The 72,089-nt window shown below is 33.8% G+C and overlaps 1 protein-coding gene and 1 long non-coding RNA gene across 4 annotated transcripts; one reads left to right on the plus strand and one right to left on the minus strand.

Moving 5' to 3' along the window:
• Window positions 1–6,440: 6,440 nt before the first annotated feature.
• On the minus strand, window positions 6,441–36,944 carry Manea (mannosidase endo-alpha). 3 transcript variants are annotated; one of them, XM_010603643.2, is made up of 5 exons: window positions 36,762–36,944; window positions 29,950–30,531; window positions 13,608–13,717; window positions 8,001–8,077; window positions 6,441–7,220 (listed from the first exon to the last, which is right to left on the minus strand). In XM_010603643.2, exons 2-5 carry the CDS (start codon window positions 30,491–30,493, stop codon window positions 6,563–6,565), a joined length of 1,389 nt encoding a protein of 462 aa, XP_010601945.1. In that variant the 5' UTR covers window positions 30,494–30,531; window positions 36,762–36,944; the 3' UTR covers window positions 6,441–6,562. The 3 variants fall into 3 exon arrangements, with proteins under 3 accessions (XP_010601945.1, XP_010601946.1, XP_010601944.1); XM_010603644.1 differs by lacking the exon at window positions 36,762–36,944 and adding an exon at window positions 36,565–36,579; XM_010603642.3 differs by lacking the exon at window positions 36,762–36,944 and adding an exon at window positions 33,155–33,173.
• LOC117286027 lies at window positions 36,452–49,352 on the plus strand. Its single transcript, XR_004517177.1, has 3 exons — window positions 36,452–36,524; window positions 46,706–46,864; window positions 49,233–49,352. It is a non-coding gene; the product is annotated as an uncharacterized LOC117286027 (long non-coding RNA).
• Window positions 49,353–72,089: the final 22,737 nt, after the last annotated feature.

Raw genomic sequence — 72,089 nt, forward strand, 5'->3', positions numbered from 1 at the left:
TTCTCCTTAACTATAAAACAAAAAACCCTACTTCAGAATGTGCAGGCAGTCGTTTGAAATACCCTTTTAAGTGTTACAAAATGCAGAGGCAATTATGGTGATGATGTTTTATATTCTTTATATCTATCATCATAAACTTGTGATCCATGTGCTGGATTCAACCAACAAACATTTAAAAAATAATGTGCAACATTTTTCAACATGTTATGATTAGAAAAATGTATACAAACACACAGAAGTAAATATACTTCCTCATTTTAGTGACCCACAGTGACAAACAGCAACAGTGACAGGAATCGATGAGCAAATACTAATGTAAGCATTGCTCACAATCTCTAGGTTCTTAAACCTGAAGATTTTATTTACACAACTTGACAGTGTCCTGTAGGCATTTGCATTTTTGACCTTTGGTATATACTTCTGCATATCTGAGAAACTTATCATAAACTGAGCTGACTAGGCAAAGTTTACCTCCTATAGGAAAGGAGGTACTTTTTTTTCTGGTGACAAGAGCCATAAAGTCTCTGCCCAAACTACTAGGAGACTTCATTATACATATCTATTCAACCATACACACAGGTACTATGCATATGGTCATTCTTTTAAAAGTTCTAATTACTTTTTTATCAATTTCATTATATTTACCTTTGCTGGAACAATACTTCATATCTTTTCTACAGTCAGATCACATGTATTTTAATTGGAAGAACTGCCTAAACTTTAATAGTAAATCAAGGAAAAAATGAAATGATGTTGCATTAACAGAATATTTTTTGGGGAATTAAGTCTTTAACTACTAACACATAGAACTTGTGTAAAAATGAGAGTAGAATTTGAGCTCAGTTACTGTTCATATGATGACTATCAGTAAATACTTTCTTATAAGAAACCTTAAAAAAGCATAATTTTCAATGGTACTTTGCAGTTGACTTATTACAATAGGCTGCTTCTTAATGGCTTAATATTCTGAAATGTGATTTCTATATGTCTGAAGAATTAAAAGTGATAGAAGTGCCACATTTAATAAATATAAATTTAGAATAGTAACAAATGTTTTGAGGGCCGGGGATTTAGCTCAGCGGTTTGGTGGCCTGCCTTACAAGCGCAAAGACCCGAGTTAAATCCCCAGTACACAAAACAAAACACATTTTGATATAAACTTCCTCTTCATTTTTAACTCACAGGGAACTTTATATAACTTTTACAACTAATTTTTCTATAGGATCTGTAACTAGCATTTTCACCAATAAAATATCATCTAAAACTTACTAATTTATCCTTGTTTTGTTGATTTCTGTGGAAAAATTTAAATTTTTACCATTAATTGTATTTCCTGTAGGATGCTCCCAAACATGCTTTCAGATTAAAAAACAATCTTGTTTCTAATTTATCAAGAATATGTAGGAATACTGAATTTCATCAAACCTTTACCACAAAATTATACTGTTAGCATGATCATCTTTCTAATGTTAAACCACCCTTGCAATCCAGAGAATAAATTTAATTATAACCTATACAATTATATTACATTAAAAAATGAGAAAAATACATCTGATATTTTAAATTTTTCAGCATTCACAAATATTTCTGTTAATTGGTTTTCTAGTTTCTAATGAGCAGTGTTTTAAAAGAATGAAAAATTCATCCTAATATACTTTTTTTTAACAAGTTGTGGCATCCTTCTTTTAGGTAACTATTTAAAAGTGAAAAATTTACCACCCTTCAAGCCAGAATTTATTCCAAAGTTACTCTATTGACTTAATTCTCAATGAATTTCCTTTATGTATTCGGTACCCCGCCCCCCCGCCACAAAGTACTTTACATTAAACTCAGGGCCTCATACTTTCTAGCCATGAGTTCTGCCACTAAACTATATCCCAGCTCATTTTGAGACAGGTTCTCCCTAAAGTGCCCAGGCTGTCCATGAACTTGCAATCTTCCTGCCTCAACCTCCCAAGTAACTAGGAACATAGTCACGAACCATCACATCTAGCTGCATATGGTATTTTTAAAGTCAGGACATAAGATCTTATATCAAATTAACATAGTAATACAATACTTTAATAATGATTTTGGTAAAATTGATTAAAAAATACTTCTAAGTATAGTTACATGGAAAAACTTAAGTGTAGTTGAGTATATGATGGTGCCCACTTTGTGTTATTTAAAATGATTTTCCTCAGATTTCTAACCTATTTTCAAAAGCAAAACACACACACACACACACACACACAAGCATATACTAGTTGTATATACCATTGTATACTATAGCTGCATATGGAATTATCATGCTGCATCACTGTTTTGTGTCATAAAATGTTCATCTCACTGGGGTAATTCTAGCTTTAAAAAAATCTGTGGTTAAATTTAGTTAATTTTATGTAATATATGAAACTTAAAATTCAGAACATGAGGCCTTTAAGTAAAATCTAGAACATCCATATAAACGTGTGACCTTTTTATTTCAGTAAATTTCAGATCTATGACTATTTGCTTATTAATCCTTATTTTACCTTTTGATACCATAAATAGTGATTATATGACAGAAATACCAATCACATTGAGAAATCCTCCTTTCATTGACAGTTGGAACAGAAGAGCACTGGCACTTAAGGACAAAACCATTACATTAAGCTCACAAAAACATTTAGTCTCTAAGAGGTTATATAATCAAGCAGTATTACATTTACTTTGTAGGACATTTAAAAAACTTGCTATAAGCTATAAAATTATTTTGCTTTGGCCAAATCGTTTTCAATTTGAAATGGTAAATACTTATATGAATAACTGAAATTTTGCTGTTGTTAAATTATTTTTCTATGTGATATGAGGATGTCTGATGATAATTCAAAATCTCCCATTTTTCCTACTTTTATTCAATATTATACAGGAAGCCCCAATCAGGTCAGGCAAGAGAAAGAAATGAAGGGCATCCAGAAAAGGAGAAAGTCAAATTGTTGCTTGCAGATGACATGGTCTTATATACAGAAAACTCCAAAAGGTCTACAAAAAAAATTGGCATTTCTATATGCAAATAGCAAACTATCTAAAAAAAAAAAAAATCAAGAAAGCAGTCTGATTTACAACAGCTATAAAATTTTGACTCATATTTTTAGGGATTGTTTTTGTAGGTATCATAAAGTTAAGGAGTCATGTTAAACTGAATGATTGTGATCAGTTTTTTAAAGTGCATGGTTATCAACTTGGTAGGTTCTCCGATGGCTTGTGACTTTGTCATTTTTAGAGATTAATTTTTTACTAGATATCAGAGCTAATATATGATTATACCAGTAGCAGAAAAAAGGGGAAAATCACCCAAATTACAATTAAAAAAACTAATTTTTTGTGCATCTAATGTATGCATAACAAAAACTCACAAATTTTAAACGTACATAAAGATACCGACTTTTTGAATGCACATTTCACTACAGAAAATACATAAAGAATGCTGACTACCACCTTTCATCAATTAACACAGAATAAAAATGTTTCATAGAGATGTGATTTTAATATCTAAGATACAATAATGTATGTATGTTTTTGTTAGATGAAAATTACTCCATTTAACAAAAAAAACAAGTTAACACATAATTCAGATAAGTGTAATAGCAGCAGTTCTTGATAATACTGGTCCTTAAAAGGAGAAATAAAATATTTGGCTTCTATATAATCAAAATAGACAGATGAAACAACAAAAATGAATAACTTTCAAAAGAATCCATTATAATTCTTGTGATACATGTTATATCATGTGTGTTTTAAGTTCAATGAATTCACACATATAGACTTTTAAAATAAGAACTCAATTGTTTGTTCTTTATTTACTTGTGATCATTACCATCAAAACTGTTAGATAATAGAGGCAGTTGTTTTGAATACTTGAGATTATGGAAGCTTTCTTCTTTAAGAAGTAACAAAATTATTTAAAAATTTGGTATCTGTGGGAGATTGGTTACTGGAGTGAGTAATAAAATCTGCAAATGCTCAAGTTCCTTTTAATCTGCATATAACCTTTGTGCATCTTCCTGTATATGTTAAAATCAACTTTGAATTATTTTAATACCTAATACAATGTATATACCAGTAATTGCTTTACTGTACTGTGTAAGAAATAATGACACGAAAAACCAGTTTGTACATGTTCACTATAGATTTAATTTTTTCCCCTGAATATTTGCAATTGGCAACCAGTTAAATCTGTAGATCCCGGACATAAACTGGTTACTGAAATTATTTTTTTCAAAAAGGCAAAAAATAGATAATTACAAACTGAGCCAATATGAAAAGATATTCCAATCATTTTTGCTTTGACAATAACTTTTTACAATGACTACAGAATCTTTGTCATCTTACTTTGAAATTTTATTGCTACTAACCAGTTAGGGGAAAGGGTTGGGGAGTCAGGACAAAACAGAGATTAAAAGATGATACAGTGCATTATCTATGTCTGCGGTGAGAACAAGAAAGAGGTGGCATCCCTTCTGAGAACTTGATCTTTTCACATGCTTTCCCTTAATCTAAGAACCTCATAAAATTCATTTTCTATCATGGCAGATTCAAATATACAACATAAGCAAGCAAAGAAGAAAATCCCCTGTATAGTAAACATTTATTTCTCCAACAAAACTTAATAAAATATAGTATGTTATAAAATATTATTAAGTATGCATTTATAATTTATTTTAAAGTAACATATAGTGGGTAAGTGGATATAAAAAATCCACAGGTTATAATTGTATGTTTGTTCCTATGAAGATGCTTGGTAATATCAAATATCATTATACCAATTTATCCTTGTGACTTTCTCCAGAAAATCTTTAATGGTCTGATCATTGTCTGGGAAACAGAAAATTCTTAATTAAGTGAGTTTGTTAGCCATGCTTTCTTAAAAACATGATTTTTACTTCAAAATCACTGTTAAAAAATAAATTTTATCACCTGGGAGACAAGTTTATGATAAATCTCAGTGTTAATTTGTTTGTGAACATCTATACTCAGAAAATTTATATTATATATATATATATATATCACTTGTTAGTATTACCCTATGGCTTTTTATAATAAAATTAAATATCTAAGAAATAGTATTTATGTAAAAGGATGTACTGGATGATTTTTAAATGTACTTATAGTTACAAATACAACTATAACAATGAAGTGCCTTTTATTATTATTTAGTTTTGAACATCTTCTCATCAACTTGAACCACCAGTGGCACATGCGTGACTATTTCATGGGGCAGCCGTGGTGGTAGAAGTGGTACAGTCAGGCATGGGACAGTAATGTGTGTACCACTGGTGGTTCAAACCACTCAGCAGGGAGACATATGAATTATGCCCCTCTTATTAATGTGTTATTAAAGACATTGACTTTTAGCACACAAATGATCCACTTTCCACAATATGACAGTTATTGATTACAACTATTTTAGCCTGATGAGATACCACAAAATGAATTAATTTTAAAAATGGGAATATGTATCATGATATACATGAATTTAAACTATTATCTTCTCAGGAATTGCTTTAGATATAAACAAGTTTTTGTTTCCATGTCTGTAATATCTGAAATGGTAAGTGTATGTTCTTTGCTATTTTTTGGTAAAACACAGAATGTTAAAAGACAATCCAATGACAGAACTAACATTCTTCTTTCTTAGCTAATAATATCTGGTGACTATTATATTTTAAGATGTAACAGAATAGTAAGTTAGAGATTGACAAGGTATACTGAAAATAATAATGTTTGGGGCATCATAAATTCATGATAATTGTGAAACACTTTCTTAATAATTGAGATATAGTCATTAACGTCTATAGAAGTGCTTTGTATAGTTCTAAAATCTGGAACACTGTACAACATAGTAAAGTAGAAACACTAAACATGCCAAACACTTAGCATGCTATTATTAACTGAAAATCTTCAAATGACTGTACAGACTATAGTCTTCCTTATACAATACGATTCACAGTAAAGCTTAATGTATACAACTTAAAACACATAATAGACTATTTAAAGTGGTTTTAGATTCACAGCAAATCTGAGAAATGATTATATTTTTGAGAATTTTATCACAGTAAGAGTTATCTAGAGTCTTTAGTAATACAATAAAGGAAACAGAATCAGTGAAAAAATTAGAAACAAAATCTGTTACACTATCTTTTTTAGGTCTTGTTTTTCTTTGTTAGATATACCAAATATGCATACAGTACTATATCTTTGGGCCTAGGATACAAATGGGAATTAGCTGTGTGATAGCTACTTTATGTAACACAGGCATTTATCTACTGTGAAATGAAAATTAAATTTTCATCCTAGCAAATTTTCGATTTTAGTAAGAAAGGTAGCAAATTATGCCATGAGGTATGTTATTTACACAACTTTTCTCTACAATATTTTCTTAGTCCAGTATTTACTATCTTTAAAAAAGTAAAAAAAAAACTTTAATAAAGATAACAATAATAGTATATATTGATTTTGACAGTACTGTTCCAAAATTGAACAGAAAAGGAACGTATTTCTTGAAATTAGATGATTTTAATATTAACCTTTAATCAGTCCCTTAAGAAACAGCCATCTGATCATCTAATACATAAGTTGTTCTATCCTTACTGTACTTTTCAGACCATTTGCGAGTAAGTTCTAGATAATGACTTGGTTTATGAGGCCGATAATCTAAGTACACAGTATTACTCGTTCTTTTGGGAACAGCTTTCTCAATCTGGGTTCCTTCATGCCACTCATTAAAAGAGGTAATAGAAATTAAACTTGGGTGGGTCTGTAGTGCAGCAGCTAGACCGACTTCATAATACTTTCCATTGATTCGGTTCCGTGTGTTTTGAGTGTTCCAAGGCCGGATGCTGGTGTCTATGTATCCTGGACCCACACTTGGGATAAACATTAAGTTGTATTTATCACAAAAGAATTTTAGGTTAGCCCAGTTCTGATGTGAGGAGCCATAAGTAAAGCCATTTGTGGCAAAATACGTATAAATACCATCAAAACCACTTTGGAGAATATCATTTTTATGTTTTTCTTCTACTAGAAGTGCTATAAATAATCCATCATAAGGGGAATTTCGAACACTATGAGACCCTGAAGTGGTTAACAGATTGGCCCATTTTTCAGGCTTCATGATATAGGAATCGTACACATAAAACATAGGAAGAGATTTTCCAGTCCTTGTCTTATACCTGTAAAAGGCTGGATGATTTCCGTATCTAAAATATAAACATATGTAAAAATGAAATGAACATTCACAATTTGTCACAGACAAAAACTGTTTGCATATTGAAAATTAATCAGTGCAGTTTAAGTACACTGTTCCCCTTCTTCAAAAAGTTAGATATATAATAATTTAAAATGCATTTTAATTTTCTACATTATAAAATCAGTTATTGGACATATTACCAAATAAGTAATTAATTATCTCATATTCAGTTTTACAAATTGATTAATGCCCTAAAAAGCCCATAAATACATGAATACATAAATTTTATTTGTATAACATATGTTCCTTTATTGCTGACAAGTATGACATCTGTCAGAGATTATCAGTAAATTCCTTTAACAAATGAAAATATATTAATAAATGATTTCTTTTAATCATGCTAGATATAAATGGAAGACATAAATAGTATAGAAGAAGTCATTCATATTTCATAGTCTGAACTTTCTTTTTAAAAAGGCAACATTTTCATATTTTAGAAATAATTTAAAATATCAATAACTGAAATCATAAATAGCCTTATAAACATGTAAAACAGTAAAAACACAAATCTTTACTCATGCAGAAAGTGAACTGTAAAGCATTTCAGAAATAGTCCTGAAAATAATTATGATTAATTTCAAAAAGTTTAAATTTATTTAAAATGTCAAAGCATAAGCCATTTAAATTTCTCAAATATAATTTAAATTTACTATTCTATATCATATGATTCTATATAGCAATATTATCACTGGGTTACATAAAAGCAATTATAAATATAGAAGAAACTCACCTGTCTATAATATATTTGACATTTTCATACATGTTTTGATCATCTCGATTGCTATAGGGTTCTATGTGAAAAGTGACCTAAAACAGAAAAAAATCAATGAGAAAAAAAATTACCTCTAAAGTAAAATTTAAAATGAGTATATTCCCTCTATTTAATAGAGTGACTGATTTAATAAACAATGAGTATTTGTTGAGCATAGAAGTACTAGAAGATTCTTAATAATAACATTTACTGGAGTGGGGATTTAGCTTAGTGGCCTGCCTTACAAATGTCTAGAGTTCGATCCCTGGTACCAAAACAAACAAACAAACAAACAAAAAGAAAAACCAACAACAAAAATTTACTGAAGATTTCTTCTGCTAAATAAAATGTGAAATACATTACATTTATTACTTCAATTAATCTTCACAATTCCATAAGGTAGTTACTGTTATTATTTCGATTATCTAATAGAGGCAATTAAAAGTTCTGGTAGGTTTAGTAATTTGCTGGGTGTTACCTAGTTTTACTAGAGCTCAAATGTTCAGCCATCATGAAAAGCTTCCGTGAGTTTATTCTTTACAAGAAAACATATTACATACAGCGATACTCCTCATGACAGTATACAGGGTATCTTAATTGTGTTCTAGTTCATGAGACACAATTTCCAAAACCTGCAACTGAAAGGAGGAGAGGCTTATTTTTGGCTCATGTTTTCAGATGTTTCAGTCCTTGAAGTGGCATGGTGGAGGAAAATTGCTCACCTCATGGAAGACAGGAAGTAAAGAGTGAAAAGAAGAGCCAAGGAGAGAGATACAAGCTTCCAAGCCAGATCACTAGTGACCGACCTTTCCCAACTGGACCTCACCTCCTAACATTACATTTAGGTATACTCATCAGTTCACTAACCCACCAATGAGTATAATGCCCCCATCTTCCAATTACCTTCAAAAGCCCTACTTCTGAGTGTAGGATGCTCTGGGGGACACCTAGATATAAACTATAAAATAGAGATACACTATGTATTCAGAAATTTTAAACAACAAAGGACAAATAAAGAGCATTGTCCAAAATAATTTGGAATATCTTTTCAGGTGTGTGACCCATTTACACTTCAGTGGACTGAATCACATATTTAAGTGATAAATTATTTTCTACTATTAAGCAGTACTTTATTGAAAATTTGTTTAACTTCTATTATCTTCAAACCATTTACAATAAATTATTGGCAAATACCTAACAATGTTAGAAAGAACAATTTTCTTTATTCCTTTTATTTTTTTGGAGACAGAGGCTCACTATGTAGCCCAGGGTGGCCTTGAACTTGCAGAAGTGATCCTGGCTCAGCCTCCCAAATTCTTGGATTACAGACATGTGCCACCAGGCCCTAATTCTTAAATTATGACATGGTTTGTATGTCTCTATCTTAACAGTACAGTAACTAAAATTATTGTTATTATTATTATTATTATTTGTACCAGGGATAGAACTTGGGTCCTTGCACTTGCAAGGCAGGTGACAGAACCACTGAGCTAAATCCCCAGGCCATAAAATTATTTTTAAAATACTGTGTATAGATGTAATTTTTTTTACCTGAAAGTAGCTGTTATGTATACATCAAAAAAAAACTATGGCTAACGAAACTACTTTATATACCAATTTTAACTAGTAACGCAGACAGTACAGATATTTTAAGTGAATCAATTTACAATTTTTAAAACAAAGAATATAAGGATTTTCACTTTCATTTCTACTTTTTATTAATTACCAATAGCAATTAAAATCATATCAAATAAACATATTTGTACTGTTTTAATTTTAGGTATCAGGACTTATAAGTACTTATGGAATTAGAGACTTCTTTCTTATTCCAGTATAAAACTAAAATATATAATGCATTTTGTATTAATCAGGGCTGCTAGTTTTCAGAGAATTTTAAAGTCAGAATATTTGATAAAAACATTCTCTCTCTTTCTCTCTCATAAAATGAAAGCACAGTAACACTGCAGAAAGATGGTCTGGCCATATATGCACACCCATGTTTGAAGCGGCACAGTTCATAACAGATAACACTTGGAAACAACCCAAATGCCCATCAAATGGAGACTGGATAAAGAAGATGTGGTTTTTCTATAAAAAGGAGTACTACTCAGGTATAAAGAATGAGATAGAGACATTCATAGCTAAATGGATGCACAATGAAGTTATACTCTTAAGTGAAATTAATAGGACACACCTGAGTAAATACTGAATAGTTTCTTTGGTGTTAAAAACTAAACGTGTAGATACGGCTCAAAATGTATAACTGATAGTATGAAATAGGAAGAAAACAGCTAAAGGGGAAGTACAAAGGGGAGGGAAAAGGGAATAAGGGAAAAGAAAAAATATGAAAAAGGAAAAAATTGAAACAAACACTTTGTAAACAGGGAAGGGTGAAAGGGGTGAAGGGAGGGCAGGGAACTGGGGAAAAAAATAAGAACCTAAATATACCACGTAAAGGTACAGGATCCCAATGACAAATGTAAATGTAAATACATTGTTTGCTTTAAATGTACCGATAAACTTAATGGGGACAAAAAAAGTCTGGCCAGATAAAGATAAGTCTCTCCATTCCTCACCTTCATCCCAGCATACCCTTCATTTCCTGCTGCAAGAATGAGGTAAATATTTTTTTACTCCTATGTAGTGTCATAATATAGTGTTTTTTTATTTCCTGAAATTTGTTTGTGTTTATATCTGACCTCCTGTGGATTGAAAGTCCCTTAATGACAGTGATAGTACCTTATTCTTCTTAATGTAACCCTTATGTGGAGCATCTTAAACACTAACTATATCTAAAGCAGTATCTGGCACATTGAAGGTACTAAATTAACGAATGCATACATAATGAATAGATGAGTGCTTTCTATGCAAAAACAGACAACAGTTAAATGCTAGGTCTGCCATTTATACTCCATTTAAGCAATATTTTCCAAGGTTGCATTACAAATTCACATTATTCATTTAAAAATAAGAAAATAAAAAAGTCATAGATAATATGTTTCAAAAAGAGTGAAGAATCGTTTAAAAAAGAATCACAGATATATTGTATCAAAGATTCACATGGCAAAATAATTGTATAAGGCTGAAAAGGAGATATAATGATAGGACTAGAATCATATCCAAATAAATACTGGATGCTTATAAACCAACAGTATTGACATATGACTTAGGCACAAAAAAGAAAACATGTCTACTTTAAAAAATTATTAAATTTATTAAAATGGAAGATGGTAAGCATTGAGTTGGTTTTTAACCTCTACAATCCTAAATAAAAAATAAGAATTGATACCTCAAAATGATTTTCTTTTATTAGATGTTTGATTTAATTTGATCAGGTTTTGGTGGTATGATGCTGAATAACAAATAACTTCACAATTCCAATGACTTTCAAAGACAAACTTGTTTTCATGCACATGAAATCTGTGGATTAGCTTTGACGGCTCTGCTCTAGGATGTGGCTCAGGTCCAAATCTGTTCCTCACTTCTGTCATTTTCAGTCCTGGACATCATTATTAGCTTCCTCTTCTCATATAAGAAAATGGCAGCACAATCATGCAAGCGCACGGTATGCACTAAGTTTCATTAGCCAAAACAGGCCATGAAGCAGAAGCCAACATCAGTGCAGCAGGAAATATATTCCTTCTTTCCATGAAGATGAAGGAAAAGAGGAATATTTGCTAAAAACTGAAAGAATCTATCAAATATCTCTATGATGTTACATTCAGAGGACTTGTTTCGTTGCTGTGGTCTTAACAGTGTAGGATACAGTATATATAAAAGGAAAGAATTCAACTCTGATTTTTATGCTCCATACAAAATCAGCCTGTTGTATGACATTTATAAGGGCTACAGTTCTTGATCCAGCAAATATGAAAATAAGTACAAAAAACACAGATAATCAATCTCTGAAAAATTATAATTTATATATATTTTTTCATCTATACTTTCTAAAAAAACCTTCATGTACAATTGCTAAAATAATGTGGAACAAGTAACTAAAACATCACACATTTTGGCTTTTATTTGTTCATAATTTCAAAAGCACTCCCCAAATGACTCAGTTTAAATTCAGAAATCAAAATTGCAATTACAAAGTGTTTAGTGACTAATGTGATTTAAGACATGTGATCAAAACTAATGAGCTATAACAAAAGCTTAATTGTGAGACATATTCATAACCTCAAACCTCTCCATTTCTAAACAAAAAAGAATGAAAATAAAACCTTTTCACCTTATAAAATAGAAACAATAAAACACATCCAAGCAAATTATGAGAAACATTCTAAGAAAGAAGAAAATGAAATCATTACAGAACAACTGTCAATTTGTACTGTTAATTTTGACACTATGAACTTTAAAGTAAAATTGATAAATTGAAGGATTATTTTGGGGAAAGTAAGAAAATAAATATCAACAAAATGGGGGAAAGATAGAGATCATTTCCTGCTTTAAAGATTAGTATGATAAAAGGAGATTAATGAACTTAACTATAATTAATGTTTTAGATACGTGGTCAGTGATACGATTGCAGGTCCCAATTTACCAGCACAGAACTCATTAATCTTTCCTTATCATTTTGCCTTAGCAGTTTAAACAATTCTAGTAAGGTATTATATTATTAATTAAACATATTACTACTGTATAGTAATACCTTGGTTCACAAATGCTTTTATGTGTAAACAATTTGGTTTGCAAACAAAAGCATTCAACAAAATTGTGCTTCTGTTTCCCAACGGGGTGACAAACATGACCACAGCCATCTTCCCCACACAATCACAAATGGAGCTATGTTCCCCAAAATTGTGACATAGATTAAGCTTGCAAATGAGATACCACTGTATTTTATATTAGCAAGCAGAAGGAAAATTTTCCATTCTTCAATAAAATAAGATATATTATTCATTATAGAATTGTTTTCTTAAATCGTTGTTCCACAAAACTAATGCAACAGAAACCATAGCAAAATTCAATACATAGACCCATCATATGGATTGTCATTTTACAAATGAAAGGGATATGCCAATACGATAAAGAAATAATATCAGATTCCAAGGCTACCCAAGGAGAGATAGGCTAAAGTGTGATGGTTCTCGTTTCAATGTGATTTCTTGAAAAGCGGTCTCAATATGAGACTTTTAGAGGTAGAGTTAGTGGGAGGTCATTAAGTCTCGCTGGCAGTACAACCATTGAAAGGAAGTGAGGTAGTTATTCTGAGAACCTTTGGTCACTTTTCATGTGAGGGCTGTCAGAGAACCAAGTGTGATTTCTCCTGTCTTGTCTGGCTTCCTGTCTGGCAACTACATCTTTGACCTCTAAGATATTTAACGTAAATCTTCATTAATTTACGTATTTACATAAGAAACTTTCAACACACTTTCTGCTAAAATAGATTCATATAACACATGGTTAGAAAAAGTAACCAGAGCTTTCTAAAATATAAGCTGGATAAAGTTTAAAGCACGAAATATATTTAATAGATTCTGTCATTATTTTCCCAGAATTAAATCCTTCCAAAAATTGTTATTACTATGCTCTCGTCCCAAAGAGTTAAATTATATATAGGTTGCTTGAAAATAAATTTAATACCTTTAGATTGTATTTATGGGCCTTATCCAAAATAGTCGGTACCAAGTTATCAGTAGCTTCTCCATTCTCATCTTTTGAATCAGGGGGGTACCAAGATAGTGCAAGTACACCTAAGTGGAAAAATCAAAAAGAACATAAAAAAGAGACAAGAACACGAATGACTACCAGTATTCTAAAAAAGGTAGAAAAGTACTAAATTATTAACAGTAAAAAATAAACATACTCATTCAAACAATTTCTTGTATTCCATCAGACTGTGTAAGGTTATTTACTTTGTTTAGCTAATATTCATGAACATTTTATCAGGAATCGGTCTTTTTTAATTAATAGACTTTTCTTCAAAAGAATGAGTTTTAGGCCTACATGAGAGAAGCAAAGAAGGAATTCTCATATACCTCTTGCCAGCCCCCAATACTCTTCCTCAGTTTCCCCTATTGACATCTTGCATAACATTTTTTTATAAATGATGAGCCAGTATTATTAACTAAGGATCATAGTTTACATCAGGGTTCACCTTTTGTGTTGCAGAGTTCTGTGTATTTTGATAAATGTGTAAGGCCATATGCTCACCATTACCGTATCAGATAGATTAGTTTTACTATAGACCTCTGAGCTCCACCAATTTTTTCTGCCTCCCTCTCCCATCACCTCTGGCAATGACTAATCTTTTTATGGTCTTTATAAGTTTGCCTTTTCCATAATGTCATATAGTTGGGATCATAATATGGATGGCTTTCCTCACTGGCTTAATTCACATAGCAATTTGCCTTTCAGGTTCCTTCATATATGTCTCTTTATGACTGAATAGTTCATTTCTTTTTACTGCGGCATAATATCCATTGTATGGTGGGTATCCATTTATCGACCGGGAACATCTCGGAGGCTGCCAATTTTTGGCAATTATGAGTAAAGCTTTAATAAACATTCATGTGCTACTTTTTATGTTGTCTGTAATAACTTTAACAGAATATTTATAAAAATTAAAATAAGTATAGCTTCCCCCTGTAATATTTAATTACTTTTGCAATGAAAATTATGAGTATAAGAAGTATCAGTATTCACAGAAATCACTAAGTGGAGAGGAGATATTTAAGAGCAATTAATTCAAAACTTTATATACAGAGAATAAGGTGCTATTAGAAAGATGGTACTAATTTATATATCAATCAACAGAGTTTTTTAAATACAGAGAGAAAAATAAAAAAAGGTTATGGAAATTGGGATATATTAGGAAGTTTAGAAACTGCCAGAGACCTGAATTTTAAGACTTAAATTTTGTGGTAGCCAAGCTACGTATAGAAATTCTGTCAAGAGGAACAAGACAGAATGTTTATCAAAGTTAAGAGAAAAAAGTGTCTTATGTCTTCTACCCACTCTGAAAATAAAAATAGTAAGAACATGAAAGATTAAAAAAAAACAGGATATATAGGGCTACAGGGAATTTCTGGCTGGCAAAGAAGGATGTCATAATACAGAGAAGTTGATGAGTAGTTTCAGGAGAAATTTACCCTCCTATAAGCTGGAATTTGAGGTACCCACAAACCCAGCTTATACCATCAGTGAACAGTGACAATAAATATTTTATCAACATATAGCCTGTGAAAGAAATTTATTTTTGCAAAAAATAAATAGAAAGAATATACAATAAAACAAGGAAGAACACCTAACAGAGAGATTATGCCACGATATATATGAAAATTATGAGCAAAGCACTATTCTATGAAATTAGAAATGAGATAGTTTCTAAATACAGTGGAAAAATTTTCAGAAACAATTTGTCTCATAGTAAACCAACATGCTTTATGAAATCAATGGAAATTATTAAACAAATCACAAGAGATAAGAATTTCTTATAGCCAAACAAAGTAAGAAATTACCTAGCCAAATGGAACAGGGCTTGTAAACTAAGAGAAGTGAATGAGGAGGGAAGTCAGTTTGTCACAAGAGTAACTAGACTGATCTGGCTCTGGCTCTTAAAAACAGTGGACTACAACCTCACTTCACAATTTTTATGTAGTCCTAAGCTTTCAACTCAAGTTAATGTTCAAGGAGACTGGTATTTTCAATAGCTACCAGGCAAAAGCAAAAGCAAAGCAAAAGCAAATTTTCTTGCAGGAAGGAATCTTCTTCCTGACCTTCAAATTATTTGCAAAAAGTACCTGAAGGAAAAATGAATAGTGCACATACAAAGATAATCACGAACATAAAAAAACAAAACACCATGGGCAAAAATCAGCCAGTCATAAGAGACAACTGAAATAAAAATGCAAAAACTTCACATATTACACTTTAATACAAAACCTTCATAGTCTAAAAGATAAAAAGATAAGCATTGACTTAAAGCATTTTTGAAAATTGTCACATTGGCCCTTTTTCAAATCCATCTAATATTCTCTTGTGTCATCTATCCATTCATTTAAAAACAAACAGGTTCTCACTAAGTTGCTAAATAGCCCAGTCCATGTTTGAATTTGTAATCTTCCTGCCTCAGCTTCCCAGATGTGCTGGGATAACAGGCATGCACCACTATGTCTGCTTGGTCCCTCTCTCCCTCTCTCTCCCTCTCCCTATCTCCCTCTCTCCCTCTCTCCCTCTCTCCCTCTCCCTCTTCTTCTTCTTCTCCCTCTCCCTCTTCCTCTCCCTCTCCCTCTCCCTCTCCTTCTTCTTCCCCCTCTCTCTCTCTCTCTCTCTCTCTCTCTCTCTCTCTCTCTCTCTCTCTCTTCTTTCTCTCTCAGAAGCACAGCAGTATACCTAATGGAACAACCACGGGCTTTGAGCATGTGTTTAAGTATCTCATCAGTCTACTACTTCTACTACTACATCTTCTACTATCTACATCTTCTACTGCTTCATCAACAAAATATAAGTAATTCTTACCCTACAGAATATATTCTAAGTATGAATAAAAGAATTCAATTTATTTACACTTTGCCCTCTTCCTCTACTTACACACCTACCACACACATGATTTTTTGATGTCTTAACTTTATGGTCCCGATACTACCTCACTACTCTTTTTCTTCAACTTCAGTTAGTTCAATCCAGTCCTATGCTGTCCAGCATGATACCTACACGTCATATAAATTTCAAAAATTCTCATGTTCTTTCCACTAACCCAATTTCCATTACTCAAAAGCTACGTATGGCTCTTAATATCGCTACCAATCAAAATCTGCATATATAAGAAATATGAGCTTCTGCAACTGGGCAAGTAAAATGCACAGTTTAGTGATAACAGTAATTCAATCCACCTGGGTGTGTGAGGGTCCATGAAAATAGCTGTTCATTACTAAGTGGTTAAGTATTGTTGTTAAGTATGAAAGGTTTCTTATTTCATTATTACACTTGGGCTTATCTCATAATATAATAAGTTAAATATTGAAAAATAAAGTTTTGCCATATATATGCATAACAAAACTTCACATATATGTGTTTGTGTACACACACACACACACACACACACACACACACACACATTACAATTTTATATCCAGGCCAAGACAATACCTCTTCATTTGAAGTGGTCTGGAAACCAAAAGGCTAGGGCTTATGATAGTCTCTGCTATTATACAAGAAATTTAGTGTTTCTTTTAAATATCTCAAATATATGTTAAATTAAAGATTTAACAAAAAGAAAGGCAAGCTCATATCTAAACATAAATGTTATGATAATCGTACTGCTCAGGTGACATGCTTTTAACCAAAAAGGTCAAACTATTAAAAAAATCACAAAAAGCAAATAACCAACATAATTCAATAAAACTTTATATATGAAACAGGTTCTAGAATTATCATTGAAAAAAGTTTAAATTTATAATTACTATGGAAAAGATAGCAATCATTCAAGACATAATAGGAAATCTCACCAGAGAAATAAAAATTGTAAGAAACATGCTATAAAAATTCAAGAAATAAGAATCTTTTTTTTTTTTTTTTTAGCGGGTTTTGAACTTGGGTCCTTGTGCTTGCAAGGCAGGCCACCGAACCGCTGAGCTAAATCCCCGGCCCAAGAAATAAGAATCTTATGAAAAGATGAATAGTATCTTCTATTAGCTCATCAAAAGATTCAACAGAACCAAGGGAAGGATAAGAGTATTTCTTGACAACTCAAAAGGAATTACCATAACTGAAACAAAGGAAGAAAAACTGGGGGAACAAACAGAACAATACATTCAAACAGTTGTGGGATAAATATCAAATTTTTAGCACACGTGTAATCGGAAACCCAGAAAAGGCAAAAAGTATATTTGAACAAATAATTACTAATAATTATGCATAGTCAATGACAGACATAAAACAAGAGACCCAGGAACATACCAGAAAGATAATTTTAAAAAATAGTATAGCATTTTCAAACTGGTGCAAAACAAAAGCAATGAAAAAATTTAATGCAGCCTGATAAAAGAGACACACATATCCAGTAAAATGATGATATAAAAAGGTTTCTTAAAATTGCAGCAGATTTCAAATTAAAAAATGAAAAACAAAACAATGGGGTTTATATATATATATATATTTTGTTTATTTGTTTGTTTGTTTTGTTTTGTTTTGTGGTACTGGGGATCGAACTCGGGTCCTTGCGAGGCAGGCCACCAAACCGCTGAGCTAAATCCCCGGCCCCAATGGTGTTATATTTTTACTGTTCCAAAAACAAAAACAATTTAAACTCTGAAGAATCTGTCAATTGAGAATTATACAACAGATGAAGTATCACTCAAAATACGGAAAAACAAAACTTAAGAGTTCAGTGCAAGCTGACCAGTAATTCAAGAAATGTTAAAGGGATTTTTTAAGATATAATAAAGATGATACCAGATTCATACTTGGATCTACACTAAAAAATGGGGCAGGGCTGAGGATTTAACTCAGTGGTTCCGGCACCTGCCTCGCAAGTGCAAGGGCCCAAGTTGGATCCCTCATACAAAAAAAAATCTTAAATATCCTCAATCCTCACCTCTGCAGCTGGGCATGGCAGCGCTCGCCTGTAATCCCAGCACTCAGGAGGCTGAGGCAGGAGGATCGCTGTGAGTTCAAGACCAGCCTGGGCTACATAGTGAGTTCCAGGTCAGTCTCAACTACATAGTGAGACCCTGTCTCAAAAAAACCAAAAAACAAAGTTCGGGGGGGCAAACTAGAAATAAATTAATTTTTTTTTAGTAGTTTAATCTTAAATATAACAAAACAGATACAGAATATGTATGGTTAAAAATTATCCAGAAAAAATTCAAGAAAATGTAGCTAGGTAGGCCTCTCCAAGTGACTCATCCCATAGAGGCCCAGGGAAGCAACCAGGCAGCCCTGCATATCTTCCTGTGGCCCCATCAAGCAGGAGAGCAGCCTAGACTCCGAAGTTCAGGCCTTGAGAAATAATACATGCTCAGGCCCATTCATCTAACCACCCAGGCCCCAAGAAGCAGCAGGGAAATTATATTTAAGTCAGCCCCTTCAGGCCCATGCCTCCCTACGTCACTGACAGAGCTAAGCTCACTTGCGCAGCCTGGTTTCCATGTGGACCAAAACACTGACAGGTAACTTTTTCTACTGTTAGACTGATTATAGAGCACTCATCTGGGCCCATTGGGGAGGTCCCACTTTTAAATGACAATGGAAATCCATGGGCACCTCGTACCCACACATAGGCATACTACCCTCACTCTCAGAGGTGCCATCAAACCTGCCATGCTTAAGAAAGTTGTATCCAGGCTGGCAATGCAATCCTACAACCCATGCAGTTTAGGCTCCTGAGACACCAACAGGTAGGCACCAATGTTGATTATAGCTGAAAAGGCTACAGGTCCATTACACTAACTTAACTACCAGGAATGAAAGCAAAAACCACACATCCAACCAACACCACAGGACACTGCAAGCATAAAGTCTACAAAAGCTACCCTACAAAGTTGAGAGAGGCTTTAGACCCGCCTGAAAATACCAGTACAGACACATAAGCTGCATGAATAACAAGGTCATATAATGTCTCCAAGGTCATAAAACAATTTTCTAGCAATGGAACACACACACACACACACACACACACACACACACACAAGGAAATCAATAAATTGCCAAATACAGAATTGAAGAGAAGGATTTTAAGGAAATTTAATGAGATACAAGAGAACACACAAAGAAATTAGGAAACCAGCCCATGATAAGAATAAGAAATTCAGTAGAGATGAAGATCATCTTTAAAAAAATTAGAAATAATGGGTCTAAGAACTAAATAAAAGAAATTTAAAATATACAGTTGAAAGCTTTATCAGCAGAACTGATCAAACATAAGGAAGAATTTCTGTGGTCAAAGACAGATCTTGTGAAGTAACGAGTTAAAAGGAGAACAAAAGAAAAAAGAACAAAGAAACCTTTATGATTTATAAGACATCATTGTGTGAACAAATCTTCATATTAACAGTATTCCAAAAGTAGAAAATAAGAAAAAAAGGCACAGAAAACCTACTTAGGAAAATAATTGCTGGAAATATTTCAATTCTTGGGAAGGATATGGACATTTAGGCCCAGGACACACAAACGACCTCTAATAGATTAAAAAAAAGAGAGAAAAACTTTTTTCAGGAATAATACAGTCAAACTCTTCAAAAGTAAAAGACAAAAAGAAATTTTAAAAGTGCATGAGAAAATCTTCAAGTCTTCTATAATGAAATTACTATTAAAGTAACAGTAGACCTTTCAACAGAAACCTTATAGGCCAAGAGTGAATGGGATGATACATTTAAAGTTTCGAAAGAAAAAAAAAATTGCCAAACAATACTAATCCCAGTAGAGCTATCCTTCAGAAATAAGTAAGAAATAAAGGCTTTCCAATGCAAGAAAAACTGAGAATTTATCACTATCAGTCTGGTTCTACAAGGAGTGCTTAAGGGATTCCTATACTAGAAGCAAAAGAACTGAAACTATCATTAAGAAAAATACAAAAAAGTACAAAATTGAACAGGTGAGTAGACACACAGAAGATAGAAAAGAAAATCAAACTACTAACACTGATAATACAAAACTACAAAGATGAACAAGAAAGGCAGAAAAAACAAAGTATTCACAAAATAATCATAAAAAATTAGTAAAATGACAGGAGTATCACTTCACTAATAACCTTGAGTGCAGGTGGATTAAAGTTTCTACTGTAAAGATACATGTGATTCTTCTCCCCCTCCCTTGGTACCAGGGATCAAACTGAGGACCTTGTGCTTTTGAGGTGCCACTGAACTAAATCCCAGCTCTGAAAAATACAGAATAACCAAATAAATTAAGAAACGGACCTAACAATGTGCTTACTATAAAAAATTCACTTAACAGTAAATAGTCTGAAAATATACCATGCAAGTTAAAACTACAAATTAGCAGGAGTAGCTAGCTATATTTTCATTAGATAAGATAATTTTAAATCAAAACAGTAAAACAAACAAAATTCACTATGTAATGAAAAAGGGATCAACTCAGAAGAGGAAACAATAGTTGTAAATATATGTGCAGTCAAAACTGGTGTATCCCATTATATGAAGCAAATATTAGATCTAAACAGGCTTTAATTATAATAGTAATAGTTGGGACTTCAACATTCACTTTTATCAATGCACAGATAATTCACACACAAAAACAAAAATCAAAAACGAGTATTTAGAAGTAAATAATACTTCGGACTAAATGAACCTAACATTAATTTACGGGACATTCACCCGACAGCCACAAAATACACTTTTGACTCATGGAATATACTCCAGGATACAGCATATGTTAGGCAATAAACACATAAATATATAATAAAACCATAATAATCACAATAGAGTAAAACCAGAAATCAACAATAAAGAGAACTTCATCAATTGTAGAAATACATAAATACTAAACAACATTCTTTTGAAGCAATCAAATCAATGAATAATCAGAAGGGAAAATTATTTTAAATTTCTGAAATATAGGAAACTGAAAACAATCTACCAAAATATATGGGGCACAACAAAAGCAGTACTGACAGGAAAAATTATAGCAACAAATGCCTACAACCAAACATAAATAGACTTCAAACAATCTAATGATAGAACTGAAGGAAATAGAAAAGCAAGGAAAAAGCACATCCAAAAGAAGTAACAAAAGTGAGAATGAAAACAAAGTAGAAAAAATAGACTCTTGTCTTTCCCTGTATACAAACATCATCTCAAAATGAATCCAAGAATTGAACATAAAATTCATCACTATGACACTACCCAAAAAATACAGAGGAAATGCTTAGGGTATCTATCTGGGTAAAGATTTCTGGAATATGACCACAATACAACAGACAACAGAAGGAAAATTAACAAATGGGATTACATAAAAGTAAAAGGCTTCTGTCACAGCAAAGTGAACAACCCACAAAGTATGACAAAATATATGTAAACTATTCATTAGAGGATTTAATTTCCAGAATATATAAGGAATTCAAGTAACTCAAAACTGAAACATAATAATAGTAATAAAATTGTGATTATAAATGGACAAATTACCTCTGACAGTTAACTGTGTCAACTTGTGTGAAAAAGGCCTAACTACATTGCATCAGCATAGTTCTGGGTGTGGCTGAGGGGATTTACTGAAAACAGAAGACCCACCATGGGTGTGAGTGGCACCAGGAAAACAATGAAGGGAGGCTTGCTTCTGTTTCTTTGGAAGAGCTCCAGTCTTCACCTTCGCCTTGGATATCATCTCCCAGCTTCCAGCATAGACCCTTCTGCCTTCCAGGGTAGACCCAGATACAGCTTTCCTACGCAGACCCCTCGGCTTCCTGATATGGAATCACACTGGACACTACAGTGAGCTCCAGGCCTTTGGCTGGATCCTTCGGCTCTCTAGCATACAGACAGCCCTTTTGAACTTTTTCACACCTGACACTGCAGGTGGCTGCTACAAGCCAATCTTGCAAATTCTTATATATCTATGTATCTTACATTAGATCTGTTTGTCTAGTAAGCACTCACTGATACATAATCTAAATAGATATTTCCCTAGTCAGGCTACACAAATGGCCAATAAGTGTTATGAAAAACATGTTTGATGTCAATAAGTAGGAAATTGCACAATCAAGGCCACAGTAAGGTATCATCTCATCCCAGTTATAATGATTATTATCAAAAAGGCAGAAAATAGCAAATGCTTATGTGGATTCAAAGGGGAGATTCTCATATACTGTCGAGGGAAATGTAAATATAGCCATTAGGGAAAACAGTAAAGTTCCTCAAAACACTAGAAATAGAAATATATAATCCAGCCATCCCATTATTCAGTGTATACCCAAAGGAATTAACTGAAGTATGTTGACACATTGAAATGAAGTATATTCATCAGACATCTGTGCTTATATACTTATTTCAGTAGTGATCACAAAATCTAGGATTCAGAACCAGCCTAGGTGTCCATCAATGAATGAGTGTGTAAGAAAAATATGGTTTACATATAAAGTGAAACATAACTGTTATAAAAAGAATGGAATTTTGTCAACTGTATCAACACAAATGGAATTGGAGAATACTATGCTAAGTAAAATAAACCAGGTGCAGAAAGACAAATACCACATGTTCTTACATGTGGAAGCTAAAAAACTGATTTCAAGTGCTCACTTTGGCGGCACATATACTAAAACTGATTTTTTAAGAAAGGAGAGAACAGTGGTTACCAGAACCTGAAAGGGGGCAAAGATGGTGAGAGCGATGGTTAGTAGGGTGTATGTCTAAGGATGCAAATACAGAGAATAATTTGTTATGTTCTATAGCAAAGTAGAATAACTGGTTGACAACAACTTAAAGAGTATTTCAAAATAGCTAGTACATTCAAGTACATTTTAAATGTTTCTAGCAAAAAGAAATTATGTCTGAGTTGAATAGACAATTACTCTGATCTGGTCATTATATACACTGTACTACATAAATATGTACAAATACCATGTCAAAAAAATTTTTGAAAAATTTAAGCAAAATAATTTAGAGTCCTATATAAATGAAGGCATACATTATATCTATAGAATGGAAGATGTGTTATTCTTTAATATTGTTATTTCAATTCAATATTGTTAATTTATCAACTTTCCTGAAAAATGAAGTATAGGTTCAGTGCAACTTCAATCAAAATTATGCCAGGATAGTTTACAGATATGGGCCAGCTGATTCTAAACTATACCTGGGGGGATAAAGGAACTATAATAGCCAAAGCAATTTTGAAATCACCCTGTTGGATTGAGCAATAGCACTCAAGAAATGGTACTGGATAAAGGATAGACAAATACAATCAATTGATTAGAATAGAAAATTCAGAAGTAAATCCAAACAAATATAACCAGTTGATTTTATTACAAAAATAGAAGATCAGTGTAATACAGACAGCAAAGAATTCTCAAAAAGTAAACTGTCCTACAATTAGAACGATATGCTTTCAATAAAATTCCTACAACTGTCCTACACAAGATAACATGCTATCAACAAACTTAAAAGACACAGGAAAAAGAAAGGGAAAAAACACACCGCCAAGAAACAAAGCGATCAGTATAACTACATTCAAGCATTTACCGCATTATGAAAGGTATATGGGCTATATCTCCACTTTAAACTTAAAGACAGTTTCTCTAAAAAGAAAATTTATGACATCATGTTATGTGCTAGTAACTACACTTAAACTTCAAAAACCTAATTCATCTTCTTATAACTTCTATTTCTAGTTTTTATGTACAAATTTTAAAGGTAGGAGAAGCAAAAATAAGAATTGTGACTTTACAAAAAAATGGTATTTTCTATTTCTAATAGAAAATATCCTATTGTTCATTTCCCTCTATTGTTTTTGAAGAACTACGGGTTAAAACAGTATGAACAGGGAATGTGACTTGTTCATCTGTATATCCCAAGAATCTAATACAAGGTAAGGACATGTTGCAAACTCAATAAATATTTAGTGAAAAACTAGAGAAAAGGAAAGAAAATATTAAAGAAATACAGTAAATTACTTTCTAGGAAGTATTTTTCTATTGTTGCCATAAATAATGATCATATTTAGTTACTTTAAATATAAATTTATTGACCTGCAGTCTCTAAATAGGCTACCGTCAATGTATTGGATGGGACTGATTTCTTTCTGATGGATCTAAGGAAGAATCAATTTCCTTGACATTGAACTTTACATAGGTCAAGTCATACTGTGGCTCATGGATTCCTTCATCCACCTTCAAAGACAGCAAAAAAGCATTGGGTCCTTTGTTCATGGCATCCTTTGACTCTCTTTTTTTTTTTTTTCTTCTTTTATTTATAAGAACCCACATGATTAGATTAGCTGTACCACATAATCTAAACTAATGCCATTTTAAGGTCAGTTGATTAGCAATTTTTGCAAATGAAACTCTAATTCCCTTTTGTCATTTAAAATATCACACCCACATACAAAGTCAACACTCAAAAATCAGCAGCATTCCTGTATATAAAAAACGAACTCACTGAGAGAGTAATTAGGGAAACAATACATTTCACAATAGCATCAAAAAAATGAAATACTCAGGAATCATCTAACAAAAGAAGTAAGAGTTGTTTAGATGGAAAACTAGTTTTCTCTCTGAAAAAGGAGATCAAAGAGGACATCATAAAATGGGAAGATATCCCTTGTTCTTGTGTAGGGAGAAGCAATATGATGAAAATGGCCATATTTCCAAAACTGTTATACAGATTTACTGCAATCCCGATCAAGATACCAATAACATATCTCACAGTATTAGAGAGAAAAAATCATACATTTCATTTGGAACCAGAAGAGGAAGAGAACAGTAAAAGCAATTCTGGCAACCAAGGTAAGGCATGGAGAATCACAATCTCTCATCTGAAATTACACTATAAAGCTGTCTTGATAAAAAGTGTGATACTGGCAAAAAACAAAACAAACAAACAAAAAAACAACCTGAGGATCAATGGAACAGATAAGAGGATCCAGAAACAACTCCAAATACACTCAGCCACCTTATCTTTGAAAAAAGGCCCAAACATTTTAACTGGAAGAAAGCCTCTTTAATAAGTGGAAAAACTGGTATTCCACAGGCTGAAGATTAAACCTACACCCCTCTTTTTCATTATGCACGAAACTAAAATCAAAACAGATAAAAGTATCTAAATATTAAAAAGAAATACTAAATCTGCTGAAAGGTAGAATAGATAGAACTCATGAAGACATTCCTGTAGGCAAAGACTTAATGAACAAAACTTCGATTGGACAGGAGATATCACATAGAATCAACAACTGCGACCTCATCCTACTAAAAAGTTTTTGTACAGAAAAAGAAATCACCAATAGAATGAAGAGATCACCCAGTGTGGGAAAAAAAAATTGCCAGCTGTTCCTCACACAAAGGGCTAATATCTAGAATATAGAAAGCACTAAAAAAAAAAAAAATGAGACTCCTCAAATTTAGACTCATTCCAAAAATGGGTGCCTGAAATGAGTGGACACTTCTCATATGAGGAAGTAGAAATGCCAGACATATGAAAAATGTTCAATATCACTGGTCATTCAAGAGAAGCAAATGAAAACCATGCTGAGATTCCATCTTTCTCCAGAAAGAATGGCTGTTAACAAGAAATCAATCAATAATAAACACTGGAAGGGATGTGGGAGAAAAAGGAACTCTTCTCCACTGCTGGTGGGAGTGTAAACTGGCACAACCACTGTGGAAATCAGTGTGGAGACTCCTCAAAAAACTAAAACTAGACATTCCACGTGACCCAGATATTCCCCTTCTTGGTATCTTCCTGGAGAGAATTAAAAGCATCATACCACAGCAGTACATGCACACCCATGTATTTTTAGTGGCACAGTTTGCAACAGCTAAATCTTGGAAACAGTCAAAATGCTCATCAACTGATAAATGGATAAAGAAGATTTTCTTAATATAATGAAGCAGTGCTCTGCCATAACATAGGATGAGCTGAAGACATTTCTAGCTAAATGGATATACCTTAAAACCATAGTCTGAGACAAACTGGACACAGCACATACTTAAATAGCACATTGTTTCTCTGGTGTGAGAAACTAAAAGTGGAAATAAGGACCAAAATGCGTAAAAGATAGTTAGAAATAGGAAGAAAATGTTCAAATGAAAAGGGGAACAAGGGGGGGGGTAAGAAGAAAGGAAAGAAAGGACAAGAAAAAATAGAATAGACAGAAAAAAATGGAAACAAATCTTTTGTAAATAAGGAGGGGTGGACAGAAGGACGGGGAATTGGAGAAAAAAGAAGCAAGATGTATCACATACAGGTACAAATTCCCTATGAGCAATGAATGCTATCATTATGTATATCTAAAATGTACCAATAAATGTTTTCATTAAAAAAATAGTACAGTCACAGATTCTAGGGATCAGGATGTATATCTCCTGGGAGCCATTATTCTGGCTATCCAACTGGCTTTTCTGGAAACTGTATTTAAAAATAAAGTTATCGATTGGGTACTTTTACAATTGTAAAAATACTGATACAAGAGACAGACTATATTCATATGTAATCCTTTACCTGAAAGAGCTGAAAGGGATAGATATGTTATTATTATACTCTTTAATAATACACTACATATTAATTGGATTGGTAAGCATAACAGTATTTCATATTCATTTTATCATTTTTCTACAACAAAAATTCTGGACCATTAGGATTTACAAACACAGTACTTCTAATTGACTAAGCAGAAGACCAAAAAAACTGTATCCTGTTACATGATAGTGTGATTACTTCACATAATTTAAGATAAAAGGAAGGCTATTTATATCAAAGAAAAAAAAAGAATATACATTATATCAAAATAATATACATCCCAGTAATGAATGTAACTGTTTTGTAGACCTAGATTGTACCAGTAAACTCAATAAAAAGAAAAAAAAAGAATATACATGATGTCAAAGGGCATTAAACTAAATAGCAATAGCCGGCATTTACTGTTTCCTCAATTGAAAAAATTTCAAAGTTAGTACAACTCCATAGATTAAAAAAATTAGTGCAAGTATTTTTGCAGTGAAACTATTATTTGCCTATGCTAATTGAGTATAATTTAAAATGTAACTGTTTTAAAATATAAATCCTTTTTATTTTCAAATTTTAATTTAATTACTATCAGTCTTCCTTTTGGTGTAGCAGAAAATCTAGGTAAAATAATGCATCAATAAAAGATCAGCATTTAAAATAAAAATAATTGGGGCCGGGGATTTAGCTGAGTGGTTCGGTGGCCTGCCTTGCAAGTGTAATGACCAGAGTTCAATCCCTGGTATAAAAAAAAATAATAATAATAATAATAATTGTATATCAAAGCTCAGAAATAATTTATGTTCATAAATACAATGTAATTGTGAAATATATATGAAGGAAACGTTTTTATAAGCATTAGTCACAAAGCTAAATGTGAACTACGATTTTTAATCAAAATTAAATCATGCTATATACAGTATGACATAATATATATATATATATAACATATTGCACAGAATATATACATTATATATCACAAATATATAAAAGTTATATTCATAACTGAGGAGGAAAACCTCATTGTACATGGTTCAATATGTAAAAAGAAAATTAATATTTTCTACAATAGCCATTTTCAGGGCCTGGGAATTAGCTCAGTGGTTCTGCTGCTTGCCTTGCAATAGCAAAGACCCAAGTTCGATACCTGGCACCAAAAAACACAAACAAACAAAAAAACATTTTCTTGTTTAATCAAGCACACTTTTTATAACCACAACAAAGTAGTCTCTCAAATAACAGGAGACCAAATGTGATATAAATATTTTTGTGAAAAATAGAAAATTATTTCAAGAGGTTATCCTCTCTATATAAAGACAGATACACACACCATCACTACATAGGCTTCACAAAATCTATTTTACGAAGTAATATGAAAAAAAGATACAAACTAGAGTTGGAAGTACATACTGGAAAACAAGATGTCTTAAAAACTGACACACACAGTTTATAAAATCAAGTCAGTTTATACATATTCAGATAGCCTCAGTTTTATTCATTAAAGAGCCCTGAATTTCTCTCTGTATAAATATCAACTCCACGATGAGTATATCAATTTATGAAGAGCTAGAAAAATCAGAATTCCTGTGTGGACCCAATTTCTTCTTGTGGTCCCATTACTAGGAGCACTAATAAGACAAAATCGAAACAGCAAAGTTTTACAGAAGGTTATACTAAAAAAAAAAGAAAAGAAAAGAAAAGAAAAGCTTTTTTGGTAACAAATTATATTTTTCATATACTTCACCAATAAGACAATATGACTAAATGTATGTAACTAAAATGAAAGGGAAAATAAAGCTGAGGGGGAATACTAATAATAATAGCCAGCGATGTCTCATCAATGAAGTCAAAGGTGTATAAAATGTAAACTTTACAGCAATTACAAAACAAATAAAATTAATGAATATATGAACTAGGTCAGAGCAGAATATAAAATGGAAAAACATACATGTTCAATGTTAAAAGAAGGCAGGAAAGAGGAAGAAAAATAGCATAAACAGGGCACATGCAAACAAAATAGCAAATGCCACATTTAAAACTTTCATTACATTATACACAAACATTATAAAAAAAGGAGACTGTGAGAGAGTAGCTTAAACAAAGTGAGAAGCAAAACAAAATCATATGCAACATTTCTAAACTTTGAAACAGCCCAACTGTCTATCAACAGTGGAATGCAGAGTCAAATTTCCTATAATTGTATAATGGAAGAGTACTCATCAACAAAATCTACTCGCTATTGAATATTTAACATAAGTACATTTAAAAATATTCTACTAACAAGACACAAGTTGAGGATTCAGTTTCCATAAAGTAATGAGTGAGAATTACTTTACAGTGATAGAAATCAGATCATAGCAAGGGGTGGTGACTAAGGCAACCATGATATAACTTTCCAGACTATAGAAATATTTTACTTCTTGATTCGGGCGGCAAACAATGCACACCTTTGAGAAACTGCTGAGCTTTTAACTTAAAGTGGGGAAATTCACTGTATTCTAGATAACTAAGAAATAGAATTAGAAATCAATAAAAATACTCAAATTTTTAGAAAGTAAACAACTTACATTAAAGATATTAAATTTAAATTTAAATACTCAAATTTTTAGAAAGTAAACAACATACATTAAAGATACTAAATTTTTTTAAAAATTCAGGCAGTTACCTGATTTTTTAAAAGTGCATACAATTTTAAATTTGGAGATATGAATTCAAAAATGTAATAATGTGAAGACTACATACTGACTTAGTGTTCCACCACCAATTATTTATATACAGTATATATACATACTCACAAACATAAATAGAATAATTACCAATAGAAGCTGAATGCATTTGTCTCATGTGAGTTTCTATGACAGAAGGATCCCGAGAGCTGTAACTTCCCAACTCAGGATAAAAGCTGGAGCCAATGTCATCTGGAGGGTTGTGTCTCCCTTGTGGATAATTCTTGGCTATCCTAGGGTCCCAGTGTTCTAAGACTGGATGGTTCCAATGTATATATTTACCATCAAATTGTGGATTTCCATACCAACTGTAATAAAATACATGCAAAAAGTAATTCAGAGGAGGCAGTTCTTCAAGGCTAAGTTCAGAGGCCTTGGAAGGTTTCATAGTGATTTCAACACTTTTTAAATTCTTGGTATTGGTTTCACTCTTGATTCTGTCACTCTTTGGTAAATCAAGTTTTTTCCCCAAATGAACAGTGTGTTGATGAAGTTCTGGAAGAAGGTCAAGTCCAAAAGGAGCTCCAAAAGTAGCTGTATTTGGTCTCAGCATTTTTAAGCTCATCATCAGAGAGAAAATAAATAGAACAAAAAGTGACAAAATGATGCAAGTCCTTCTCCGAAATTTTGCCATGATGACATCCTTTAAATTCCAAAACCGTAAATGTTTCACTGTAATTTATTGAAAAAGATAATTAGTAAGTGGTAGCAACAATATTTTCCGATGTCTTCAAAATGAAAAGTAAAATCCTTAATTATCACATTTAAAATTAGTAAAATGCATTATATTAATTATATCATCAAATATTGATGTCTGCAAAAGAATCTACATATAACTGTATGCTACACTAAATTGAAGTACTGATTTGCAAATACCAGCATTTGCATGCAATTACATTTAGTCTGATAAAAGTTTTACAAATTTTACTTAAAATTAAATATATTGTTTTCTTCCTTGAATTTATGTATCCTGAATATAGAAAAGAAATATTCTATCTATATAGATGAAAATTTTCTGAACCTAAGTGTAAAATTAAAAATCAGAGTTAATAGAAGGAAGCAGTTAAAAATATGTTTAAGTCTAATACTAATAAAATGGATTTGCATAAATCTTTTTTTTTTATTAAAACTTTACCCGCAGGGAAATAATTAAGCATTTTAAATGATACTTGGAAATGGAATAGAAGCAGACAATATTTGTAAAAGACAGTACATAAAAAAATAATCAAACATTACTCTGACAAATAGACAAAATGCTACGATTTGAATGTGTCCTCCAAATTTCATGGGTTGGAAACTTAATTCCTAATTCAGTATTATTGAGGGATTAAGCCTAAGGGAAAATGTTCAAGCCACAAAGGGCCCACCCTTCAAAAAAAGTTAATGCCACTATTAAAAGAGCTTGAGGGAATTCCACTTGCCCTCTTCTGCTCTTCCACCACGTACAGCTCCTCTTCTTCAAATGCTGTAGCATCGATGTACCAGATTAAAAGTAGAAAGGAGACCTCGCCAAGTGGCTGGTCTGGCTAATGCCTGATTTTGGACTATCCAACCTTCAGAACAATGTGGATTAAATTACTGTTTCTTATGAATTACCTAGTTTCAGGTGCCTAGTTTCAGGTTATAACAGCAAGACAAAATGGACTAAAACACAAACTAACCATAAAAGCAAAAATCATTATTAGACTCAAAACAAAGGAGTAAAAATTTGATGAGAAAAAGGAAAACCACAGATTGGCAATGTACTTCTCCAAAAACTATCTAATTAGTTACAAAGGAAAGCATAATTTAACCATGGAGAATCTACCAAATACCAGCTTAAACAAGTAATCAAAATTAATTTCTGTAAATATATAGATAGAATTTCCTGAGAGGCTGCACTTCCGCAGACTCACTACTGTGGTATTCTGTTCAAAAATTAATCTTGCCTATTTATGAAGACCCATGACATGATGTTAAAGAAAAAATATACATGTATGTATACATGCATATATGTTTGTGTATATTTACATATACTTATAGACACATACACAGGCTACTGTAATGTATATAATTAGCCCTCCTATACCTCTGAGTTCTGAATCTACAGATTCAATCAATATCAGATGGAAAATATTTGGGGGAAAATAACTTGCATCTGTAATGAACACATAGACATGTTCTTGTCATTAATTCCCTAAAAAATACAATTATTTACACAGTATTTACATTGCATTAGACAAGTAAATCAGAGATGATTTAGAGTATATAAGTAGAAATATTCAGGTTATATTCAAATACTATACCATTTTATATAAGAAACTTAGGCATTTATGGACTTTGGTATCCGCAGGAGTTTGTGGAATTAATCCCCTTATAGGTACACAGGGACAACTTTACATAGAATACAATGTAACATGTAAGTAAATGCGAGTACAGTGGTTCCTCAGTTCACAAACCATTTGTTCTACAATTTTGGGTTTGTGTTTATGGGAAAGATGGCTGTGGTCATGTTTGTCACCCAATGCAGAGTTTCTAAACAGAAACAAAATTCTGTCAAATGCTTCTGTTTGTGAACCAAATTGTTTGCAAACAAAAGCATTCATGAACTGAGTTATCACTGTATCTTTATTGATAGGCAAACATGATAAAATAGTTAGGAAAATGGGAATTATTGGATTGTTCATAAAAATTGAAAACACAAAAAAAAGAATCCCACCAGCAAAATGGAAAGCAAGAATTATTAACATAAAATCTGCTTATTTCTGAAGGACCAACTTATATAGTCTTTCAAGTTCAGCACTACACAACTGCAAGAAGTGAAATTTCCATGTGGAATGTGGCAGGCCAATCTGTTGGCCAGGAAAAATGATACAATACTGTATGGCCTTTTGGTTCTATGCCTATAATTTGTTATCCTGAAATATCCAAATTACTATGACAATGATAAATCCTCCTCTTTCTTAAAGAAAGTAAACTTTTGATAAGATATGAAGCAGGAAAAAATATGTATATAATTTGATCTCTACAACATAAACTATAAACACAGAGGAAAGAAATATGTGTGGTACATATAGTTATCTACAGGTGAGAAAACAGTATTCTTTATCTTCTAAACTTGGAACAATATTTCATAACAAAGAAAAGTTTGGGGCAAGTATATTATAAGGAAACAATGTTAATGAATGTTGAAGATTCATAGGTAATGGAAGCAATACTATCGGATTTAGAAATTAAGAGACTTGAGTTTGAGATGCTGACTTCAGTTAAGTGGTGAAATACATGAAAGACTCAATATATAAAATAGAATACTTACTTTAAAATCTGAAAAGGTAAGTTAAAATCAGCCATGATGAACCTACTGGTATAATCATAACTCAGTCTCTTCTTTAAAAAGAGCCTATCAAAAAATTTTTTTTAAAAGAGCCTATCAGTTTTGTCTTCTGACATAGTTATTCCATGAATCATTCAAGAATCTATTTGTGAAAGAAAATATGAAAGGTAATATTTAATCAAATAATAAATACTACTTAGGACTTAGGTGTTGAAATATTGAAACACTGAAAATTTCTTATATACAGTATTTTCATTCTTTGCATCTATCCATGAATAAAAAAAACAAGCATTTATGAAAACTACCTTCTGGGGTTTTTTTATTATTAGTAGTACTTGTCAGTGTAATCTTTTAAGCTGGTCCCTTTTTCTTCTTTTTATATTGCATTTATCCACAGATGGTCCACTGGCTCTACCCATAACTCCACATCTCGGTCAACATTAAGCCATTTCTACTGAAAGGAACCTGATTATTGTGATTAAAAATTATTCTTGTTAAAATGCCGAGGTTCAATTCTAGCAGTATCATTTTTAGTTATCTGATCTACACAAGTGACCTGATTGAATTGTACTTCTTTCCTCCATTGTAAAATGAGTCAGCTCACTCAGTTTTTGTGAGGATAAAAATGCAATGTAATACTGTAAAACTAGAATAATGTCTGATTTAGTATAAAACTAAATAAATAACTATTGATGGTGATGAGAATACTAAAAAAGGTGTTTTCTAAACAATTATAAAAAAAGTGTATGGTTTATTCTAATAGTCTACTCTTTATATGGTTAATTTAAAAAATATCACTCATACTTCAATAAAACTGAAATGCTGCCTTTTTTTAAAACTTATGTTTCTAGAAATAGTCTATGAGATGGTGGCAAGCCTATAGCATGTGTGTTATTGTGCTTTTAAGACAAAAGATATTAATGTGCAAGTTGTTTTTTCTAAAGTATAATATGAGTATTCAGGTTTAATTACAGTGTTGACACTTGGCAATAAATTAAGTGGGTCTTGGGTTCCAGTTTGGGTGCTCATCTCTGAAAGGCTCATCGTCACTAGTACTAGGCATTAACCACACATCATATTGGTATTTCTTACATTATATGTTACATCAGACTATTTATTTACATTTTATATGCCCTAGAAACAGAGTCGTTAGCTTCACAATCCAGTAGAGGCCAACATATTCCATACATAATTAGTGATAATTAACTGTTCAGCTCTATTTAGTTTCTGGATCTCTTGCTTTTGACATTGGTATGTATTTGAACAGTATGTATATAAACACATTCTTCTGACTACATACACACTTGGTATGTTTAGGACCTATACTGAATATAATATATAAAAAGAACTATAAAGATTCTGTAATATTTAAAGCCATTTAAATAAAAATGATTTTAAAAAGTGCAAAACCACAATGACCCTTAAGATGTCTGTAACAGCCGGGTGTGGTGGCGCACACCTGTAATCCCAGCACTCCGGAGACTGAGGCGGGAGGATCACTGTGAGTTCAAGACCAGCCTGGGTTACATAGTGAGTTCCAGGTCAGTCTCAACTACCCTGTTTCAAAAGAGACCCTGTTTTCAAAAGAGACCCTGTTTCAAAAAAACAAAACAAAAAAACCCCCAGAAAAACCAAAACAAACAAACAAACAAAAGATGCCTATAACATGTACTGATACTGCATGTTAGACTTGGAAAAACTTATTTAGTTTCAACAAAAGAAATGTTTCAGAAGTTACATGAAAGAAGACCAAAAAGTCCAGTTAATTGCAGATTATATTGGTTCTCAAAGCAGATAGCATCTGTACTCAGAAGTTATATGTAATAGCTTCTTTTGAAACTATGGTGCTTATATGTGTTTTGTTTTAAATCTTTTAAAATAGCTACTTAACTGGAATGTCTAATGAGGTCCAATGAAAAATTATTAGGTATACTCAGCTAAGAGACTCAGGAGATTTCAAGGTAATGTGATAACCAACTATTACTTAAAAAGTATTTTCTGCTATCATATAAGCAAGAAAAGCCAGAAAGTTTCTATCTTTCAACTCTTACCACTTAAATTATACAGACACCTCATGCTTTTTCTGTTTTCTTCTGTATAGAGTCACTGGAGATAATACAATTAATAGAAGACATATCTGGAACTTTCAGATCAGTTATCCTTTCCTGGGTGAGTTTTACAATAACACATGTCCCTTTGGTTCACAGTAAATCAACTAGGCAGACCTTTATCAATCCATTTAATCTTCCTAACAATCTTTGAAGCAGTTTCTTTCAACGCCAATTTACAAGTGATAAAACTGCACAAGTGATTAACTTCTACAAGTCTTTCAGATCCAGCAAATGGCTAAATAACCTTAAGCAACCAGCAAGGGGCAAAGCCTGGCCTTAAAACTTCAGCTGTAGCTCTAATACTTTGTCTTCCTAGAAAGTAGTAGCAGAATCAAGTTTAGAGAATATACCACAATAATTCTGTGACACGGACAAAGGGTGTTGATCTAGCCAAGGTTTCATTCAAAGACTGCACTTAAAAACAATGATTAAATTCTACATAATCCTTGAACCATAACCCAAACTTAATCCGAAGGCCGTTTACTTAGTTTCTGATCACACACTCACTTCGTCATGTGAATAGCAGCAGCATTTCTGGTAATGTTAGCAGACCCTAAAAATTTACCTACTCACAGCAAGGCACTATTTTTCTGAGTGTTTACACACAGTTCAACGAAAGGAAGTAATGGATTGTGAAAACAACTTGCAAATGTATTTGCAATATGTTGATTTCATTTTGTATTTTTTATCTTATTCTGCCCACATACTTTAACGCGAGCAAACTGTCAGCCCAGCCACATTTGGTTTGTAAACTCACAAAATAAATATTACACTTCTGTTGTCTTTTTTAAAAGCTCCTCCCTATTTTTCCTATCCGTAGGGTTTTGCAACAATGAAATGAAACAGACTGTTTCAACTGCCTATGGTTTGTTTTATTTTGAGAAAAGAAAGTACTCGTTTCGTATAGTTGGACCTTCAGACTTAGCAAAGGATAAAGTCCAAAATGACAGAGCCAAACACGCTCTGGGTGAAGGCAGAAGCCATCTGAGCAGTGGCCTCGCCACCCTTATTCTCTCCCCAGGCCCAAGCGGCCGAGGAGTCGGCGACACAGCCCGGGCCGGTGGGCCTGGCTCCTCGGGGCCTCCGCCTCTCCAGGCCCAGCGCAGCCGCGCAGACCAGGGAGAGCGCGGTGAAGGCTGCGGTTGGTCCCGAAGCGTCAAACTGCTGCCGGGGTAACGCCCGAGAAGGTCCTCTGAGGCTACAGGAGGCTCCGATCCAAAGAGGCAGCACAGAGGAAGCAGGTGGGGCCAGGATGGCGCGGGATAAGGCTGTAAAACTGACCTAAGGAAAGTCCAACCCGACAGACTGCACCCCCTTGCACCAGACCTCCGCCCCTTGCACAGCGGACCGGGACGGGGGTCAAAGGGCGCGGGCGGAAAGCAGCGACCCGATTGGCTGGCTGGCGAAAGCGCATGCGCCGGTGTGAACCGCGGCGCCGCCGCCGCATTTTTAGGACCCTGAGTCCCGTGGGTACTCACCAGGATCGGAGCGTAGGACATCCGCAGGGACTCGGCTGGCCGAGCTGTGGCAACCGGGAATACAGAGAAAGCCAAGAGCTGCCCTTTAGAGGCTGACCAACCCCGCCTGTTCAACACTTGCCCAAGCCTTTTCGGGAGCCTAGTGGAGAGGGGTTGGCGGCGCGGGGAGGGGCTAAGGATGGGCGGGGCTAGAGGCGGGTCCAAATCGGGAACCCTGTGGGACAGAGAGCAAGGAAGAAAAAGGCGGAAGATGGTGGAGGTGATTCAGTTCTGTCTTCTCAGTCTTAGCTGGGAAGCTCTATTATAGAGGACAAATGTTTGATTTTGATTTTTAATGTTTGGCGTTCAGAGTACACTGGTTATTTTCAGTTGAGAAGCTACAGTATTTTGCCGCTTTTCTTTAAATGAACCTTTACCTGGAAGGCCAAAGTAGACATTTAAAGGTGACATTTTAAATTTGCAAATGTATTAAAAAATCATATTTGTAGTGAAATCACTTAATAGAAAAAATCGAGAAAAGTCAGAAGAACAAGAACGTTTGAAACAGAAGTTACAACTGGATTTTTCCATCTTACATCAGCTTTAGAAGCCAAGAGAATTATATTTTGTTTGGATTACCTAGTAACAAGGCCATATTGATTCACAGGCTAGACTTTGTTTCTGTGAACAAATTAATGAAGCCTTCTTCAAAGCTCAGTAGATGCTTTAAAACTAATTTTAATTGTACAACTTGCATAAATAATTATAATATCATGTGCACATTTTAAAGAATAATAACATCCTACTATCCACCAAAGAGCTTAATAGAAAAATACCTATATTGTCTTCTCCAGAGCACATCTTTGCCATTACCGTTATGCTGAATTTTGATTGATCATTTTATTGCTTTTCTAAATTGTTACATAAGTACAAGTCCCTAAAAATACAGTTTTCATGGTTTTGCCTTTTATATAAATGTGCATGTTCAATTCCTTCCCTTCCGAACTAATTATTTTCACTACACATTCAGGTTTTGAAATTTATTGCTATACAAACCCATTTCACATCAACTAATTTGGTACATCATGATCTATGACATTTGTTAATGTCATACTTTGAAAGGATTGCCTGAAAATAACACTTAATTGTTTTTCTTTTAATTTGCATTTTTTTCCCCTGGTTCATGGAGATTTGCATTTTTATGTATTTATGGCTGTTAGGGTTTCTGTGAAAGGTCTAGGCTTAATTTGGCCCATGTTTTATTGGATTGGTTTTGAAATTTAATTTGTAATGATTTTATGTTTATAGCTTAACTATTTGCTCACTAATTGTAATTGTTACAAATATCTTCTCTGAATTTGTGGATTGTCCTTTCACTTTTTATGGTATCTTTCAATGATTGCAACCTTTATGTTTTAGGATGCTTACTGTTGAATTTAACATTTTAGATTGCAATGGCATGCTCTGTGCTTTATTGTTTAGAAGAGTTTCCCCACCTTGAGAATTTTTTTTTTTTTTTTTTTTTTTTTTTTTGAGACAGGGTCTCACTGTGTAGTTGAGACTGACCCGGAACTCACTATGTATCCCAGGCTGGTCCTGAACGTGCAGCAATCTTCGTGCCTCAGCCTCCTGAGTGCTGGGATTACAGGCATGCACCACCACGCCTGACCACCTTGAGATTTTTTAACTAATTTCTTCTAAAATTGTAACATGAAATATTTTAAATAGAGAAAAGTATAGGACTCTGGTGCAGGCCTAATCCCAGCACTGGGAAACTGAGAAAAGAGGATGGACGGTTTGAAGTCAGCCTGGACAAGTTAGTGACTTGGAAGACCTTGTCTCAAAAAAGAAAAGAATGATTGGGGATGTAGCTCACTAAGAAAGCCCTAAGATCAATCCCCAGTGCCATCCCCTATAATCTGATTTGGATTTTGACTGGATTTTTGTTTAAACTGTGTATTTATTTATATTCAGGTGATTTAGCCTCTTATGTTCTTTGTTTTTCCTCATTGAGTTTATTGGTACATTTTAGGTATACGGTACTGTTACATTCATCATTAGGATCTTGTACTTTTACATGACAGGTCTTGGTTCTCATTTTTTCCCCTTACCCCTGCCCTCTCTTCATCCCCTCCTCCCTTCCCTGTTTACAAATACTTTATTTCCATTTTTTCATTTTCTCATATTTTTTCTTTTCCCTTATTTCCTTTCCCCTACCCTTTCAACTTCCCCTTTAGGTCTTTTCTTCCTATTTCACATTGTTGATTATACCATTAGGATCTTATGTACAATTATAGGTTTTCACACCAGAGTAACTATTCAGTATTTACTCATTTGTGACTTATTTATTTCACTTGAGTATATTCTCAATATGCATTCATTTTCCTATGAATGACTCTAATTTCTCATTCTTTATGGCTGAGTAGTATTCCATTTTATAGAAAAACCGCATCTTCTTTATCCAGGCTCCAACTGATGGGCAAATGGGCTGTTTTTGCTATTACAAAATGTGCCACTATAAACATGGGTAAGTATATATCACTGTGATATGATTATTTTAATCTTTTGAAAAGATACCCAGCAGAGGGATGGCTGGGTCAAATGGAACCTCAAGTCACAGCTCTTTGAGATATCTCCATATTGATTTCCATAGTGGTTGCACCAGTCTGCACTCCCACCAACAATGGAGAATGGTTCCTTTCTCCCCACAACCCCACCAACATTTGTTATTGTGTGATTTCTTGACAGCTGCCATTCTTTGTGGGGTGAGGTGGAATCTCAGTGTTGTTTTCATCTGCATCTCTGAAATCACAAGTGATGTGGAATGTTTTTTCATATATTTACTTGCTGCTTTTACTTCTTTGTCTGAGAAATGTCTGTTCATTTCAGATGCCCATTTTTGAATCGGGTTTTTATATTTGGGGGCCTGATTTTTTTGAGATCTTTATATATTCTAGATAATAGTCCTTTGTCTGAGGAGCAGCTGGTAAAAATTGTCATTATTTGCTGATGATATGATACTTGACATAGAACCAAATAAAAAAAAAAAAAAAACTCTGCCAAAAGACTTCTGGACTTAGTTGACACTTTCAGCAGAGTAGCTGAATACAAGGTCAACACTCAAAAATCAATAGCCTTCGTGTACACAAATGGAGGAGAGAAATTAGAGAAATAATTACAGAGACATTAGGGAAACAATTCCTTCGCAATAGCATCCAAACGAAGGAAGTATCTAGGAATCAATCTAACAAAAGAAGCAAAAGACCTCTACACTGAAAACTACAGCACTAAGAGGATATTAAAAAATGGAAAGATATCCCCTGCTCCTGGATAGGAAGAATCAACATAGTGAAAATGGCCATACTATCAAAACTGCTACACAGATTCAATGCACTGCGAACTGAAATTCCAACACTATATTTCACAGAATTAGAAAAAATTAATGCATAAATTCATTTGGAACAAGAATAAACCTAGAGTAGCAAAAGCCATCCTAGGCAACAGAGACATGGCAACTGGTATAACAATTCTCAATTTGAAACTATACTACTAAACCACTATGATAAAAACAGTATGGTACTGGCAGAGACCTGAGGATCAGTGAAACAGATTGAAAGATACAGAAACATTCCAGATGTACTCAACCACATCATCGTTGACAAAGGAACCAACCATTCTCACTGGAGGAAAGATAGCCTCTTTAATAAATGGTGTTTGAAAAACTGAATTTCAACCTGCCAAAGATTAAAATGAGACCCTTATCTTTCACCATGCACTAAACTAAAATCAAAATGGATTAATGATCTAAATATTAAAAAAGAGTTACTAAGTTTGCTGAAAGATAAGTTAGGCAGAACTCTTGAAGACATTGGCATAAGAAGAGACTTTATGAACATATCCTCAATAGCATGGGAACTAGCAGAAAGAATCAACAGCTGGGATCTCATCTTATTAAAAAGCTTCTGCATTTTAAAAGAAACCATCAATAGAACTAAAAACAATCCACAATTTGGGAAAACAATTTTACTAGCTGCTCCTCTTCTTTTATATTCTTTAATGTTTTGTAATTCATTACAATTTAAAACATTTTCCTATGTTTCATTGCTAAAATTGGAGATTTTTCTTTAATTTAATAGTTCAGTGATAGAGTGCTTTCTCAACATGAATGAGCTTCTGGGTTTGATCTACAGCACCAAATCACATCTTTTTAAATTGGTTATTAATGTTATATACAAGAAATATTGAATGTTATATGTTGGTCTCATATCCGGAAGTGACACTGAGCTTTTTGATAGTTCATTTTTTTTTTTGTTATGCCTCTCAGTGGTCAATGTAGAGAATAGTAATGTTTGTAATCATTTTTCTTATGCATTATCATAACCTCCAGCAGTGTTTAATGAAAGTAATGATAAATGTCTTATCTTATTTCTGACTTGCCTGCAGTGCTGTTAAAATTTTATCATGATGTATAATGTTTGCTGTGGCATTTCAATTGCTACTTTATCAAGATTATCGAATGTTCTATTTCTAATTACTAAATGTTTTATTTAATTAATTAATTTATTATTTATTTATTCTTACCAGGAGTGACCCTTTAATTGATCTAATGCTTTTTCTTCATCTGTTTGAGTAATTATTCTTTTCTGTTTTAATGTGATAGGTTTTCTTATGTTGGATGATAGAGAAGGCATTTCATTTTATAGTATATGAATGCATGCCCACTTATATAAAAACAGGGTATTTATTTCTTCCAATGTAAATAAACTAGGGTAAATAGATTTTTATTGCATCTCCCTCTGTGCGTGAGATTCATTGCATAGCAGTGTTTGTAAGCTAAATTGGGGTTATGAAAAATTCCCAATTTGTAACTCTGACTGCACTGTACATCTCTGCTACAGGACAAAAATATTGACTTGACATTGATATGTTGTCAGTATTCTGTTTTTACTCATTCAACAGAACTTTTTTTTCAACACGTTTTTGTATACATTATTTTTTTTCTATATCCCTGGTGGGGAGTGGAACACTATTTTGGTCTTATTATCATATAAGTAATATTTTTACATACTAATTCTTGACATTTTCAAATCTGTGTCAGACATAGTTACTGCCAAGTCTACTCTATTTCTCATATGTTTTAAAAGTTAGATTAAATGAATGGAACTAGTAGTGAATTTGGTGCATTTATAAGTACTGATTAGAAAAGTGTCCAAGATAAATAGATAATTAGTACAGTGATATAGAAGTTCATTTTTATACATTTTAAATATATATATAAATATATGTATCTAATACTATATAAAAACCTGCAAGAATGTATGCATTGTGACCTATACTGATCTGAGGAAAAGGCAGTAAATGAAGAATTTCTTTTCTACTCCTTACTTCTTTCCCTCTCTCTCTATTCTGTCAACAAATATTTATGGCTTATTGTTTTAATTAAACCTATAGCGGGCCAGGGATTTAGCTCAGTGGCTCCGTGCCTGCCTCACAAGCTCAAAGTGTTGTATTTATCCCCAGTACTGCAAAAAGATAGATGATAGATAGATAGATAGATAGATAGATAGATAGATAGATAGATAGAAAGATAACAATGGAAGAATATGCCTTTGTTCTAACAGATGAATTCTTAGAAGGAAATAGAGCTGCATATAAGTTACATTTTAAATGTGTTGTATCAATGAGGATCAGTAATGAAGAGTGCGAGAAAAAAAATTTAAAAGGACAGAATGCATTGGGGAATATCAGCAAAAGTTTCTCATTAATTTCTTTTTCTCATCAATATTCAATTTCTCATCAATATTCTAACACAATAAACTACCATAGCCTTTAGTTTTTCCTAAATATCATTGATTGTTATAATATCTCCCACTCCACAGAATCTTACCTTGTGGCTAAAAAAGCAGCAGCTATTTACTTATCATCATCACCACCACCACCAACACCATCACCATCATCATCATCATCATCATCTCCATCTTGATCTTAGTAATGAAAGTGCTTCTCCTTTTTTTCCTAGACCTAGGGAAATGCTTATATGATTATAAAATTTCAGGTCATCTTTTTCTTCCATTTCACTGGGTCTTACTATCTGTGTCCTGAATATGTTATGTCTCTTCTCTTTCCTCCAGTCCTAGAAGTTTCATTAGAACTTCCTAGACAAAACAGGCCTATCCTATATCTTTGCTCAAGACTCCTCTCACCTAAAAATTTGATTATTTTCCATTTCTTTATCAGAACTTTTGTTATAAGCTATAAAATCTAAATATGGCAAACCTAAACACAAATAGACCACATGAAAAGTTATAGAGTACAGCATGGAGTATATTAGGTAATGACAATCTCTAGGAACCAAAAGAGGCTAGGAAATTGAGTACACAGCCTTACATAAAGGTACAGATTAGGACACTACCATTTGCAGGATACATTGCTCTCTCAATACTGTTTACATTGGCACCAGTAGCTTCTCAACTCTGCCTGCATTACTTAGCTCCTTTCCTCAAAATTCAAATTTTTGGTTGAGGTAGTCTGATTACTTAACCTATGCTACTGCCTCCTTATTGTCTTGAAATGTAAGCCAGCCCTTTTGGTGTATTTAATGGTCAATAGGATACAAAGCATACAGTATGGCATTCTTCCAAAATCAGAATTTTTGTTTAAGATCCAAAGTAACAAACATAGAACAAAAACAAAATGAATGAAAATAAATCTGTAAGCAAAAGTACATTTTTACAATATGCCTCAAAGTCTATATTAAGTCTGCTTTCTCCATGGCTATTCTATTAGATATTTTTTAATCTCAACTACATTTATTTTTTTCCTTTTTATTGAGTTTATTGGTACATTCTAGGTATATAGTACAGTTACATTCATTACTGGGATCTTGTACCTTTACATGACAGGTCTTGGTTCTCATTTTTTCTCCTTGTCCCTGCCCTCCCTTCACCCCCTCCTCCCCTCCCCATTTAAAACATTTTATTTCCATTTTTTCATTTTCTCATACTTTTTTCTTTTCCCTTATTCCCTTTCCCCTACCCTTCCCACTTTCCCCACCTTTAGCCCTTTTCTTCCTATTTCACATTGTTAATTATCCCATTAGGATCTTGTGTACCATTATAGTTTTTCACACCAGAGAAACTATTCAGTATACAAAAGCAGGGGTAGCAATCTTATTCAACTTTTATTATTTCATCAATTAAATTGACCTGTTCTTTATATCACATCTTGCTTTATGCAAGTATAAATAGGATACCCTGTGACACAGTTTGGCATTCAGATATGACTCTAAATCCCCTGTGTAGAACACAAAAGTTTCCACCTGTTGTTAGCAGCTCTCTTCTCCCTAATGTCCTAATCCTTTTAACACATGCCCCCCAGAGATCCAGAGTACCATTAGCATTCTGACAGCAAAGAATCCAGTCGAACTCCATACATGTAAATTTATGAACTGTGATACAGATAAAAGAAACCAGCCTTGCAAGGTGATGACTAAAATATAGGAGTCCTGTAAATTCTTTTGGTTTTCTACTGGCCACAGGTGGGTGGTTAGGGGACTTCTTGACCAGTGGGTTAGGTGCTTCTCAGCCTTGACTCACACTCTAGGATTAAACTCAATGTAGATGATTACTAATTAAACAAATTCCTCCAGTGAAAATTTACATACACTGATTTGCGTGTTTTTGTAGGCCAATGCACTTCAAGACCTAGAGATATAAGAGGGTTCCAGGGTCATTTCCCTGGTGAATGAGAGAAAGTTACATATGACTAGTGCTGTTAGTGCTATAATACTCCAGACTAGTTATGGGCTGTGTCTCCTGAGGGACACATTGTTGCATTCAAACATCACAGTAGTTGAGGCAGGGTCATTTCTGTATTTGAAAATTAGGCTAGCAGAAAGATGCAGCACCTCCTAAGAGGGGACAACACTACAAAGGGTGATATAGAGCCTTTCAGCCCTTTGAAGGAAGGAAACCGTGTATTATGACTGAACATGAATGTTATGCCATAATCAGACGTGCCCCAGATGTTATACCCTTTAAAGTGTGGATTTCACATAACCATTTTCTCAGATAAAACAGTTTTCTTTTCCTTTCCAAGATACCATAGGTTCTTTGACCAAATTGATCTAACTCCTGCTATAACATCCCCTTTTCTTGCCATGAACATGGAACAGTTTCCAATGTCAACAAAATCCGGGTTATCTCTCAAAATAGATGATCCCACTTGCACTTTACTTAAATAAGACAGACTGCAAGTAATTTTCTGTTCCTACTTATTCTAAGAAATAGATAATTAATTCCTTTTGTAAAATAAGCTCTGTTAGAGCACTCAGTAAAAAAGCAGGCAAATCTGTGTTGTGTATGAGACTATCAAACACCATGAATGCAGACATGGATACTACCTGATTCATACTACATCTCTTAATAGGTAACACATAATTGTTGCTAATAGTAGAGCAGATGATGACACCACAGGTTGTCCTAATCCTCTGAACCTATGATGTTGCTATATTTTGCAAAAGGAGCTTGACCAATGTGATTAGGGTCCTGAAAATATCTAAGTGAGCCCTAATGTAATCATAAGTATTTTTATAATAGGGAACTTAAGGGAGCTTTGAAAGATAAAGTGGAAATGTCACCACTGAAGTAAAATATCCGCTCTTGGCTTTGTGGATTGGAGATGGAACAGAGACTAAAGGAATGTTAGGAATGCATTCCAAGTCTAGAAGCTTGAATGAGCAAGAAAATAAGTTACCTCTGACTTCTCAGCCAAGAATGACTATGAAAATATCTCAATTTTATCCCAGTAAAACTAATCAAACTTCTCACTTCTAGAACTGCAAATGAGTGAATGAATGAGTATGCTTAATCTATCAAACTTGTGGTAATTAGTTACAACAGACATCGAAAATTTAAACAGTATTCAATAAATATATGTTTAATGAATGAAGCAAAGAACAGAAATGATTTGGTAAATATTATATTAGTTATTAAATGTGGAGCTTGGTCTAAAATACAGAGTGAAAAGAAAGATTGTACATGTACTTTGTGTTTGCCTTTTTGTTATAAAACTGAAAAAGTTATTGCAACATGAAAGAAACATTGTTCTTTAAACATATCTAGAGTACAGTTAGGACTGATTACACTAATATAATCTGGGTTTTCATTTACCTATTTTTTTTGTAGTGAATTTGGTTAATTTTAGTTTGTTAAGATAAATGAATATGTTAGTTTCACGATAGTTTATTTTATTTGATTTGCATGTATTTACAATTTTGGGGAGAGTACATTATTTGATAAGAAATCTCTGCTATGTAGCTTGCCTTCTACAAAGATATACAGAGATATACATTGTATTTTTTAAACTAATTGTTCACTTACCCTGTTTTTAGTACTTCAGTTATACTTGTATATATTTATATCTCAAAAAAAAAAATTCCTTTCTATTTTCACCAGACTGGTTCTGTGGTCATTGTAGTTGAAATAAGGAACCTAAACAATACTTCATGTAGAATAAGTTTGCAGATTTGCTGATTTGCATCATGAATAATGAATTTTCAAGACTATTCAGTAAGAGACATGGAAGGGTTTTGTGGGGGCCCAGTCATGGCCCACTGGAGTTTGACATTTGGAAAATAACTTCTTCCGGTACAATTAAGGCATTGATACAATGTAACATTTGTTTCTTTTCAAGGACACTGTTAAACTTGTTTAGTTCTTTGACCCTTTGATAACAGGAACTCCTTAGCCAAAGATCTGATGTTATCTGTAAGAGCCAGGAAATCCGGTCTTTACATAAAGATAAAAACAATTGCTTGGTGCTTCCTGTTGTTGTGTGACCTTAAAAGCTTCCAGTTGATGTGAGCTTTTAAAAGAAGCTGTTTCTGTAAAATAAATCAGACTTCTCTTAGTCTCCACTCAAGCTTGCCTGTTCTTTCCTTTCTCAATCCTCACTCCCCAACTCAGGCATGTTCGTGTTGTGACGGCTGGACCACCACAAGTGGCACTCGAACAGGAACCTGAGTATTGAGGGATCCACTGAAGGACACTGCTGGATAAAGAATAAAAGGAGACCTCGACAAAAAGAAAACAGAGGACCTTCAAAAGGAAGGCAAAAGAGGAGCGGTGAGTTTTCTTGTAAATATTAAAAATGGGAGCTGGCAATAGTTGCATGTTTTTTGTACATATGCTTAAAGATTTATTGCATGTCAGTGGTGCTAGAGTAGGGCACCAGCAATTGTGTAATATTTTAGAATTTGTAGAAATAGTTTGTCCTTGTTTTCCTGAGGAGGGAAATCTAAAAATTTGGAGTACGGTAGGAAAATGATTACAAGATTATTATGCTGCACACAGACCTAGCAAGGTACCTGTGGATGCTTTCAGCTTATGGACTCTTATTAGAGATAGTCTGGATCCAAGACATGAAAGTGAAAAGGATGGGTACAGCTAACCCTAGAGGATCCCTACTGTGTTGAGCTAGTACTTGTTCTTTTTTGCTTCTGTGTCTTTCTCTTCCTGTTAATGTCTGAATTGGTAATTTGTGATCTGGATCATTTTGGAGGTGGGGAGGTAGGTCCAGGCAGACTTGCTAGTGGACTTCCCACCACAGGGTCCAGAGAGGTCCTTTGCTCCTCTGGTAGGAACTCTGTCTCTCTGTTTACTGGGAAGGAGGTTGATTTTTTTCCCCTCCTCAGAACCCTCTGGTCAAGGCAGACTTCTGGTTTTGGAAGAGGAGATTAAGAGGATTCCCTGACAGAGTCCCTGGTTCTTTCAGTTTGGTTTTCATAAGCCTTTGTCTTACATTCTGTTTGGCCTCTTTTGCTCCAGTCTAGGAGTTGCTCAAACTTCTGCTCTATGACAATCAGCTGCTAGTGAAAACTATTTAGCTTTGGTAACACTTCTTGTGCATTGCAAATTCTTACACTGCAATTATAGGGTTAACTTGTTCTTTTCTAAAAAAACTCAGAGTTAATACTGTTCTATTGGCAGCCAGTCAAATTGTAAGATGTAACAATCTGAGAACAGAAAAAGGACACTTTAAACTGAAATTTGTTATAGAAGGTTAATAATAAATGAGATAGAAAAATATTAGGAGAGCTATAAGTAAGAGTTATACTTTTTTTTCTGTTTTAATTGAGTTTCTTCGTACATTTTAGGGATACAGTACAGTTACATTCATTGTTGGGATCTTGTACCTCCACATGACAAGTCTTGAGTCTCATTTTTTCCCCTTACTCCTGCCCCCCCTTCACCCCCTCCTCCCCTCCCCATCTACAAATACTTTATTTCCATCTTTTCATTATCTCACATTTTTTTCTTTTCCCTTATTACCCTTCCCCTACTTATCCCACCTTCCCTACACCTTTAGCTCCTTTCTTCCCTTTTTGAAATAGTTATAGTTTTAATATGAAAGGTTATTGTATGTTGGTCTTGTCTTTACCTAAGTATGTAGAGAAGATGTATGGAAATGATTTATTTATGCTTGCTTATTGGTTTCAAGTCTGTTATAAAAGGTTTAACTTACAGTCAAGAAGAGCTTTCATTCCTTTAACCCTAATTCTACAAGAGATCTCTGTTAATTTTGACCTGTAAAAGTTTTGACTAGTCATAACTAAAAGATTTTATAATTCAATTGGCCAAAACCATCTGAGTGCACTCTAGTTTAAATTGTCTTATATGTTTGTATGTCTTAAATGTTCGAAAGTGTTTGTTCAATTATGTTTTTTTGATCAAAATGACATCAAATACAAGTAGATTGTTGATTTCTACAACCTGGCTTTATAGGATTAAAAAAAAAACAAACCCTTAAAGATAATTAAATATAACCTTTGAAGTTTGGGTACACTTTTGTTGGTAAATAAGCAGCTGCTCAGAAAATTTATTCTGATCTTTGTTCATTAATGGGAACCCAAATAATTTTCATAGCATTATTAAAAGATACACCTTGTGAAAATATGTTGTTAAAATGTTTACATTGGTTATCATCAAAAGGCTGAATTCTAAATGTGTTATTGTAACATGTTTATGATGGTTATCTTCAAAATATATTTTCTGTAAAAAAAAAGAAAATCCTGTTGATACAAAGCTACATTACAGGACATAAGATTTCATATAATTATAATAATTATTATTGCTACTTTTCTGGTATACAAAAATGTATTCATGTTGTTTGACTATGCAGGTTTTCCAACATATTGTTTATGACGATCTTTTGATCTAGATATTCTCCCTGTTCCCCACTATTAAAGGTGCAACTACAAAAAATAAAAAAAGGGGGAATTGTACCCCTCTTCACACAGAAAAGATTTAAATCATGCTACCTATATTTTAATTTTTTTACAAATTGATAAGCATGGCCATTCAGCAGCAGAAAGGTTCTCCACAAGGTTCTCCATATACCTTGGTAAAATGGAGAGATCCCTTAACTGGTCGATGGTATGGACCCGACCCCATTTTAATATGGGGCTGTGGATATGTTTGTGTTTTCTCACAGGAACATGATGGAGCTCAATGGTTACCAGAGAGATTGGTTCATCATGTGGATCATTCTGACAAATCTACATCCAGCAATATTGGGCTTATATGCCTGATATTTAATGACACATCTCAAAAGTTTTTAGACTAATGACTTGGAAATTCCACAGACTTAAGCATGTCTGTAGGACTTTGGTGGACAAATTCAGGTTTTTCTCAAACCAACATTTGGAAACTTGCTGCTGCATTAGGAGAAATATGTTTATGATCAGATGTCAAAGTTACTAGCCTTAGTTTCAATGTTTTTAACATAGGGACCTTTAATATGTGAAATACCATAAATACTGTGTTATCTCAAGTCAAAGAACAAAAGAAAAAGATAATGTCTTATTTTAATGCTCCTTATATGTTATTGGCAAGAAATATAGAGATTGCTTAAGAAACTGATAATGAATATAACAGCAGCTGTTTTAATTGTAAATTGACCAATTGTATATTCTCAGAAATCATGACTTCCTTTCATTCTGTGATGGTTTTGAGACAACATCTCTTTGTTATGATATCTGTTCAACTTAATGAAACCTGGTATGTAGATCAAGGATTATGAATGTTAGTGGTAATTGAGAAAGCATTAAGTAGACAAAAAAAGAGTGATGGGATTGGTTATTGTGGGGAATTGTAGCTCTTATTATTGTAATAGCTACAGCCACAACTGTTGCAGTTGCTTTGGCACAAGAAATTCAGGATGCTCAATATGTTAATGTTTTAGATGAAAATGTGACTCATACTGTAACTATTCAAGTAGATTTAGATCAAAGATTAGAACAAAAGATATATGCATTATATGATTAAGTTACCCTTATAGTAGAAATACGGGCACTGAAATTTTGTTCTCAATTGATGTGTCACCCTGGTTATAAATGGATTTGTGTAACCAATAAGTTATATAATAATTCCATCTGTGATTGGAAGAACATACAAAGGCATGTGAAAGGTATTTGGTAAAATCAAAATACCTCCCTAGATATAATAGTTACATCAAGAAATTTTGGATCTACAGAATGCTACTTCCTTAAAGTTTGATGCAGTACAAGATGCTCAGTGTTTTATCAATCAGATAAAAGAGGTCTTACCTTCCATGGCATCAGTCACCCAATTGTTAGATCCTGTTATTGCAATTGGGATAAGAGTATGTCTAGGATGTGTTATATTACCCATATTAGTGTGCATGGTGAATTCATCTTTGATGAACATGGCAGGAAAGACTCACGACTTACAATTGCACATTAAGCCTCCCATACCTACGGTCTAACCCCTACAGAGGCTGGTAGTCAAAGATGAGTAAGAGAAGTGTAGAGAAATATCCAACCTAAGACAGAGCATGAGTATCAGAATTCTCATGGCTTGATGATGGGTAAGGGATTTTTCTGGACATTTCTCACCTAAGACAGGCACAGTCTTTCTGCTGAGCTGGGAAAGTCCCTGCTCTAAATATAATAAAAAGGGGGATATGTGGGGGCCCAGTCATGGCCCATTGGAGTTTGACATTTGGAAAATAACTTCTTTCTCTATAATTAAGGCATTGATGCAATATAACATTTTTTCTTTTCTTTTTTTGGTATTGGGGATTGAACTCTGGTCCTTGTGCTTGCAAGGCAGACCACCAAACCACTGAGCTAATCCCCAGCTCACATTTGTTTCTTTTCAAGGACACTGTTAAGCTTGTTTTGTTTTTTGACCCTGTGATAACAGGAACTCCTTAGCCAAAGATCTGATGTTATCTGTTAGAGTCAGGAAATCCGGTCTTTACATAAAGATAAAAACAATTGATTGGTGCTTCCTGTTGTTGTGTGACCTTAAAAGCTTCCTGTTGATGTAAGCCTTTAAAAGAAACTGTTTCTGTGAAATATATCAGACTTCTCTTGGTCTCCACTCAGGCTTGCGTGTTCTTTCCTTTCTCAGTCCTCACTCACCAACTCAGGTATGTTCATGTTGTGACAGCTGGAATGCCACAGGTTTTATTAGGCAGAAATTAAAAAGTGTACACTCAGAGAAACAGAATGCAGGATATGCTTTTCTTGAGGCAGAGGAAACCTCCGGAAAATGTGGCCTACTGCCATAATGGTAGTAGAGCACTCTGCAGTTATGAGCTCAGTGTTTTTAAATAGAAAATTTATACATTCTTTGGGTTTTCTCAACCTTCTCCTTTGCCTTAGAATTAGATTTCTGCTCTTTACTTTCTCAATTAAACCAAATTATGAACTTTCAATATTCCTAGGAATTTGGGGTATGATGAGTTTGGAAGGAAAGGAGGCTAAATTTCACCTAGTAATGCTGATAATGGATCACACTGGGTAACGTCAACTGAGGCCCAAAAGTTGCAGTTTTCTTGTATAATTTTTAGTTACGATTTCCTTGTTTCTTTCTTAACTTTTATTTCTCTCTCTTTCTTTCTTTCTTTCTTTCTTTTTCTTTCTTTCTTTCTTTCTTTCTTTCTTTCTTTCTTTCTTTCTTTCTTATTTTTTTCCATTCTGGGGTTTGAGCTCAGGTCCCTGTGCTTCCAAGGCAGCCTGAGGAACCACTGTGCTAAATCCCCTGCCCTACCTTTTATTTATTTTATATCCTCACTGTAATGCAAGTTTTTCTTCATTTATCTACATGTTTTCCATCACCTATCGCAATGTTTTTTGTTTTGTTTTGTTTTGATTTTTAGCACCTTTAGAAATGTTTAATTGCATATGTATAGTGGTCATAAATTAATTTCTTACATTTTTTTATTGCCTACACAAGGAATAAAAAAGTATGTGTAAGAAAGAGAGCAATAATATTATAGACAGCAGAGTTAAATAATAAGGCTAGGTCCTTGAGAGAGCCAGGGCAAAGGTGAAATATTCCACCACTGTGGCCTGGACAGATCAGTCAGAAACTGGTGTCAAGATAAAGACAAGATGACCTGACCTGTATATTTCTTCAAAGAACAAACACTGTGCCTAATGAAGTCTAGATAGACATCAGCCACCACACTTGTTACATGACTTGTTTTCCAATTGGACCTCTATTACTTAAGTGACTAGACCTGTAACCTTATCGATATGGCTGTAGCCACATGTTGTACCCACATGGGTTCCATGCTATAATATTCTTCTGTAAAGTGGAGTCCTCAGGGCTCCCCACTCAAGGCCCACTCTTGCCCCTCAGGAGCTTTCCTATCAATGAATATTTTCCTACTCTTAACCTCCTTTGTTCCTAATATTCATTTTTTTGTTTTTAGAGAACAAGAGCTTGACATATAATACAATTAATAGTGGAGAGATGTAATATTTCATACTTCATTTCCAGTGTCATTTTTCTCTATCAATAAGTTGGTGAAATTAATAGCTTCCTGGTTTTGCTTCTTTAAAATTGAATTGTGTGAGGATGATGCATACTCATCCTTTGGAATGAAAAAAAAAGTAAAAATTAAAGGAGAATTTATGTTACCATTTGGGGCTTCACAGGAGAAATGTGCTCTTAAAAATATTTTAAGATTCATTAGAAATCTGTAATATTTCCACAGATTCAGTAAAAATAGTTCTCAAAAATACATTTTAACTGCTTCTGTTGGTATAGAAGTTGCAAGATGCAAAATATTTTTATTTCACAGTGTTAAATAGGAAGAGGTGGAGGGGGTAAAGGAGAGGGAATGGGAAAAAATAAGAACCAAGACATATCAAGTACAGGTACAAATTCCCATCCATGAATGTGATCATATTGTACCTAAAATGTACCAGTAATTTTAATGAATTAAATAAAAAATAACTTGTTTAGGAAAACTATAAGGGAATATTAAAAAATTGAAAATGTGGTCTACAAATTTTTTCAAGTTAATGTTATTTATTTCATTAAAAAGATAAGATTATCATATTTTACATTAGATTTACCAAGAATATTTTGGTTTCTCTAAATTTTTCTTTCAGTTTTGATATTTTCTTAAATCTGTACAAGCTCCACAGACAATTTTTGTCTTCCTAGTTGTATTTGTTGTACTTTTGCTTCCAGATCTGATATTCCTTTGCCCTTAAGGTTTGACTGTGGGAAGCTCAGTGGTATTCCTTACTTATTGTAGCCTGCATTTCTAAGAACTCTGACCAGAGGTACCAAGTGTAAGCTCAACCACTCCCCTTTAATTATATTGGGTTTGTATCTTCTGAGACTTTATGGAATTTTTGGAGCTATAGAAGTTTAGTTATGGACATTAAATTTGAGCTAAATATGTTTTTTTTTTTCTCAGTAGAACAATCTCTTCTACAACACTCCAAATAGGCTGTTGTTATTTTGTCCTACAAAGCTAATAACAACTAATTCTCACACCATGGAACAAATTTCTGCAGCTTTTTCCCAAGAAGCCTAAGTTTTCCTCTCCCTTCTATAACTTGGCCCTAGTTCTCTTTATGTAGATACATAAAATGCTATAGTATTTCTCCCAAAAATGTCTACAAATAAGTCAATGTGCTTTCAAATTCTTTGAAATATTTAGAGAACATTTACCTTTTAAAATTTTTCTGGATAACTTTTTGAAACATTTTAATATCTTTAAGTGTGGTAGCAACCATGAAAGAGTTATAGGGTGAGTTCCCAGTGCAGAATATACCCTATTTTGTAGTGATTTTAAAATCCTTCCATGTTAAAATGTGAATTTGAGCGTAAACCTGAAAATAACTTTTTCTAAAAAAGGAAAACAACACTGGTAATAGTGACAGCAACAACAACAAATTAATGAAATGGCAAATGAAAAAAAAAAAACAATCTTTTAAAACATAGATTATTAATGGATATACCTTGGGACCATAGTGTTAAGTGAATTAAATGAGATGCACAAGTTTAAATATCACATGGTTTCTTTCATCTGAGAAATCAAAGTAAATATAAAGAGCAAAATACAAAAATAGGAAGTTGGGAGACAGATCTTTCTCAAAAAGGAAGGGAATCAAGAGATGGAGGAAGGTGAGGAAGGAAGGAGGAAAGTGGATAATAAAATGAATTAAGGTATATTATGTATATGTACCAAGTTCAACAAGAAATGTAAACATGTTTGCAAAAATACAAAAACAAAAACAAAGTAGATCAAGAGAGGGGGAAGAGGGGATGAAAAAGGGAATTAAAATGTGTTATGTAAACATCTCAACTTCCCACAAAGAATGCAAACATTATGTACTACAACCATGCTAATTAAAAATAAAAATCTGAAAACAAATAGGAATTTGTCAAGGATAAGTAGAGCACGAACAGAACAAATAAATGATAAAAAATAGAAAAGGAGTGACAGCTACTTCCCTATTATGCATTGTTTCCTGTTTTTTTCTTTCAATTACCTATGCTTAACTATTGTCTGAAAATATTAATATTTTTATTCTTTCAAGATGAGAATGCATTACCATAATTTTTACTATAGTATACTATTGCAACATTCTATTTTCTTAGTTATTTATATCTTGCTATACTAATTTATAAATTAAAACTGAGAATTAAGATAGATCTTTGAAAAAGTGCACTTAACATCTCCAGCTCTGATAGGGGAAGTGTCAAACTAAATATGTAAGCTAGCATCCCAGTCATTTGAGTCCAGATACAAAGTTCTAGGGCTCAGAAGTTTGGTTTTTCTATTCAAAATTCTATTCAAATATTTCCTGAATTAATAATTATTATTTTCAATTAAACATAAACACTGAGAAAGTCTAGGTATAATTCCAGTACTATGGGCTGAGGCAGGAAGATCACTAGTTCATGCTCAGCCTTGGCATCTTAGTTATTAACAGACCCTGTCTCAAAATAAAATAAATGGCTGGGGATGTAGGCTCAATGCAACTTCCCTGGATTCAACATCCAGTACCCCCCAAAAGAGTAGCTAGTACCACAGGACACTTATAAAAGTATCTGTGATCTCTAATGTTACACTGGAATATATGTGAGATTCAAGGAAAGAATGAGTGACGACATTCAATAATTATGATAGCAATTTGTACTCCTGGGAAAGGCAAAGCCAATGAGATTGAACTTTGAAAGTATCCAGTTTGGACAAGAATGTGGAATATGGCACCCATCATATTATTAGTGGGAATATTAATTGATAGAATCTTCTTTAAAGACAATTTGTTTTCACCCGATAAAGTGAGTCTCTTGTTTGAGCAAGCTATTCCATTTTTAGTAATTTTTCTTATGAAATTACACCCACAATATGAAAATGTTTGCTCATAAGTAGAGCTCTCCTTATAAACGTGATGAACAAGTATCCATGTATATATAAGAAAAAATTCCAAAACTATGTAAATAGTTATACAAAGATACTTATATCTGTATAAATTTTTTATTAGTGGTCTAATAAAGTACCAAAAGTTCAGTGGTTTAAGCAATACAGCCCTATTATTTCACAATTGTGTATGTTATAAATCAATTATAGGTCTCTTTTAAATCTAAAATCAGGACATCAGCAGGGCTACCTTGCTTACTGAAGGTTCTATTAGAGATTCTGTTTACCTGTTTGTTACCTTCGCTGGCAAAATTCAACCTTGAAGTTTTATAACTGAGGTTTATGTTTTTTGACATCTGCAAACTGAAACCACTTTCCTGTTTCTAGAGGCCTTGACATCATCTATATGATTGGCCCCTTTCTCCACTGTCAAAAACTGGAAGTCATTTACTCCTCATATCTCATTGACTGACCCAATTTTCTGTTTACTCTTCCATTTTTATGGGTGTGAGATTGTTAAACCCTCCTGAAAAAATCCAAGATAATCACCTCATCTCAAAACCCTTAACCTTAGTTGTGTATACAAAATATTTCATCTTGTAGTTTATGGTTAATAGGGGTGTGAACATATTTAGGGGCCCCTTATTTTGCAAAGCATATAATCTATATGTACATCTAAGTATCTAAATTATGTGATATGAATAGCAAGCATACACACAAAGTGAGGACAGAGACAGAGAGACAGAGAAAGAGCAGCATCAACAACAAAAAAGTGTGTGAATGGAATAAATATGTAGAAAGAAATCTACTTAATACTCAGCAAGCATTATTTTGGGGAATTGGGACTTCATCATTTATATACATATTTTTAAAGCTTTTATTTATAAAACAAGTAAACACTTTCTTCGCAAAAAAGTAAATGCTATAAATTGGTCAATTAGGCTGATATTTGATCTAGTTCACTTGCCATGTTTTCTAGTATAAACACCTAGCAAAAGAAAGTCTGAGTAAATTTTATGTACTTTGAATTATTCATCAAAATAAATTGGCAGACATTTAACCACAGGAGTAATATGCACCAAATTGAACAAATTAACATTTAAACTACTGATTGCTTGAATGGTTGTATGTTTAAGTACAGTAGCAATTCTCAAAACATTCGCACTACTACTACCAGGATCTCCATTGTACTAAAAAAATATAAGTAATAGTCTGTCTTATATTTTGGTTTTTTATCTTTTATAATTTTCAATTCTATTACTTTTTAAACTTAATATGGTATCTTGGATACTAACAATCATTTAATGATATTAATTAATGTTGTCATTTTTTAGAGGGAAAAATTTTCCAAATACCTTGATAAGGTTTGACCAAGATAAAGTAGCTTAAAATTATACAGTATCAAAGTACTTATTCATATGTTTTGTTTCAGATAATACATGCAATATAAAAATAAGTTGATAGTATAGAGTGACCAGGTATGCATATGGTTAGCCTTAAAGGTAATCAGTCTCAAAAAGTATTTTTAAAAGTATAAGTAAAGTTTTAAGAAAATTCAAAAAAAAAGATTGCTTGAGTGAGAGGTTGCTAGGGAAGTTTACTCAAGTAAGCAGAATTTGAATTGAGTCTTAAGTAATAATAATGGCATGATTTTTCCCCAAACAGGTCGTGGAGTGGTAGAGGAAAATAAGCTGAAGATTGAGTAAGGTAACTTTCCTAGAGGCAGCCATAAAAAGGAGCCAGAGAGAAGCAAGAGATATTGTGCAATTAGTTTAACATCAGAGAACAAATGAGAGAAAATAATCCAAAGTGACACCATGTTTTCTACTCTAGATAGGTGGAAAAGTTGAATTGCTAGCACTAGGTATAGTAAACATTTCCGTACTTTCCATTCTTCCTAAACTTAATATAACTCATTAACTGACCCCCCCCCCAAAAAAAAAAAACTTCAGAAATTGCTTTTCTGGAGGTCTGCAGTGATTTCTGTATATTAAATATAAGTTCCTTTCATTTACACTACATTTGACTCTCTACTTGGCTTCATCACTCCTGAACACTTCCTTTTCTGGTTTTCTTGATCCCACACTTTCTGATTTGATGTTAGGCAATCCATGCAGAATGTTTACTTAATTTTTGATGGACACACATACTCAAAACATGATAGAATTAATTCCACTATTGCCTATGCTACTTTTCTAATGATCCTACAATTTTTTGAAGGTTCTATTTCTTTGGCTAGCATGTAAGTAAATACTTTTCCACCTAGGTCCTCTTTCTTCTAATGTTATGCAGCTGCTGACAATCTATTCAGTTTCATTGATTCAATACCATCAATGTCCTAAGAATTGATGAATCAAATCTTTCAGTTCTGTGCAGCGATTAACACCCATTTTAACTCTTTGTGCTTTTAAATACAAGAGGGTGGGCAAGGGGACCATTATGTCAAAATTAAGCTCAAATTTTTTTCTCTAAGGTGTACTTCTGTTCTAAGGAAAATATCATTATATATCCCATTTCCAGAGACAAAAGTATTTATCTTTTCCTCTCTCAGGCTGCATCAAGAAAATCATCAAATCTTTCAAAATAACTTTCTTCGTTTAAAAAAAAACATGTCTAACACAACACTTGTTATGGTTTGGATACGGGTTTGAGTGTGTCCTCCAAAAGCCTGTGTACTGAAAATTTTGCTTCGGTAGGTAGGAATGTTGGGAGGTGATTGGAATCTTAAGAGGTAGCACCTAGTGCAATGTAATTAGGTAATGGAGGAACTATCCTTCAAAGGAAATGATGTTTATCTTTGAGCATGAATTAATTCTGAAAAGAATCACTTGTTATAGTGACCATGCTCCCAAAAAGTTGGCCTCTTAGCACTCAGCTGGTTACATTTTTGCTTCTAAACTTTCTGTTCATATTGCCAGAGTGGGAGTGTTACTTGATGATGAAAAGACAGATCCATGCAATTTTAGGATTTTCAGCCTCCAAAGCTGTAAGCTAAATAAATCCCTTGATAAAGTATGATGCCTCAGGTATTTTTGTTACAGCAACAGAAATGAACTGAGACACCATTCCAATTAAAGACTTTACCATTTCTCATTTGACTCTAATTGATTTTCACATGCCTTTGGTCTTTCAATCTATCTCAGACATTGCAGGCAAATGATCTTTCTAAAATTCAAATTTGCATGTAATTTCCATCTTTATGACTCTGTGATACTTTCTGTGTCCATCAGGATAAAATCCAAACTCTCTAATATAACTTAAATTGTTCATAGGAATTTGGCTATTGTTTAGTTTTCAGCCTCAAAACTTGCTACTACATACTTACTTCACAGAAGATGTGAATATTCTATTCTTAGGCTTGCTTATGTGCCATGTTCTTTCTTACTTCCACATCAAAGTTCTCTCGACCTAGAATATTCTCTGATTCTCTCTTTACAAGGCTAATTACTCTTCACAATTGAGCACTCAGATGGATTAGTTGCTACTGATTTTAAGAGGTTTTCCTGACATTTAAATTGAGTTAGATTCCCCACATTGTTCTTACATCCATCCACTGGCAAACTCACCATACCTTGGCACTTGTCACAGTATATATTGGTTTGCTTATTGTGTGTCATTTAATTCTGTGCAAAATTCCTCAGGGGAATGACTTTATCTCCCACATTCATTGATTACTTTCAGCAACAGGAACTAATAAAAGAGATTTATTGACTCAACAAATACAACAATAAATAAATGAGCAAATGACCATAAGAATGAATAAGTAGATATGTTGGAGAAGGTATAAAATGATAAACTCAGCTTTGGGGGACACATTGCTTTGACTTAATACTTTATCAGAATATTCAGGGCAGTAGCAGGCATTCATATGAATGGTTGATCCAGCTTTAATAGGAAAAACAAAAGTAGGGAATTATATCTGAGAATCATGCATAACACAGAAATAATGCCACAGGATTAAGTGGAATCCAATAAGGTAATATAGATTTTTTAAAAATAGAACATTAGTGAATGGCTACATCTATTTTTACTAAAAGTATAGTGTACCAAAAATCATGATAGTTAAAACTGTATTAAAGACTTCAGACCAAAAAAAAAAAATGTTTTTGATGAATGTTTATGTTTGTGAGTGAGAAGTTGATGCTGACTTCCAGAAAGGTAAATAACTTTGGCACTGGCATAGTCAATACCTTTACCAACTCTACATACTAAGTTATCTAGAAAATATTGACTACAATGTACAAAGAAATATGAAAATTTTGAAAAGCTTGCAAATTATTAGGGGCTATGGCTAATTAGTCTGTTCCGACTATGCAGTGATTCATGTGGAAGAAACCAAGGTTTCTTTAATTCATTGCTTTTTCCTAAGAGTTGAGTGACATTAAAGAAAAAAATAGGAAATTGTAGGAGTGCATAATTGCCAATGGAGCAGCATAAAAAAGAATCACACACTTTGCACAGAAGCAGCAGGGGGCATCCTTGTTAAAATCCTTTACTTTCTCTGAAAAGCAGCATTTATGATTATCTACTTTGGAAAATAAATTAAAAAGGAAGATACTCAAGAAAAAGCCAGCAAGTGATGACTTTCTTTCTTTTGTTTTGTTTTGTTTAATTTTTCCTAATGCTTTGGGCAGGAATTCTGGAAATCCAGCTGTATACTCGGGGCCTAGCCTAAAGGATGGGATAAATGGAAAGTACAATCAAAGAACTGGTCCGAGAAATATTGATCTTATAAACTACAAAGATGAAATAACATATAGATTGTATTGTTCCACCAGGCCTGCTCATACCCTAACTCCTTTTCATTTCTTTTGGGAATGATAGATTAGTCAATTTAAACTGTCTTTTTAGTTTGAAACATTAGAGAAATATTCTGAAAACTATATTCAGGTGTTAGTGAAGAGATCACACTTGCACATACTGTTTGGGCAAATGCCAGCCCCAAATGACCTGTCTGTATTCAAAAAGCAGAAATCAAGAGGAGGAAAAAAATGCCACATAGTATACTTTTCTAATTAAAAGAATGAAATACAACTTCTTAACTGTTGTCCTTGAAAAAAGCTTTCTTTGAGAAGGAAACAAAAATGTCTTTAGGAATTGCATATCTTACACTGTCAAAAAAATTCAGAAGGACTCTGGAAGCAAGAGATATAAGAATATTCTTAGCTTAAATCCTATAAAACTCTGTTAATAGCTCTTAATATTAAGGTTTTTAGCTGAATATGCATACTATAATGCAGGCCTTGCTCTCTGCCACATAAAAGTAGTGGAAAGTATGCATGGATGTGCCCTTGATTATGCTTCTCAGATATGGAAATTGGTTAAGAGAAGTGGGTTATTAGATGAAAGAATGTGGAGAGCTTGGGCACAACAGGACACTGAAATTGCTTAGGCCAGAATTAATAAATACATATCTATAAGTGGAAAGATAGAGGTGGAAAGAAAATAGCCTACCTTGCACCAAAGAGAAAGTGTTTCTATTATTTTTTAGCTGCCCAGAAGTTTTATGAATGTGGAAAACTTACCTAAATGGAAGAACAATCCATGTAACATCTTATTGCAACTCGTAATGGATACAGTACATTAGGAAGTAATTTTAATAATAAAAATTCTTTTGCACTGGTGGTTTGAAATAATAGGCCTCATTGTCCTTGTATTAGGCAGCTAAACAACTGTAGATTTAAAAAATGACATTGGGTCAAACCTTCAACTTATGTTCCAAGTGAATGATCAAATAGGTCCCTGTTAACAGAAGTCTTAAGGAGAATCTAACTGAATTATTTTAGTACATAGTAATTTTTCCTGTAAATTAAAAAATGATGCCTCCTATGGGCTGACACAGTAATAAAAAATATCCTTTGCCCCAGGCCAAGCCATACTTTTACCCAACCTAGCTCTCCTCTGCTCCAATTTTTGAGTTAATATCTTCTGTTAGCAAAACCCAACCAGAAATCAGAACACAAATAAAACTATGGATTGAGGCCATAGAACACCTACTCCCTAGGCACAGAATGGGGAAAGAAAGAAAGTAAATCTTAAGAAGAGAATAGATAATAATAAAATTGTTATGCAAACTTAACAGATTTTTTTGTCTTTCAAAATATCAAAAAAAAAACTAAAACATATATTGTTTCAGTCTTGATATAATTAAAGAAGTATAGGTTTAATTTTTTTTATCCAAAGCACAGGTTCACAAAGTTTTGACAAGTGTGGAAAAATGATATCAGACTATATGATTGTGAAGTAAAAACATAAAGTAGTGTACCTGAAATTGGAGTGAATAGTACTTAATATGAAAAACAATAATTTATTTGGATTTAAACATAATTAAAATGAGAGAAAATCACTCCATGCTTAGTGAAGTGAAGAAAATTTTAGTCTTTCATCTAAAGAGTGAACACACAGAATGGAGCTGAATCCAGATGATATATTACAGGCATTGAGTTAATTAGGTTGATTAAAATAAACACATAATCTCCAATAAATTGCTTCTTGATATTCTTGTAAGTTGTTTTCCTTGAAAGAAATTCAAATGGAGAGAAGTAGCAGACATCTAAAATAAATGCAGGACCACCTGTAGTTTGACTCTGGTGATTAGAGATATTTTAGTCAAGTGTCTTACGCAAAACATCATGTTTCTATTGTGATTTTTGGATTGGAAATGGGTATCTTGGATGTAATCCAAGAGAATATGGGAGTAAACTTGAAAGTTCACATAATGGAAATTTTATCTGTATATAGTAAGTCCTGATTTACAAAGGAGCTCAGTTCTGGGAGAACATTCCTATGTCTAAATCTGATGAAATGAGTCTTATACATCTTTGCCACAGATATATGATGTAAAGCATAAAAGAATCAAACACACATAAACATGAAGTCCCTGACTATATTGTACCACTGCATACCATTACTCTGTACAGTAAGCACACAGCAGCACACTGTGACAGTGCCTGTCTGGCATGAACGTTCTAATATGAGATCTGTTTGCATCTGTGACAGTTCATAACTCAAATGTTTGTAAGGGGGGGTTATTGCATTTTAATTATAAATATGTATTTTAAAACAAACTAAATTATTGAATGCTTAGTCTCCTTATCAAATTCAGTTAAAGCTAAGTAAGTTATTCTTTATGCACTCTTTGGAAACACTGTGGATCTTTGACTTACGAACTCAATTTGTTCATGAGGGCTGGTTGTAACTCAACTTGTTCAGTTAAAGGCTCAGGATTCTCTACACACCCTTCAAAATCTCTCTCCAGATCTCAGTGTCCTTAGAGAGACATTGGCCCAGGATTTTTCAGTTAACCTTACACAGGAAAGGATGTTGTAATGTTCCTTCCAGAGCTCTTTTTGGTTAAATCTGTATCTGAGACCATCTGGAAGCACAAGTGGCCAGCATTTGGATCATAACTCCAGACTTTGTTCATAAGTTAAAACTAAAATTTCGTTCATAATTCAAGTTGTTCATATGTCAGGCTGGTCATAACTCAAGGGTCCATTGAATTCCTACTAATGTGATAGAATAAAACATCATATAAAAATTCAAAAGTTGAATTCATATGGACTAACCTAATTACATTTGTAGCTGGATAAAAATGAGAAAAGCTTTTAGAGTGTTGACAAAAAAAAAATTTAGTTGTGCATGGTAAATTCAGGAGATCTATGCAGTACACTGCCTGTAGCTAACAATAATATTGCATACTTAAAGTTGACAGAGATGGTGGCTCTAATATTTAGTCCTCTTAATGCACATACAATTTAAAAATAAAAAAGTTGGCAGAGGAACATTTTTGGAGATGATGGATATGTTTATGATCTTGATGGTCATTATGTTTTCAGTCATGTACATTAAATGAGTATAACTTTTTACACACCAGACATATGTTAATAGAGTAACTTAAAACAAAAAAATATACATGAAAAAATGTCTATATCATGGATTTTCAAAATTAATGTTTAAATTAATGAGCACTGTTATAGTTTAGGTCAAAATGTCCCTGAAAAGACTCATATGTTTAGAGCTGGGCCTTTTGGAAAGTGACTACATCATTGGTTGATAACCTTAATACATTAACTCACTGATGAGCTCGTAGCTGGATGTTCTGTTGGGACGTGGGGTCTGGTTGGAGGAATATTCTTATCCTTGGTGCCTCCCTCCCTCTCTGGTTCTTCCTCTGGTCTCTGCTTCCTGATTGTCAGGAGGTGAGCAGCTTTCCCTTCTCCTGCTCTTTTGCCCTGAGGTTTCTGCTTTGTAGCCAGTCAGACAAGACTGAAACCTCTGAAATCCTGAGCCAAATTAAGTATTCCTTCAAGTTATTTGTTTTTCTCAGATATTTTGTTCACGGTGATGGTAAACCAATTGATACAAACACTACTTTGTGTAAAACATTATTTCCTCCAGTGAGGTTCCTCTTATACAGGGTTGGCTGGTTCAGTGACAAAACTGATAACCTTAAACAATAGGACAGCTGTATCAATTTGAGAAACAATGTAGTCAAACGAAAAACAACAAATGTTGCTGAGTTTTTCAGTAGCTTTCCTGTAGATCAGTGATGGCCAACCTTTTAGAGACTCAGTGCCCAAACTGCTCACGAAGTAATTGCCTGGTGCCACTGCTCTTTCCCAAGCATGCCCATGGCCCCTCTGTGTGCTGTTATCCGATGCTGGGTTGCTAGGGCAATCAATACTCACTTGCTAATGCAGAGGGTTCACATGCCCCCTGCAGCATGTGTGTCATAGGTTCACCACCCCCCTGTAGATGATCAGCATAAGGAGAAGGCATTGCCCTTTTTAAAAGATATTTAGGTCTTTGTTCGGAATTACCAACCTACATTTCTGGGACAAGAATTAAGTATCTGTATTTTTGTCCAAAACTTACCAAATAGTAGCGTTGTATAGAAATTTCTAAGAGCTTCTGCTTACGGGGTCAGAAGAAAGTACCTACAAGGGGAGAAAAGGAACAGCATGGGTGGCTGTCAGCTGGCTCTTTAAGAAAGCTGAATTCATGTCTCACAGTTCCTTATGCATAGCTGGATTCTTTGCCCACAGCATGATGAAAGATGAGAGGAGGCTGAAGTATTACCGGAGAGGGTGGGGTGGGTGCAGGAATCCACCTCAGCTGTTTTGCTGACAGAACTTAGTGTAGAAAATTGAGAAATGTATTTATTATTTATCTTTTTACCTGCTACATAAATTTTGGGGGAAAATTGACCAACTTCACTATTAGCCATCAAAAAATAAAAATAATAGTTTCATTCTTCCAACCTCAGATAAATATTTGTATGAATACCAAATGTTAGCTAGTTTGAGTTCATTATTTTATAAAATATTAATAAGTAACTATTTTGGGTCATGTAAATTAACCCAATTATAAATTCTGAATGTACATTTTAAAAAGAAATATTTCAGAGAACTTCTGTATAACTAAAAACCTGAGATGCACTTAAACCCTTACCACTTGTAATGTAATAATTCTTTTTCTTTCATTACTCACATTTCACCCCACCCACCCCACTTTTAAATGTAAAAATATTGATACATTTTCTGATAGACTAATGTAATTTTATACAACACATAGCATTGTTGCTAGGCATGTAATTTATTAATAGGGCATGCTTAACAAAATAGGTAAATTGCTAACTTTTTTTCCATTTTGTATTTACTCAATTTTTGCATTTATTGATCAAATACATTTAATTTTCTGCTTGTGCAAAACTGCTGGGTCCTAGTTTACAAGTGACAAATCAGACAGGTATTAGGAAGTTTAAAGAATGTTCGAGGAAATGCACATTAGACAGATACCACAGTAGACAGGGTCTTACTATGTAGTTCAGACTGGCCTCAAACTTACTATGTAGCCCAGGCTGGCCTTGAACTCATGGAAATCCTCCTGCCTTAGCCTCCTGAGTGCTGGGATTACAGGCATGCACCATGACGCCCGGCCCAGTACATACATTTTTAAAAGTTAGAAATGCTATTGACAAAAAGTACAAGATATTTTCAGGGAATATGACAGCAATCTCAATGTACCATTAGAGGAGGTACTGGGACAGAGTGGGTCAGCTTGTTGGTACTTATCTACAGAGTAAAGTTAAAAAAGTTCTGCACAGAAAGGAACATAAAAAGTACTGCAGAATCCTGAATGCAGTGCACTGTGGATGGAGCATGACAAGTGAGAGAAAGAGAATATGCAGCTGAGGTTGAAGTTCTGAATCAGAGCACAAGTTCAGAAAATATGTTAAGGCTAGGGATGCAGTACAGTAATAAAGCACATGCTCATCATAGTACTTCCTGGGTTGTCCAGCAGAGAGAAAGAGACAGAGAGAGAGAGAGAGAGAGAGAGAGAGAGAGAGAGAGAGAACTAAAGTAAAGCACTGGGGAGGTGGCGATTGAATCCTCTTTGCTGTCCTGTGGAGAAGAGATAGGGCAGAAGCAGGAGTAAACATGGAGAGAATAATGGACACTATATTGTTCTGATAATTGTGACAATTTGGGGATTTCTAGTGAACTTTATAAGTCAGCTCTAAATATCATTTAGATGGTGCACACCTGTAATCCCAGAACTCAAGTGGCTGAGGCAGGAGGATCACCTTGAGTCCAAGGCCAGCCTGAGCTACATGGTGAGTTCAAGGGCAGCCTTAACTACATAGTGAGACACTTTCTCAAAAAATACATACATACATACAAAAATACAGTAAAATTTGGATGTGAAACCCCTGAATTTTTGATAGACTGTCCATAAAAATATCTGCAGTAAGAGGGAAGAAACTCCCAATAATGATTCAGAGATATCACTCAACTAGTATGTTTGCATTTTTTTAATATTACCAGATATGGCACAACAAACAAGGTTTTGGGTAACAGTGGAGGAAGCTGGACTTAGAGCTCAGTTTAACCCCAGTGTTGAAATAAGAATTGCTGGTGGAAATGATGAAATGTAGATTTCAGGAAGTATAGTACAGCATTAAAGATCAGGAAAAGGATACCAAGCATTCATCAAGAAAGGATTCTTAGCATTCATCAAGCAAGGAAGCAGAGATACATCCAGGCAACCTGCCAGCAGGCAGCAAACTTAAGAGTTTCAAGGCAGAATTGCAGTCCCTCCTTTCACCTCTCCTTACCCTCAGAAGACGGATAAACCCAGAGGATCTAAAATAGCATCTAAGGTAGTCAAGGAAGAGATTTAAAATCCCAGAAGGAAAGGCAGGACCTAGGCTTCATAAACATGAGCTAAGATTACTAGTATCAACAAAAGTGAAATTGGGGAAAGGGGAATTACAGGAGGAGGGACGGAGGGGAAAGAAAGGGGATTAAAAGAAGTAACAAGCTGTATTATGTACATATGCCCACTCGCCAAGATGATTGCAAACTTCATGTGCTGTAAAGGTACTAAAAAAAAAAAAAAAAGACCTCACATGGGGGAATGAAACTAGGGCAATTTATTGCAAATACATAACATGACCAGGGACATGTGATAATGTTAGGGTCTGAAGCTTTGCCTAGAACTGGCAAGGTCTGAATTATCCTAGAATCCGGGTGGAGGATTAGGAAATATCATCTGTAAAACAGGGAACAGAGGTTAGATAGATACATGCGAAACCACTAACTTCATACAAATTGTATAAAAGAGCAGTTGCTTCCCGAAAGTTGAAGAAAGAAATCACAGGCAGAAAGGAGGAAGTTAGGAGAGTATTTACTGGAAGTAAGAAGAAAAACAGCTCCCTGTTGGATGGGTTCCAAGAGTGTTGTCATGTGGCCCCTAAATCCAGAACTCCTTACGGATGAGCAGAGCACGAGAATTGCTCAGTTGTCCAGTGGCCCACTTATCACAGATGGCTTGTTCACAATTTAGCAGTCTATGTGCAACAAAAAAGTTCACATGAGTTACAGGAAGCAGAATTGTGCATGCTATTAGATTGCAACACAAAAAAGCCATTAATAGTGTAAGTTGAAAATTAATTATTTGGAAATAAACAATGCATGGCTCATTAATATGGATTATGTGAAAATACTAGTTATTTACAAAGCAATCCAAACGAAAGTACTTTATTTAATGTATGATAGAATCTTTATGTCCATAAACTCTGTGGCTTAAAATCAGAAAAAAGGGATAGATTAGCAGTAGTTGGACAGTAAATAACACTAAAACAATTCATTCATTATACTTAGGACCAAATACCATGTTTATATTTTTTCTCATGGAGAACAGATTTTAATTTTAAAATGTGCATATACGTAGTAGAAAATGTCATAGCCACTCTCTAGTCAAAGCCATGTGCCACAAAGTTACTTTTAAAAATATTTTCAACACAAAGGGTAAAAGACAACAGAAAACAAAAGACAGAAGAGAAAAACTGACAAAAATAAATCGATCATTAAAAACACTTGCTTAAAATGTTGGTTTTATTATTATTCCAATACCTTGAAGCTGACAGATAGGAAATAATTTTCATTGTAAAGGTAGTTTGTTACTTGCCGGCATGTATCAAATGGCGGGCATGGCATGGAATTTGTAAAGGATTACACAGGGAATCATCAGGCTAGGTAGGTCAGGGTGTAGCAGAAGCAGGTTTGGAGAGAATGTAGGCAAGAGCCTTTTTTTGTGGTTTACATAGTAAAATGAGGAGATGTAGAACTGCCTAGTTTTAATTATTTCAGCAGTCAGACTTTGGACTTAGAATTCTTAGTACCTGCTTCGGGATGATTAGGGCAGATGGACAGTGACCCTGGAGGGGTGATCCTTAGAGAGGGAGTGGTGGAGTCTGAGGGCTCTGGATTGTTTCCATGTGAGAGGCATGGGGCTAGTGGGGTAATGGCCAGTGTTGGGAGGGGCAGTTTCTTTAGGGTAAGCAAGCCTTCAAGATGTCAACATAATTTGAATTATAGAAAATGAAAAGGTGTAATTAATTCAGGGATTTCACAGTGGGTGTTCGGAAACAAGATTCATTACACAGGAGCACATCTAGTGCGTGCTTCCTTAGCTCCCTGCCCTAACTGTGGCATATGCTGTCGCGCACTGTGACATCCTTAGCTCCAATAAAGGATTTGCGTCCTAGCTGCTGCAAGTGCTGTCAGCAGACACTTCATAGCTGAAGAGATGCCTCATCGGCCTCATTCTTTCTTGTGGGCCTACTTCCAGCTACTGATCTGGAAGGACAATTATTTAATGTGAGTGCTGTTAGGAACACTGTAGAATATTTAGCAGCATTGCTGGAACTACACACTAATTGCCGAAAGTATACCAAACTCAATAAAGGTAATAAAAAGGTCTCCACACATTGCTAATATCCCTAGAAGATAAAATCCACTCTAGTTTAGGATCAGTGGCATAATGACACTTGCATGCATTCATTGACACATATGCCCTAACAACTTTGAGATGCATATATCCACCACTGATCTCTTGCATAAAAATCAAACATGTATAACTAAGTGTTTATCACCCGAGGCCTTTATTAAAGACACAAAAGTTGTTGGTACTTTAGCACAGAAGCAGCTGCTTATGTAAATACCTCAGGTCACCAACTAGCTTTGAAGCACCGGGGTGCTACCAAGCCTGTCTTTGCCTAAGTTCCAACATCCATAAAATATACTTCATGGGTTTGTTGGGAGTATCAAATTATTTGATGTACATAAAGAGTTGAATGCAGTTTCTGGTCAATTGTAAGTTCTTAATAAGTGTTAGATATTACTTTTAGTCAAATGCCTTGCAGGAAAAAATGCACTATGATAAGAAATATGGTGAATATTTACATGAAAAGATTTGTACAGCAAAAGACACACCACCATTAACCTCCCTCCAAATCCTCCATCTCATGTCAAGCATGCCTATCCCACTGTTTTTGTCTTTTTCTGAAGACGTTCCAGAAGTCCTCTTCCGTGAATGTTTTGAGTTGCGTATTTCTGGCTGACCTGATACTCTGAAACATGTACCTGTCATAGTCATTTCGACTTTGGGAAAGAGCCAGAAGTTGCACAGTGGCAGATCTGGTGAATAAGGTGGATGAGGAAACAATATAATGTTTTTGTTTGACAGAAATTGCTGTAAATGCTTTGTACCCATTCAACACACTGAAGCAAGCAGGACAGTGTAATAATTGATGGCACTCACAAAAGGGGTCTTTCAGAACTGCTTCAGAAAGTGGGAAAAATGTGTGATAAGTGTATCTGATGGGAGCGGCAAGATTTTGAGGAGGACAAATGTCAGTGTGTCTTTTGTTGTAATACATTTTAAAATTTTAAATAGTCACCATATTTTGTATTCTTTTGTATTCTTTCCTAATATATTCATTCAGAATTATTCATTCCTAATAAATTTAAGTTCAAACTGAATTTTACACTGCTCACCCACTTTTATTTTTTTCTATATTTTGTGGATCACTACATGATACTGCCATCCACCCATTCAAGCCATAGATTTAATCAATGATATTATCATTTTAAAAATCTACTTCAGATTACTAACCAAATCATAGTGAATCTGTGTTCTCAGATCTGGTTGAATTTGCCCATTTTTTTTTCAATTTAATCACCATTATCATAGTTTAATCCTATGTTTCTTATTGTAAGAATCTAGTATGAAAATTAGAAACGCACTCTGGAGTCAAGAAAGCTCAACTGAAAACATCATCCTATCAGTGGAATAATATTAGTTAAGTTGAATTGCCTTTCTTTATTCCACATCTTCTTTGCAGGACAAATATAACCAGCTTTACCTTAGAGAACTGCAAACGTTTCCAGAGGATCATGGCTAGCATTACTTCTGTTTGAAAGAACATAAATTGCCATTAATATGAGATAAATTAACTTTGCATATTTCAATAGGATACAGTATTATAAATAATCAAATTGCCACAACACACCAAAGTATGATTGAATCTTAGAAAAACATATTAACATACCAAAACTGAGTCATACAAAAGTAGCTATGGTATTTATATAAAACTTTAAATGAGTTACTTAACTGTATGCTATAGAAGTATGTATTTAGCAATAATATTGTGAAGAAATACAAAGTTATAGCTTACATAAAGTCTAGTACATATAGGATGAGGGAATACTGAGAGGGACTGATTTGGGAAGTGGTATGTGAAAGCTTTTGAGGTGCTTGTAATGTTCAATTCTCAATCTTGAAAGTGGGTATATGGTCATTTATAAACAACATTATACTCTAGATTTTTACTTTATGAAACTTTTATAGTTATACTTCACAATTTGGAAGAGGTTAAAAGGATTATGATAAAATCAAAACAGAATTTAAAAAGTGAGTAATACATTAAATTTAGTCATCTATATGCATAATATATAGTGTACATGGATGTATATATGTACATATATAAAACTATTGTGAATCAAAGGCTACCAGAGGTCTAATTCTCAGAATTGCATCTAAAATTCTCACAGACCTGTTTGCTAGGAAACAGTGGCTTTGAGGTAAATGAAGAATATTTGGTCTGCCTCATTTGTTTTGTAAAATGTAACATCCAGCTCAGTCGGGGAGGGCTGAGTTGGTCTGAGAGGGGACCCAGAGCATGTGTCAACTATGATATAAAATGTTGCTAGGAAGCAGAGGCTATGGTTTCTATGTGTTACAGTTTCCCACACATCTGCCTCTCGTCTGTGGTAGCCACAAATGACCATATGAGTGAGGATGCAAAGGAGCATTCTCTTTTATATAATTTGTACACTAGGGTAGCTGATCAGATAAGACAATGAACTGAATGAAAATGCTGTCCCTGCCACATATCTTATCTTATTTTCATCTACAATGGTAAAAAGAAATGGCACACTTGTCTCCTGTACTTCCTTTGGATTGGTTCCAGTGTATCTCCACACATACATACACACAGATAATCAAATCTACAGACATTGAAATCTACACTTATTCAAATCTTGTATAAGATGCTGCAGTATTTGTATAACATACATACTTTCTTCCAAGTACTTTGGAGTATCTCTAGATTACCAATAATACCAGATACAATTTAGCTATTATGCTAGTAGTTATTACACCACATTGTATAGGGAATAAAGAAGAAGAAAAAAAAATCTAGATATATTCAGTACAGTTAAAATTGTTTTCTTTCAAATACTTTCCACCACAGTTCATTGGATTCTTGGGTAGATGCACAGGTTTGGAGAAACAGTTATTGTTTTGTTAATTTTTTGTACCAGAAATTGAACTCAGAACCTTGTGCCAGCAAGGCATTTGCGGTGCCACTGAGCTAAACCCTCCTCCCAATTATTGTTTTGTTAAAGCTTGCCAAGGGCTGGGGATTTAGCTTAGTGGTTCCACCTTGCCCGAGTCTGATGATTGCCGGTTCATACCCATAATCATAACTCTGATGCTAGACAGTGGTTTTGGAAGTAGGTCTGACTTTCAGACCTGTAGTCAAATCTCTGTGGTGTGGGAAACAGGTCAGGACAGAGTTAGGGAGGAAGTTTCAGATGAGAATTTGATGCCTGGATGGTTGTGTTACATAGATTTACCTCTTGGGAAACATAAAATGGAGAGTCAGGAAAATGTGGGGCAGGAGACAGATGAAGAAACAAAGGAAGAGTGAATCACATAGAGCTGTTGTTATTAGTTGGATGGTGTGACACAGAATGAAAAGAAATGTACTGGATTCTCTCAAAAGATTTATTGGGTCAT

This window comes from Fukomys damarensis, unplaced genomic scaffold (genome assembly GCF_012274545.1).
Source record: "Fukomys damarensis isolate Sample0158 unplaced genomic scaffold, DMR_v1.0_HiC HiC_scaffold_14, whole genome shotgun sequence".
NCBI lineage: Eukaryota > Metazoa > Chordata > Mammalia > Rodentia > Bathyergidae > Fukomys > Fukomys damarensis.

What these genes read in the sequence shown, in the direction of transcription:
- Manea (XM_010603642.3), bottom strand. An exon ending in CCCATAAATACAATCTAAAG is followed by an intron (nt 8,078 to 13,607) that starts GTATTAAATTTA and finishes TTTCTGTTTTAG; the next exon opens with GTCACTTTTCACATAGAACC. An exon ending in GTCAAATATATTATAGACAG is followed by an intron (nt 7,221 to 8,000) that starts GTGAGTTTCTTC and finishes TTTATATTTTAG; the next exon opens with ATACGGAAATCATCCAGCCT.